Source organism: Papaver somniferum, chromosome 11 (assembly GCF_003573695.1).
Source record: "Papaver somniferum cultivar HN1 chromosome 11, ASM357369v1, whole genome shotgun sequence".
In the NCBI taxonomy this organism is placed as follows: Eukaryota; Viridiplantae; Streptophyta; class Magnoliopsida; order Ranunculales; family Papaveraceae; genus Papaver; species Papaver somniferum.
In genome coordinates, this window is record NC_039368.1 from 118,402,029 (window position 1) to 118,474,117 (window position 72,089).

Sequence of the window (72,089 nt, forward strand, 5' to 3'; positions counted from 1 at the left end):
CACCACTTCACCAACTTTGATTTTTCTCTTAATGTTTAAATCTCTTATTTAGTCGAATACACGAACTGATTTCACGAGGTTTTTTACCAGATGTTCCTGGACACTTTTATGTATTCATGTACACGAATTGATTTTACCAGTTCTAGAACTGTGCAATTATGAGAGGTTCTTGGACACTTTTTTTTTGTCGTGTGCACGAATTATTTTGGCTCGTTCACGAACTGTGTTACTTGTTAATGTTCATGTATACTGAAGATTTATTTTATTCAAGAACTGATTTAGTTTTGGGTGTAACTAATACATCTATATTTATTGATGGTTCACGAACAACTTAACCATTGTTCTTGAGTTAACTATTTGTGCAAAGGGTTTAGACCGAAAAATATGCTGGTGGAAATTCTTATTTGTAAACTCAAGGCAACCTTCTCACATGCTTATATGAATCAATCTATATTTGTATTTCGTAAACGTTCAAGAACTTATCTTTGTTTACAAAATACCTACACATGTTCAACATTAGGAATAGAGGACTCTTTGCAACATAAAATCTGAATCCTAGCACATTATGTTCTAGTTGAAAACGCGGCGGTACAACAACCACACCCAACTATTTCGTTCGTCCATCTGTATGGACTAAACTCCAATATAATTCTGAGAGAACCAAGTTACTGAGTCTCAATCGGGATATATATTAAATATATTTATTTATTTCTCGACACAATCAGTAAATAAAACAGATAGAAATCTGTGAACCTGATTGTTATGAGAATAACTCGGATGGTACCAAAGACCAATGGCAGAGTGTCAATCAAGTCTTATCCGACGAACAAGGTTGGATTTATCAACTGTGATTGAACTACGCACAACCTGTGATATTTCAATTACATAAAAAATATAATGCAGAAAAGAAATAACACAGACACGATAAATTTTGTTGACGAGGAAACCGCAAATGCAGAAAAACCCCGGGACCTAGTCCATACTTGTACACTACACTGTATTAATCCGCTACAGATTCTAGCCTACTACAAGTTAACTTCAGACTGGAATGTAATTGAGCCCTAACCAAGTCTCATACCAATTAAGGTGCAGTCGCGTTTCTTACGCCTCTTGAGTCTCGCAAGACCTTGCGCACTTGATTCCCCTAGCTGATGTCCTTTACATCCTAGAAGTTGCTACGACCCAAATTCAAATGCTTATAAACAAACCTTTCTCCCACAGATAAGTCTATTCTATTTTTTATTTCTGTCTTAAGAAAAAAATCAAGGTGAACAGGAAACACAACTAATAATCTCGTCTTATATACCCCCGAAGAGAAGCCTGGAAATATTAATCACATCACAATAACCTAACTAATTAACAGAAGAAGTTATTGCGGAATCACAAGAGTCTGAGACGAAGAAACTATTGTGGTTATTTTTTATATCTTACCTATCGGAGATATATATCGAGAAAATATTAGAGAAGATTAAACTGAATACGATAGAAAAAGTAAGATCAGGATACACAACTACAGAGAAAATAGTTGGACCTGGCTTCACGAATCCCAAATGAAGTCTTCAAGTTGTTAATCCTAATAATGGTTTTCAGAAGAACTGGAAACCTAGGTGTTGATGGTGGTTTTTAACTTAGGATTAAAATCGTAAAACCTTACATCTGACATGACATCACTAGGAACACTAGCGCATTTATTGAATTATTCAACACGCCTACGTAAGAATTACCAGGGTACCTTTTTTTTTTACATATATATGTGTCATGTTCCACGGTAGAACCCTTAGTATTGACCGACATCACCTTCGTACACCAAGCCCTAAATTCTTACACCACCGTGCCAATGGCAAACCGTGCCAGCCACATCTCTGCGCCAATTCATATCAACCATGCCAGCCGCACCACCGTGCCAATGAAAAACCATGCCAGCCACGTCTCCGCGCCAAGGCATGCCAACCATGCCAGCTGCACCACCGTGCCAATGGCAAACCATGCCAGCCACGTCTGCGGACCAAAACATGCTAAGCATGCCAGTAGCGCCACCGTGCCAATGGTAAGCCATGCCATGTCGGCCTTCCCTTCACGGCTTCCAAAACGAAGGCGTGCGACAATCAACGGACACCCTTCCATCTTAAATGCAAATCTCAGCCGTCCAAGGTCACCAACCGAGGCATGGTAACCTTTGGCCCAACACCAAAACCCTAGTTTCGCCGCGCCTAAAACATGCCAAGGCATGACGACCATGCCACATGTGCCAATGGCATGCCGCGCCAGCCACCTTTCCGCGCCTAAGCGATGCCATGTCGGCCTTCCCTTCACGGCTGTCAAAACGAAGGCGTGCGACAATCAACGGCCATCCTTCCATCTTAGATGGAAATCTCAGCCGTCCAAGGTCACCAACCGACGCATGGTAACCTTTGTCCAAACGTCAAAACCCTAGTTTGGCCGTTCCTAAAACATGCCAAGGCATGCCGACCATGCCACATGTGTCAATGGCATACCGCGCCAGCCACCTTGCTGCGCCTAAGCCATGCCATGCCGACCTTCCCTTCACGGCTGCCAAAACAAAGGCGTGCGACAATCAACGACCACCCTTCCATTTTAGATGCAAATCTCAGCCGTCCAAGGTCACCAACCAACGCATGGTAACCTTTGTCCCAACGCCAAAACCCTAGTTTGGCCGCGCCTAAAACATGCCAATGGCATGCCGCGCCAGCCACCTTGCTGCGCCTAAGCCATGCCATGCCGACCTTCCCTTCACGGCTTCCAAAAAGAAGGCGTGCGACAATCAACGGCCACCCTTCCATCTTATATGCAAATCTCAGCCGTCCAAGGTCACCAACCAGCGCATGGTAAACTTTGGCCCAACGCCAAAACCCTAGTTTGGCTGTGCCTAAAACATGCCAAGGCATGCCGACCATGCCACATGTTCCAATGGCATGTCGCGCCAGCCACTTTGCCGCGCCTAAGCCATGCCATGCCATGCCGTCCTTCCCTTCACGGATTCCCAAACGAAGGCGTGTGATAATCAACGACCACCCTTCCATCTTAGATGCAAAATATCGACCGTCGAAGGTTACCACCGAGCCGACAAGTCTCCCAACCTCAACTTTCCAGACAACAGCAACATGCTACATGTTTTCCATGAATACACTCGAGACATCAACACATGTCACAAATTGGGGGATGCTCATTGGGTATTGGTTTGGCGGTTTACAGCGTGCGGTGTACACTACGACCGTTACAAGACAGTGTCATAAGGATGAGGAGGTTAGTAAATACATGAAGTAATGGTAAAACGCTTTCTTTTATGGAACATCAATTCCAGGCGTTACCAGTTACCACCTCCTCCCATTTACTCATTCGTTTTCCATTTCTTACGAGACCAGAGTACGTTTCACTTCGACTTGTATAAATAGGTCTTACATATTTCCACCGAACAACAAGTTCTGGTCAGGAGCATACAACACTCAGAAAAACATTTGCTAGCTTTCCCATCTGTTAGCTTTCCACTTTCTGATACAAGTACTAAAAAAACTACTCTTCCATAATCAACTATTCTGTTCTCAACACTCTCTTCGCTTCCCTCCCCAAAACCAACCCTTCTCCTTCACTTTGTGACTGAAGCAAGTCTGGAACGGCCATTTCTTGGTTTAGGCCGGATTTGTACAGATTGATCTCTCGAATCTAAAGTACTCCCTTGCAGTACACTGTTTAGGGTTTAAATTTGTTTCTCACCCACACACCCGAAATTACCAAAATCAACAGAAACCATTTTCACCCTTAAACACTAGGTTAATGGAGAATCGACTCTATTTTGCAACTAGGACACACGAGAGTGTCGGGATTAGGTTTCCCAGATGCTAGATTTCTCCCTTATATAGTCTTTCAAATCATGGTTGCTTACAATCAAAGCTAAGATAGCTTAGTAACAAAGCAATTAATATTAATCGTTAGACGAACTCCTGATTTAAGATTCAAGCTGTCTGCTTAGAAAATAAGCAATCAATCTCCATTGTTAGATAGTATTATCTTGATACACACAAATGAGATACACCTATATCTAGATACAGGTGAACCGTACCTAAACGTGTATAACAAGTTGTCTCAATAACAGTTAACTGAAGTTAGCCATATACACTTTTAGCTTAGCCATATTCATCTAACACTTCTAGGTCAAATATGATAATCAATCAATCATGATAGATAATTAAATGAATCTAAATGTGCTTTAAGAGAGTTGTTCAAATATTCACTATCTCATAGAAATATCCATGAACAATTTTAAGCATATTCGGTTTGGTTCGTAGTTGTACAAAGTACTTATATACAAGAACCAATTCATGAACATAATGCCACGATATTGCAAAGCAAGTTCGCATACCTTAAATCATTAAAGTTCCAGGGGCTTTAGTTCGCAAACTGAGTTCGCAAACGAACCTGAGTTCATGAGTATGAGTTTCCATAGTTACCAATTTTAAAACCTAACCGTTGTGTTCGCAAACTGAGTATGTGAACCACAATTCCGGACTTGCATAGTCTTGTCGTTCGCAAATAATAGTTCTGGACCTATCACAGGTAAACCCGTTCGCAAACACAGTTCGCAAACAAGAGTTCCAGACCTGAACTAGTACTTCACAGTTCACATACTAGGTACGCATACTGTGATATATCCACATATAGGTAGTAGTTCTAAAACTCTCATTCAATCATTATAATATCCTTGGAAGACAACAATGGTTATCCTACACATACTACTAGCTTCAAGTAATTTTCAAGTGATTAATTAATCAATACAAAACTTCCCAAGATAACATCAAATGATTGTCTCACACAAATCATGTAAGATATTCAAGGTAATTTACACATGATCATCTTGACTTTCCAACAAATAAATTGTTTGCAACTAAACTTGTCAAGTAGATGATGAAGCTTTCTAAGCTTTAAACTTGTATTTCGAGAATTATATAAACGAGATAAACTCTGCTCGAAATTTTGAATGTGATATAACACAAAGTTTATATAGCTATACGACTTAGTATCGTTAGAAGATAGAATTCAATAGAGTTCTGAGTGATAGATAAGTTTTAGTCTCCACATACCTTTTGTCGACGAAGTTCCTCCAAGCTCTTCATTAGATCTTCTTCTTCAATTGGTGAATGTCGTGAAGTCTAAAGCTCAACTACACACTTCTATCCTAATCTGAGACATAGCTATAAGTAGACTAGAAATTAAGTATATAGTTTTGATCAACTAAACTTGACAAACAAGCTTGAGATAGAAACGCTTGCGAGTTCGACCAAGCAGTGATCTAACACTAGTTTCCTAGAGTCTTCCTCTAGAGACCTAGGTTCCCTCGAGAAACATAATTAGGTTATGACTTTTGAAGTCTTCACTAAGGGATTCATGAACCAATGACATACTATCTTTAACCTGATAATTCTTGGTATCCGGAATCTTATCTTGATCATCGTAGTTCTTGTCTATTCTAAAACCTATGTCTCTTCAATACAGCCATTTACAAAGTTTTTCGTTTCAAACATTATAATTCCACAAGAGAACCCGTAGTTAGTTTAATCGAAAAGATAACAACCAAATTAATCACAAGAAAACCCATGATTAATTCAATTGGAACACACAACCAAATTAACGACAAAAAGCGATCAATTTAATTGGTCATGCTCGACATAAGCGAACTTACGGAGCAACAACTAAATAACCAAAAGAGAATGATTAATTTAGTTGATCATGTTCGACATAGGGAACCTTACGGAGAAACAACTAAGTTAATCATAAGAATGAACAACTCAGTCGATTGTTCTCAACATAAGAAACCTTATGGTACAACACAGTATATGCACAAATATTGTGGATCGTAGATCGACCAAATACTGCGGAATAGACAAGGATTCATTCTATTTTTTCACCACTATTTGCACAATGACATATAATAGACTTAATCCTTTGTAAACAAAAGTTTTATCCTTTCTTTTTATCAAAACATGACATAAAAGGCTTTCACTTTTGTAATGTCAAAAGATCATTATATCTTCCATCAATACATTCATATCGACATAATAGAGATAACTTTGAACAAGTATGGGACTGTCACAGGTTCAAGGATGTAAACAACATATCCCATAACAATTTGCAATACATAAAATCATAAATATTAAAATTGCAAAAATCATTTTCCGAAAAATACTTTAGAATTTAAATAAATAAATCTAAAAACAATGAAGATGAAAAACGTTGGACATAGCTATGTGCACTCACAATAATGGCTATTCCAAACCCTAGTTATTCTTCTAAAAACATAAAAAGAAGATTTAATAGACATTGAGACCTCTGAAGAATTCTTTATCGTCCCTTAACTCCTTGTCGTGAACAACCATAGGTACATAGGGTTCATGGAGAAAGGAGTCGATTCCAACGAACCTTCTAGGCTGATGATATCGAACCAGGGCCTTCTGAATTTTGAGATTTCTCACAACAAAAGCCTTAATTTATTTGTTGAATCTCCTTCCTTGCTTCCTTCAACTCTTCAAGAACATCAGAAAACTTCTGAGAATTTGAAGGAACATCTCTTGGCTTCCTCACATTCCTTCTTTTTCTTTTCAAAGTTGGAGGCAACGGATATTTTTATTTTTCCTTCATGATTGATGTCTTAACAGTCATATTAACATCTTTTCCATCAGAACACATGATGCTTGGAGTCTCCATACGTGTATGGGTTTGTGAGAGCAAATCACAATATAAACTCAACAGGCTGTCTTAAGAAAAAAGAGTTTCATAGAAGGAAAAAGGAATGTAGGGCTATGGAACCTTAACCACACAGGTTCACGCACGCTCGATTTACGACCCTAAAAAGAGTGGAATAGTCGAGAATAACCCTCTTTTGATAAACATGGAGGTTTCTTCCAATATCAATTAGATATGAAAGAATTCCAAATCATACAACAAATCTTAAGAAAAGCAAAACAAAAAGGTTTATTTTTTTTCTTTTTAAGCCTGAGGTGTGCAAGTTCTTGTCTTTTTTAATCAGACACATGAGATAAGATGCACAAAAACAACACAATTAAGTTGTGATGTGGTGAACAACAATTTGTCCACCATGACCTTTTTGAGAGGAATTCATAGATCCATGTCTATCAAAGTGTTTATACCATACTCTTTTCTATAGTGGTCTTGACCTATCTTTGGAAACCAACTTCTTTGAAGAGTATAAAATCTTACATACCTCATCGGTTTTTTGAACAAGTTTGAGCTTGTTTGCTAGGTGATTTGCTCTTCGTTGAAGTCTCTTGACATGTCTCATCTTGTGTTCATACTTGAAACACTTTGAAAGTTCATGACCCTTGAGTGAAAAATAATAACATTTCAATGGATATGCTTGATAAGTGCATAATTCATATGATTTTAGTGTCCATTCCATACTTGCTTTAGCTATTATTCTTGCATATTTTCGTATTATTAATTTGGTTTTCTCTTATTTGTCTCAATTAGGTGAATCATCCAAAAAGGAGCTAAAAAGTTCTGAAAAGAGCTAAGAAGAGAAGTATTCCAAGTATCCAAGCGCCCAAGTCCAAGAGAAGTTGAAGAAGTGCGACGAAAAGGAGCAAACCGCTCAAAATCAAGAGAAGGTCCAAAGACCGATCTTAACTCATTCAAATTAAGGATTTATCATCATCATCTTTAATATAATTTAAATATAAAAAGAATTCAAAAAGAATGAGGTCATTTCGAGTTCGGATGAAGAAGTTGTGGCCAAAACAAGCTTTTATTAAAAACCGAAGACAGTAAAGTTCGTGGACGGGTATTCACATTTTAATTCCGAAAATTTCTGCTGGAGTTTGAAGTTCGCGGACTGGGTTCGCAAACTTAGGTAGTAGGGGACGTGTATTGACACCTTGGAAGGCCTAAGGTCACGTTTGGGGTCGTTATTTCGGGTCGGGTTTCTTAAACCGAACTGAATACTTGGAGATCAAGTAATGTAAACCTATAAAAAGGTATTAGATTATGTAAAATAGGAATCATCGATCTCATATCACAAGTTCAACATCAAAACCTAGGGTTTACCCCTTAAGGGGGAAACCACCATTATTCATCTTCTTTGTAATATGTGTAGTTAAATCCTTTGTTGATTAAGGATGAATTCAATGTTCCAAGAGTGAAGCTTTATTAATAATACAAGTCTATTTGAGGTTTTAATCATCATCGTTTGTTTTCATTATATCTAGGGTTTATGATTGATTCTTAGAGTGGTTTGGGTGCGCAACCAGATTAGTCTATTTATCATTCGATTGCTAGTAGAGAGTTGAGCGATCCGTAATTGTCGTGCATCTTCTACACAAGTAGAAAACATGAGACCTTGCAGAGGGATTCTGTAAAGAAATCGTGTGTGGAAACAACACCAGTAAGTGAACCGAGCATACTGAGTTTAACTTCTGGGATCAAACCTAAATTCACAAACCCTAAAGCGTTCGATTGAGTTACACCTTGTAAGCGTACCTCAAGGCGGCTCAGTTGGATAGAATCCGGCAACTAAGCGTACCTGTTATCCGGTGATACAAGGAGTTTTGGGGATATCTAAGCGTAGATGCTATTCTACGGTTGGTGATGAATGATTCTAACGGAAGATAGATAAGTATTCTAATCCAGTTGTCGCTTGGTAACGACGAAGGATTCCTTAATCATCTATTTTCTTCTTTATTATTTTTTTATTCATATCATAACCAAAACCCCCTTTGTTATTTACTTTATTTTGCTAATACAAATAACCTATCAATTACACATCTCTCTGTGGGAACGATCTCTTACTACCGCTATATTACCAGTTAATTAGTGGGAAATATATTTATTAATTTGTTGAGCCTACGACAGCCCATACAAATTTTTGCGTCGCTGCCGGGGAAACCACCATTATTCATCTTCTTTGTAATATGAGTAGCTAAATCCTTTGTTGATTAAGGATGAATTCAATGTTCTAAGCATGAAGCTTTATTAATAATACAAATATATTGAGAGTTTGTATCATCATCGTTTGTCTTTACCATATCTAGGGTTTATGAGTGATTCTTAGATTGATTTGGGATGCATACTAGATTAGTCTATTGATTGTTCTATCGCTAGTAGAAGTTATGAGATAAGTAATCATCAATTAACTCTCTACACAAGTAGAAATCGCAAGACCTTACAGAGGGATTCTGTGGAGCAATCATGTGTGAAGACAACACCAGCAAGTAAACCTTGATCTAAGAGTTTAACTACTGGGATCAACCTAAATTATCTTTGTCGTAGTCTATATTTCCCACTAATTTTGGCGCCGTTTCCGGGGAGCAGTTGCTAATTGGTTTGTTATTTGTTTAGCTTGTTTTTATTTTTGTTTTGATTTTATCTTTCTTGTGAGTCGTCATGTTTCCTTACGGAAATAACATGTACGAAGCACAAGATTACTCATGTCACAGTGGTAATCAATATGGTTTTCAATCTCAATATTATGACATCTACCAACCATCCTACGGGTATAATCAAAACCAATCTTTTGGCGATGATCAATATTCCACGGAACCTTACGGATATTCTCATACATGTCAACAACCTTATGACGGGCATGTAAGTGAACAATCACAAGGATGGGAGGATGGTTATGCTCTTGATAAGAAAATTTCTAGTTTTGCATAATCGTGTTTTAAAATGGTACAATAGGGGCTCCAGACCATGGAACAGAAAACACATGAGCAACTCCAAGAAATTCAAAGAATTTGGACAACTTAAAGTTACAGCTTGCTCAACTCAGGGAGACAAGGAACGAAGAAGGAGTTTGGCCTCAAAACCAAATTAATTCTGAAATTCCTAACGAAGAAAACAAATATTTTGAAGATGAGCAACCTTTGGAAAGTCCACATAACAATGATGAAGTTATTCCAACTCCGGATCGTAATAAAGATCATTAACCTATTCAAAAGGAGGAGCCTTGGTATGCCGAACCATTGTTATGAACGGTGTGACATACTCAAATGCATATCAACGTTACAATGAACATCCATATTACAATGTTTTTAGGTCGGTTGATTTGCAAGAAGTAGACCCGATTATTTCCTCAACGGAGACTCATACAGAATACCCCAAAATCTATACTGAAAAAGAGTTCCTGAGAATGGAATTTGATTCGGATGACGAGAGTGTTGAAGAGATGGATATTGAGAATGAAACAAAATTGAATGAAGTCGTGGAAGACCCAATTGAGCTAGATAATAATAGTTCGATAGAGGACCACGATATACTTGAGGTAAATAATTCACTGTTAACTAAGAAAGATGAGGATCTGAAACAAGGTTTGTCTAATCCTTTGCATAATTCAATATCTATTGATCCTTTTCCTCCAATTGAAGTAGCTTCTCAAATAGTTGTTAACCCAACTTTTAAGAAAATACCTCATTTTGCTTTGTGTCCCACTGGGTGTGCCTTTTTTCTTTTTTTTCTTTTTTCACTTTTTTTTTTGTATTTTTTCGGCTCACTCTTTATGAGTGTAAGACAATTGTCTTATGGGGATTTTAAATACTCAACCAATAATTACCTTGCTACAACATCCACGGCAGTATCAGGATCCCACCAAATCACTTTAGAGAAACATAAAACTGCAAAAATAAAAAGAAAGTGATTCAGTAATGATTAATTGCGAGGATGAATCTTTCAAACGACTACCATAGCTTAGTTTCACATTCAATTATGAACGTACATATTTCAGGATTGCAATAAATGGAACTTAATCTATAGCTCTAAGAACTGTTTCAACCTTAAAAGGTTTAAAGTGTCATCCTAAATAGCTCATAATTAACTCCAAAAGATGAAGTCTCAATAGCGCAAGAAATCAAAGAGTAAAATTTTTATTATTATTTTTCTTTATGCAAACCAAACATGCTTAACTAATGCTGATTCGGACTCCCGAGATGTGCAAGATGCTAGGCACGGATTAGAACCTGAAAAATCAGACAGAGAGTTTCCAACAGAAGGGTTAATTTCTTCTTCCAGATTCGTTGAGTTTCTTTCCGGAAGAATATCAAGATTGATGTATGTATTGCTACAGTTATCAAACTCGATATCTTCACAAGGAAGTGCACTTGATTTTTCTTCTTCATTGGAATCATAGTGATCAGACATTTCATCAAGAGTTGCAGCAAGACCTTTGTTTCTATTGTATTTTTTTACGATTTGGACACTCATTCGCAAAATGACCAAAACCTTTACACTTAAAGAATTATGGCATATCCTCGTCATCAGCCTCACCAGCATCTCTGTTTTTATAAGGAACGCGATTGTGAGGTTTAACTGACGACCTAGGTTTGTCTCTTGAAAACTGTTTACTTTTCTTCAATAGAATATACCTAAACTGTCTTGTGATCATAGAGACTGAATTGTCAATATCTTCATCTGATGAATCAGTCTCAGAAATATCATCCTCAGAGACATAAACACTTTTACTTTTATCAAGTAATTTAGTGTTCTTTTGTGCTTTGAAGGAAACATCCTTTCCGATTTTGGATGTGTGCTCATGATCAAAGATCTTTAGCTTTCCAACCAACGTGTTTCTGGAAAGAGCATCAAGGTTATTTCCTTCAACGATGGCATGCTTCTTAGAATCGTATCTAGATGGCAGCGATCTGAGAATTTTCATCGCAATGTCCTTTTCAGGAATAGTCTTACCCAATGCAAAAGATGCATTAACAATTTCAGACACTTTGTAATTAAACTCATCAAATGGATCTTCATCTGCCATACAAAGGTTTTCTCAATCGCAATTAAGGTTTTGAAGCCTATCTTCCTTTTCACTGGTATTACCTTCGAATACGGTTTCTAAGATATCCCAAGAATCTTTATGCCTAGTGCACGTAGTCACATGATGCTGAAGATCTGGGTTAATGGCATTCAAACCGTCGGAGTTTTGCTTTGCAGCAAGTATTTCGGCAGCATTGTATTTACCAATGTTCTTTGGAACGTTCACATTCCCTACTGCCATAACGGGAGCATCATAGCCATTAACTACATAAACCCATGATTGAAAATCACGCGCTTGAAGAAAGGCACGCATAGAAATTTTCCACCATAAGTAATTAGAGCCATCGAAGATTGGTGGTACGTTTATAGAGATAACACCTTTGTCCATATCAGATCGCTATTAACAGAGACTTACGAGGTCTTTAATGTGTTTACCTTCTCTGATACCAATTGAAAATGCGGGGGGTCTAACAACCACACCCAACAATTCGTTTGGCAATATGAGAGGACTTACTCCAATACAATTTATAGAGAATCAACTAGACAATCAGACTCAATCTAGATTAAAGTATATCAAAGAGTATAATATCTCTAACTCTTAATTCAATCCGCAATCAGAAAATAGAATTCTGCGAGCCTGATTGAATATAATAGGAGTTACTTGAACGGTACCAAAGACCAATGTTCAAGTGTCAATCAATTCAAATCAACAACCAAAGGTTGGATATTCTAATTGATTGATCTTAACGCACAACTTGTGATATTTCAATTATATAACAAAATATAATGCGGAAAAGAAATAACACAGACACCAAAATTTTGTTAACGAGGAAACCAAATGCAGAAAAACACCGGGACCTAGTCCAGATTGAACACCACATTGTATTAAGCCGTTACAGATACTAGCCTATTACCAATTAACTTTGGACTGGACTGTAGTTGAACCCTAATCAATCTCACACTGATTCAAGATACAGTTGCGCTTCTTACGTCTCTGATCCCAGCAGGATACTACGCACTTGATTCCCTTAGATGATCTCACCCACAACTAACAGTTGCTACGACCCAAAGTCGAAGACTCGATAGACATATCTGTCTCACACAGAAAAGTCTATAGGATTAAATAAATCTGTCTCCCACAGAAATACCCCAAGATTTTTTGTTTCGTATTTTGATAAATCAAGGTGAACATGAACCAATTGATAAACCAGACTTATATTCCCGAAGAACATCCTAGTATTATCAATCACCTCACAATAAAATTAATCGACTAGTGAAACAAGTTATTGTGGTGTAGATGGTGGTTTTTAGCTTAGGATTAAAATCGTAAAACCTTGCATCATATGTGATGTCACTCTGCAAGGAAATGGTGATGCGAGTACTAACCTCTCCAGCGACGCATTTATTGAACCGCTCAATATACTTTAAATTCTGGCGCCTTTCCAATACTAGACTTGCTAGGTACTTTCCTATGCTATGTTCCTCAGCAGAACCCTTAAATCGCTATGGCGTGACGGATTTATGTTCACTCGCAGCTCAGTAGAATGAAACCTCAAAGTACCAAAATTAAGGTCATTACACGAAAGGCTCAGAAAGAAAGCATACTGCATTATGTAGGTAAAGATTTTGTGACAACATACGAAAATCCATACAATCATTCTGATAACTTGCAAAGAACTCATAAACCCAACTAAACTGCAAATCAGGGTTTTGTGCCTCGCGCCATATACTAGACCCCGTTGGTCGAAACCATGCCTAGCCAAGCTAGGCAACCAAATTCTCCGCAGCGCGCTAAAAGTGCGGTCGCGCCCTAACATGCCGGTATTCTTCCCATTGACCAATGAGGTCACTTCAAAACCGCCACCACGCGTTGGAAGCGTAGCCACGCCCTAGCTTGCTGGCCCCACTTTCTGACGACCAATCAGGTTGCTCCAAACCTGCCACGGTCTCAAAATAAGTCGCTATACTAAACTAGCTTCCCAAAACATGCTAGCTTCCCAAACGTGCTAGTTTCTAAAACGTGCTAGATTCCCAAACGTGCTAGCTTCCAAAAAGCGCCACATGCGTACTACACGCGTTAATTAGGGTTTCACCACACCAAACCCTAATTTGAGCAAGTTGCAACCAAACTCGTCCACGATACTTTGGCCACGCCGCAACTATCATACTGCTATGCCTGGCCACTGGCATACCACCAACACGTTGCCAATATCGCTATGCAAACAATATGCGACCACGATTAATGGCCATCTTTTCTCCTGAGATGAAAATCTCAGCCGTCCGAACTCGCTACCAAACCGCAAGAGTTGTGGCAACTTTTGGCCACAACGCCAAATCCCTTGGCTTGTGCCGCCAAACCCTAAATTGGCTGCAACACCAAATTCCATGGTTTATGCCAAAACCCCTAACTAAGCCGCATGTTGGCCATGCCGCCATGCCACAGCTGCTAGCACGTCGCTATGCTGCAGCTACTGGCATGCCACCATGCCACATCTACCAGCACGTCGCTATGCCACGTCTACTGGCATGCCACCATGCCACAGCTACTAGCACGTCGCTATGCCACGGCTACTGGCATGCTACCATGCCACAGCTACTAGCACGTCGCTATGCCACAGCCACTGGCATGCCATCATGCCACACGTAGCAACCTGCTACACGCTTTCCACTAAAACATTCGAGACATCAAAACATGTCACAAACTTGGGGATACTCATCAGGGTATTGGTCTGGCAGTTTACAACGTGTGGCGTGCAATACGCCCGTTACAAGAAAGTGTCATAAGAGTGAGGCGGTTAGTAAATATAAGAAGTAATGGTGAAACATTTTTTTCATTATGGAAACATCAATTCCAGACGTTACCTCTTACCACTTTCTTCCATTACTCAACCATTTCCACTTCTTACGAGGCCAGGGTACGTTTCATTACGACTTATATAAATAGATTTCACCTATTTCCACCAAAAAATAAGTTTTTTGGTCAGAAGAACAATACACATCCAGAAATCACCTGGTATCTTTCCATTCAGCTCGCCAGTTCAACTTTCGGATACAAGTCGCAAAACACCTACACTTCCAGAATCAACTATTCTGGCCTCAACAATTTCTTCGCTTCCCTCCCTAAGACCAACCCTTCTCCTTTACTTTGTGACCGAAGCAAACCTGGAATGGACATTTCTTGGTTTAGGCCAGGGTTGTATAGATTGATATCTCGAATCAAAAGTACTCCCTGCAGTACATTGTTTTGGGTTCAGACTCGTTTCTCACTCGCACTCACACGAAATTACCGAAATCAGCAGAAACGGTTTTCACCCACAAACAATTGGCGACCACAGTGGGAGATTAATCTTTCGGTTACAATATCAATTTTCAAATTTATATTTCATCTTTCAACTCAGGTCTCGGAAGAGGGGAGCAAACAATATACTAAGGATCTACGGCTGAGTTATCAACAATTATCAACAATCACACGACGGGGAACAATTGGGGACTTTTCACGGGCAACACGACGTCGCCCATAAAACTCGGACTTACGCCCTTGGATCCGTTTTGTTGGAAGGGACCATAAAAGCAAGTAAGTCTGGTCAGGCAAAATACATAACCCATTACTTTGGGTTTCCGCGCTGAAACCAAACACCATGTTATTCCCAAATTTCATCCCATGCTTTCCACCGTCATGCAATATTCACGGTTTCACAATTTTCCCAGATGATTTGCTACTTACACTTGCAATTCAGACTTTAACATATCAAAAGACCATTGTTCCAAAATAATCCAAAACTCTCATAAAGAGCAATCATCTATCAATCCAAAAACCAGGAAAAACCAAACCATAAACTAGGCGTTTCTTTGCCTTTCAAAAAAAAAACCTAAGCAATAGGAGTTTAGAAAACAAAAACGTTCAAGGAAAATTACCTAACAACGGCTCGTTCTTCTTGGAGAAAGCATCCTTCATGCTTTGAAGAGTCGCCTGCTTCAGCTTCAACTCCTGAGATAACTTCTCCAACTCCTGGGACAACTTATCAACTTCTGACTCCTGATGATTAATCAAATCCGCGGAAAGACCATCAACTATTTCAGCCTGCAGTCTTTGGATCTCAGAAAAGCCCTTGCAGAACCAGGAGGCATTAAACTCAAAATCTACACACATATCCCGGTGAAACTTCCAGCTTGAGACCACATCTTAGGAAATGGTGTGGCCATTCACGTTGCGCATATAATGAATTGAAGATAGAGCTTCTTCCACACGCTTGACTAATGCAAATCGGCTAGTGAGTTTTTTGGTCGTGGCAATATGACCATATTTTTCCCATATCCTGGTATACAACTATGCATGCTTAGATGGTACACTAAAGCCTCCAATCAACACATGGTATTCGTGGGGAGTCAAATATGGAGGCACAAAAAACGCACCCGCAGCCGAATCTGTGACCGGAAAAGGATTCGTGACTACGATTGCGCCAATGGTCACTGGAGTACTTTCCACCATCTGGGTCTCAGCGTTATCAACATTCATTTCCAAATCACTAATAGGCGCGGCTTCCACGGTTGGACCTTCATCGTGGAGAGTCTCCACCTCAAGGACATCTTCAGAAACGATTCCTCCCTGCAACATTACGATTTAGTTTTGTTTCAAAATAAAAAATAAGAAAGGGGAGGAAAATGCGGAAACTTACCAACTCATTTGCGGACTCGCTGGAGAAAGACTTAGCATTACTTTCAGAAGCGCTTTCATCATCACTGGATCCCGAGCTTTCCTCTTATTCGGATTCTTCTTCATCTTCAGGAAACTTATTCGCCGACTTTTGTGCAAGCCTGGAAAAGGCGTTTGTGTTTTCAAGATCCTGACTTGTGAAAGAAGAAATGATGTTCAGCAACAAAACATAATACTTGGGTAAGTCGGTCAAAATTAGTAAGGAGTCGTACATACCCGTATGTTGGAAGAATTGAAGGTCACGGGTACTTCCGTGTCCGACCGAAAACCACCCGCACGGTTTTTAGACCTTCGTTCCCTTTTATGAGAACGTCCCACATCCAGGCTGGGAGACTTTCGCTTAACAGAAGAAGGCTCCCTTAACAGCGGATGCAGCGGAAGCCCCGCCGAAGCCGCAAGAGTAGGTTTACCACGGGTATTCTCCACTACGGCCTTCACGAATTTTTGGATGGCAAGGAACTCACCCTGCCAGAAAGCTTTATACTTGGAGGTCGTCGATGAATCTCTTTCGGAAATAAAGAAAGGGAGACTTTTACCCGGCACGAGAACACTAGCATCAAGAACGGCTGGTTACGAATCCTCTGGAGCAACCGGCTGACGAACAAGAGGGACTCCTTGGTCGAAACCCATATGTCGAGCTGCACGATCGATATTGTAAGAGACTGTCTGACACGATCCTCGAAAGAAAGACGATATGTAACAAGGCGTACAACTTCGCATGAATACAACCTCTCCAACGCCCATGTTCTTTTCATCATAGAGCAAAGACATGCTCGGAGCGGAATCAAAGGTGTTAACCTGAACTACAGATGCACACACCTGGGCCCATGGACGAAAGTTGACCGCGTACGAGCTATCGAGGAAATAAATCAGGTTTGAACCTGCTCTTGGGCGCCTACTCGACCAGCGAAGTATCCTCGAACCACCACAATACTTGGAAAGCAAAGTCAAAGGTTTAGGAGCATATTTCCCGAAATGTTCCCATAACCATGCCTAGAGGAAAGCGGCATGAACATACGAGTCCACTTTCATGTGACCATTTGAAACGCGCATTTCCGCAACCAGGTGATCCAAGTGTGTGTACAAAGAACCGAGAAACAAGCCGCCGATGAGGAGAACGACGCCTTTCGCCAGTTTGATGGAAAATTTAATAAGACCTCGCCTTATCTCCTTTTTACCGGAGCCGTCATCAAAAATGTATCTGGAAAACCACAGTGCTAAAAATGCAGCAACATGGAGAGTGTCGTCTAAAACTAGGTCCGACTCTGGCTCATCAGGGAACCACTCAGACACCCACCAGTTGTAGAAGCAATTCTTCTCGTAATCCTTCCGAAAGAATCCTTTTGACTTCTCAAAAATAGTGGCACATATTTCTTCTTCATCGTCGGATAATGTGATGTCAAGATTCCCTGTTATGGGAAGACTCAACAAAATAGCTACACTCTCTAAAGAGATGGTCATTTCGCCCCACCTGCATATGGCCGTGTGAGTATATGGACACCATATGGAGATGAAAGCAACCAGACCCGGTATATCTTTCCTAATTTGAAGTGTTGCAGAAGCCATGATAGCATCAATGATTTGCGCCTTGGTCAAGCTAGCTCTTACACAGTCTTGACTTATCATTAATCGCACCCATTTTTCAAAAGAACGCGATGGACTAGCGAAGATTTTAAAATCAACAGGAGAAGCGAAGTACTCCTTTCTTTGAAGGCAAAACCGTATTACATCCTCTGGCGGAACCGACCGAGTCCCTCCTTCACTTTCCGGACCGGTCAGAAGGATCGACACATACTTGGGATGATTTCTCCTAGCAGAAAATATCGTGAAGAATTCATCATCCGTGTTTTGCTTGGAGTTGCCAACGTTTTTCGATGAAGTGGCAAGACTTTTCTCAGGTGACATCTTAACAAAATTCCTTATGCTTTTGAAGAAACTGCAACGAAGCAAAACGAAGAATTACTACTTTAGAGAAAATCTTGCATAAAGTATTATAAAAATCGGTTGAGAACAACAACACATTTACTACGGAAATTTTTCTTCGGCCACATGTCATGGCATTCACAGCTAAAAGGATGGGGACTGATGTCGCTCAATAGGGTGTATGAGATGCCGTGCGAATTGCACTCTTGGCCGAAACTAGACAATGTCGCGGGAAGCATGCAAGGTCGCGGACGATACAACCTGGGTCAAGTTACGAGAACATGCTTGCGACCAAGAGAGGGATGTTTTTGCATGGCCACAAAAGGGAAACGAAACCCTGAAGCTAGGTTTTCACGAGAAGAAAACTAATGACGACAACCTATTCAAGCACGCACATTTTGCATAATACTTGGTTTTTCTTACCATCAACGTGACGGATAATATTACTATGATACTGCTAGCAAGGAAGAATCATTCATACAAAAGTATTTCTACGGGTTCATGGAGAATATATGTATGGCTAGGGTTTGCGCCGACAAATAAAAAAGAAAACGTTGGAGCACATACCTGGAATACGCTCGCCTACTTCTCTGCTTTGTTGCTAGCCCGGAGATGTGGAAACAAAACCAATACTACAAAAAATACAAGAGGCGTGACACCCTTTATATGTATATTGCTTTGGAGTTTGGGTGAAAGAAGGTTTCCTTTTATAAGCACAACACTTTTGGAATTAGGACGGAAGAAGGTTTCTTGTTTAAACTACGCACGAAAAGGGCAATCGGGCCCGAAATACTCCATGACACAACCATTCCACGGCCAAGGAAACGCCACCATGTTCACGCCTTTCGTCCAAGCCAAGCCAAGTCGCGCCCAAGCCAAGCCGCATCCAAGCCATGCCCAAGTCGCACCCAAGCCAAGTCGCATCCAAGCCGCGTCTGAGCCGCAGCCAAGCCATGCCCAAGTCGCGCTGAGCCAAGTCGCGTCCAAGCCACGCCGAGCCAAGTCGCGCCCAAGTCGCGCCAAACCAATTTGCGTCCAAATTGCGCCCAAGTCTCCCACCCGCTACTTCAAGCTAACGGTGCCAACGTCCCATGATCAAAGTGAATCTATCCAAAATCCGCCAGCACAAGGATCACAGGTTTATAACACCTTCCACTAAAGGTTAGTTGAATATTCTCGACAATCCCGTCACGTCTTGCTCTCTCGATTTTACTCTCGCCTGTCACTATCTCATGCTTACCTCGCAACAATGCTACTGTTGCATGCTAAGCAGGGGACTTAGTGTTGATGGTGGTTTTTAGATTAGGGTTAAAATTGTAAAACCTTGCATCAGATGTGACGTCACTTTGCAAGGAAACGGTGATGCGAGTACTAACCTCTCCACCGACGCATCTATTGAACCGCGCAATATACTTTAAATTCTGGCGCCCTTCCAATACTTGACTCGCTAAGTACTTTCCTGTGCTATGTTCCTCAGCAGAACCCTTAAATCGGTATGGCATGACGGATTTATGTTCACTCGCAGCTGAGTAGCATGAAACCTCCAAGTACCAAAATTAAGGCCATTGCACGAAAGGCTCAGACAGAAAGCATATTGCATTCTATAGGTAAAGATTTTGTGACAACATACGAAAATCCATATAATCATTGTGATAACTTGCAAAGAACTCATAAACCCAACTAAATTGCAAATTAGGGTTTTGTGCCTCGCGCCATATACTAGACCCCGTTGGTCGAAACCATGCCTAGCCAAGATAGGCAACCAAATTCGCCGCAGCGCGCTAAAAGTGCGGTCGCGCCCTAACATGCCGGCCCTCTTATCATTGACTAATCAGGTCACTTCAAAACCACCACCGCGCGTTGGAAGCGTAGCCACGCCCCTAGCATGATGGCCCCACTTTCTGACGACCAATCAGGTTGCTCCAAACCTGCCACAGTCTCAAAAGAAGTCACTATACTAAACTAGCTTCCCAAAACGTGCTAGTTTCTCAAACGTGCTAGCTTCCCAAACGTGCTAGCTTCCAAAACGCCCACATGCATACTACACGCGGTAATTAGGGTTTCAACAGGCCAAACCCTAATTTGAGCAAGTTGCAACCAAACTCGTCAACGATACTTTGGCCACGCTGCAACTAGCATACTGCTATGCCGTGGCCACTAGCATACCACCAACATGTTGCCAATATCGCTATGCAAACAAGATGCGGCCACGATCAATGGCCATCTTTTCTCCTGAGATGCAAATCTCAGCCGTCCGAACTCGCTACCAAACCGCAAGAGTTGTGGCGACTTTTGGCCACAACACCAAATCCCTTGGCTTGTGCCGCCAAACCCTAAACTGGCTACAAAACCAAATTTCATGGTTTATGCTAAAACCCCTAACTAGGCCGCGCCTAAAAAATGCGCAAGCATGTTGGCCATGACGCCATGCCACAGATGCTAGCATGTCGCTATGCCGCGGCTACTGGCATGCCACCATGCCACAACTACGAGCACGTCGCTATGCCACGGCTACTGGCACGTCGTTATTCCACGGCTACTGGCATGCCACCATGCCACAGCTACTAGCACGTCGTTATGCCACAGCCACACGTAGCAACCTGCTACACGCTTTCCATGAAAACATTCGAGACATCAAAACATGTCACAAACTGGGGGATACTCATCAGGGTATTGGTCTGGCAGTTTACAGCATGCGGCGTGCAATACGTCCGTTACAAGAAAGTGTCATAAGAGTGAGGCGGTTAGTAAATATAAGAAGTACTGGTGAAACGTTTTCTTCATTATGGAAACATCAATTCCAGACGTTACCCGTTACCACTTTCTTCCATTACTCAACCGTTTCCACTTCTTACGAGGCCAGGGTACGTTTCATTACGACTTATATAAATAGGTTTCACCTATTTCCACCAAAAAACAAGTTTTTTTGGTCAGGAGAACAATACACATCCAGAAATCAGAAGTACTCCCGTGCAGTACATTGTTGTGGGTTAAGATTCTTTTCTCACCCGCACTCACACGAAATTACCGAAATCAGGAGAAACGGTTTACACCCACAAACATGTGGAATCACAAACGATGAGACGAAGTTTGTTTGTGATTACTTTTCTATCTTGACTATCGGAGATATAAAATCTCGAGCCGATTATTTCAATTGCAGTCAACACGATAGAAACAACAATATCAGATCACGCAACTACAAAGATAGTAGTTGGGTCTGGCTTCACAATCCCAATGAAGTCTTCAAGTCGTTAACCTACAGGGTCTCGAGAAGAAACCTAAGGTTAAAGGAGAATCGACTCTAGTTATGCAACTAGTAACACACAGGAGGTGTGGGGATTATGTTTCCCAGTTGCCAAAGTTCTCCTTTATATAGTTTTAAAATCAGGGTTTGCAATCCAAGTTACCTTGGTAACAAAGCATTCAATAATCACTGTTAGATGAAAAACCTGATTCAACCAAGCTAATATCTTTCAACCGTTAGATCGAACTTAGCTTGTTACACACAAATGAAATGTACCCTCATTTAGGTTTATGTAACCGTACCTAAACATGTACACCATGTTGGTTCACAAATAGTTAACCGAGGTTAGCCATATGATTACTCTCATAACAATCTTATTCATCTTAACCAAAACTAGTTCAAATGACTCAAATAAAACTAGTTAAAGAGTTGTTCAATTGTTTAAAAAACACAATTGAAATCAAATCGGTTTGATTCACTTGAATCAATCATGAACATTATAGCCACGGTTTGCAAAGATTGCATTCCTTATGATTTAAATGTTTAATTTCATGGACTTGAACGATTGACAAAGTAACCAGCTTAAGTATGTGTACGGGTATGCGTACTTAAGCAACCGGTTTTGAGTTTGTAAGGTTCCAAACTCAGCAGAAATTTTCGGTTCAAAAACTTTCGCCAGTATGCGTACGACTATGCATACTGAAGGTGACTAGTTAAGAGTTTTGCCAAAACCAAACTCAGCAGAAATTCCCGGTTCGAGAACTTCTGCCAGTATGCGTACGGGTATGCATACTTAACCTGTCTCCTTCACCAATTTCGTATACACACATATGCATACTCTTGGCTTCCGGTTTATGAACTTATATACTAATGTGCAAACACACTGTATATGCTTATATCCAAAGATGGTTACATCATAAACTATTTATTTCAATCATTGAAACATTCCTCTATAATGACAATAGCCGTTTTCACACACTATTAGCATCAAAGCGATTTTCAAGATATTGAAATAATGATTATTGAAACCTTCCAAGTCTTATACCAAATGATTGTATCACACAAACCATGTAAGATGTTACTCGGAAGTTTTCTCATGATATAAGATGAACTTGGTCGAAGCGAAAGCTTATCAATACATATTTAGATAAATATGTAAGCCAGATATACTCAGCTCGAAATTTCAAATGTGTATATAGAAAACTATATCGTAACACGGCTTATGTCTCAATATAGGAGATAGTAGAAATAGACTTTCCAAGTGATAGATAAGTTCAAGTCTCCACATACCTTTTGTCGAAGAAGTTCCACAAGATCCCCTTAGTAGTTCTCCGTCTTCAAGAGATGAACGTCGAGATATTTAAGCTCAACTACACTATCTATGTCCTAGTCCGAGACATCTACAAATAGGCTGGAAAATCAAGACTTATAGTTTTGATCACTAACATTGACAAACATGCTTGAGATAGAAACGCATGCGATTTTGACCGAGCAATTATCTAAAAAACGTATCAAGTTGGTATCAGAGCCAAGTTCGTTTCTAGGTTAGATCCCTGTGGTTTATGGTTTTTACTAGATCTCTATACATAAAGCTTGGTGAGGTACTCGAGAAGCTAGAAGACATTAGTAGAACAAGGAGATCAAGGATGAAAAAGTCAGATGATGATCCTAAGCAAAAAAACATGAAATCAATTCAAGTTACCCTTAAGGAATTGGGTGAATGTATTTTTTTCTAATACACCCAAGCCTAAGACGAAGAAAAAGACTACGTCTACACCTGAAGCTCCGGAAGAAGGTGACGATGATGAAGAAGAAGAAGATGATGAAGAGGATGAAGACGAAGAAGAAAATAAAAGCAGGCTTCTTAAGAGTTCTACATAAACTAAACTTCATGTTAAGAATCTGAAAAATTGATTTCCTTGTTGATATTCCACTTTACTATGGGAGTGTTGATGTAGAACAGTTGGATGATTGGATTGAACGTCTAGAGACGCATTTTTCTTTCTTTGAATATGGTTCAAAGAAAAAGATTGATTTCGCGGCATTGAAGCTTCAGAAGCATGCTCTAACCTGGTGGAAAGTCTATCAAAGACAAAATCTAGGTAAGGGAGTATTGTCGTGGAAAAGATTCAAGGCAGTTTTAAGGAAACAGTTTTATGTGGTTGGCTACCTTAAGGAGAGATGGTTCAAGTGGTACAACTTTGTTAGAGCATAGCTCGGTTGAACCCACCAAGCGTTGGTATGTCAAGTTTGGTTGTCATATTTTAGTGAATCAAAACTCATTTAAGAGTCGCTTGGTTATGTACTAGAGTCAACATCGTATAGGTTAGCTTGAAAGTATTAGGATATGAGACATTACAAGTATTGCGAGGACTTGAAGAAGTGAAGAAGTAAGAAGCTACGACGACAACATCATCCTTCCACTTGAGGTTAGTGATATTTGACTTCAACTGTTTCATTCCCTAACGTATCTTTCAAATTGTGCATATTGAAAACAAACCTTCGAAGCATGAACACTCTAGATAGACATAGTATTAATGAATATAATACGAGGTTTATTGCTTAACCATAACTTTGTAGATAAGACACCGACATAATCGTTTAAATGCTATTGTGCTTATGTATGGGTATGAGGTGAGGATTTCATCATAGGATACAATGTTTTACATGTGTTTTAATGAAGTAAGTTCATAAACTTTTTTATGAATCGAAAAGGAAATCGCCAGGCGTTATTGGTATTGCCATTCATTGGAATGACTTGTTTGTGTTCTTGGTAAAACTATTCACAAAGGCATGACTTATGTATTGGTATGACTTTTATTAGTGAAACCAATCTTAAGTAATCACCTGAGATGGTATGATCGAGTTTGTGATTTATGTATGACCGAATATGGGTAAAGGGGAACCGATCCTAGTAAGAGGTGCAACACATCACAAATGGGAATCAATCTTTGTATGAGGTGCAAAAAGTTTGTAGCAGAAAGAAGAACCGATCCTGTGGACATGTGCAACACATATAAGTTAGATACCATATATATGTGGGGAACCTATCCTAGTACCTAGTCAACCGAATTTTGGAAAGCTAGTGTGACTATGCACAGTACTCACATGGGGGTAGAACCGAAACTTGTTTTGGTAGAACCGTTAAACCTATGATTTGTGATTGAGTGTTCTTGATCTATCACATAGTTCTTGAAAGCCGGATGAACCAATTCTAAACTTGTTTGGAAGTGTGGAAAATCAGTTTAAAGGTTGTAAGTATGAAAGAGGACTTACAAAGTAAGGATGTCGACACACTTTAAACACAGGCAATAATGTTTATCTTTAATTGTTCAAAGTTATTTCTTAATAACTAAAAGAAGAAAATCTTAGGAATGAAACATAAATAAGTTAAGAATCTTTTAATTAAGGTCTTAATTTTATTTTAGGAAAATAAGAATTAGTAATGTGCATTTACTAGTTAAATATTTTCCAAAGAGATTTTCGATCGTTATTTTGGACAGAGAATTTCCAGGAATTATGGAAACGAATTTGTACTTTAATGAATATCTTGAGAGTATTTTCGTTTTTGGAAATTCCTTGGTGTCCAAACTTCCTTGTCTATAAATACTTTAAGTTTGCATTTATAGCAAACTAATCCTTCGTGACAGCAAACTTCCTCGGTTTTGTTGTTACTGGTGAAGCCGCCTATTCGACGAGGAGAGTAACCTAATTAGGCGAAACCTCTTACGATCACTCAGTTTAAAGTCTTCTTTTGGATTGAGAAGCTCTATTAGTAACGTTGGCGGGAAACTAGATAATTGCGGTTTATCTTGTGTTTTTGATTGATTTGATTGACTAACGGTGGTTGAACTTTGATTGCACCTAATTTATTTATGCTTGAGAATCTTCTCTTCTGATATAAGATTCACTCAAACTAGATCGAATGTTGTTAGTGCTAAAGACGATTTTGTGATAATCCATCGTTAACAGACTCCATTCTACGCGTGATTGATCACAAGAGAATTCAAGTTGTTATGTGCAGGTGTTTATTGAAGATATAAGAATATTTGATGACAAAGAAGATATTGAAGATTTCTGATTTGGGGTTCATAATCTTTGGTGCCCACAATACTTGTTTCGGTATAAGAGGATCCAACTATAATCGGTTTATCCTTGTGGTAGATTGGATTGATTAGTTGTGTAGATCGTCATCAATGCAATTATTTGTGATTAAAAGTATTGATTGAAAAATCTTAACAATTACTTCAGTAGTTGAGAATAAGATAGATCTAAGAATCTGACGAAGGAGTTTATTGAGATAAACAGAAGAGCCTTTGTCGAACTCACATCACTTGGTTGAAGAGAGTTGATACCAAACAGATTTGTTGTTCCTTTACTGTTTGGAATACGAAACAAAGGAATTGTTCCAAGTACGTGACTTATTCATAGGTCGGAGGCGTGGGAATACAGATGGAACTAGGTGAACTATAGGTTTAGTTGCTTGGTCTCAACTATATGAAGTTAGTTTAATTTTGTGTAGCGCCTTAATCCTGAGAGTATTCAATTCTGGACAAGGTCCCGGGGTTTTTTTGCATTTGCAATTTCCTTGTTAACAAAATCTTGCTGTGTCATTTACTTTTATTTTCCGCATTATAATTATTTTATTATAATTAAAGTAAATCACACAAACGTTAATTCCTATTTACTTGATAAGCAATCCTATTGTGTTTGGTTAAGTCCGAACCTTTTTATCAAGTAGACATATTTCGTTAATGTATTGTCTCGATCTCGTATCCATAGACGATCACACAAAGTGTGAACCGAGTAGTTGCATTGTCTCGACTCAGTCCATAGACAACCACTTTCGAAGAAAGGACTTATAGGTAGGAAAAGTTTTAGCTTGAGGTATATTTGGGTACCCTCGCCTTTTCAAACTTAAATCAGACTTACAACCAAACCGTGCAAGAATATACTTAGGAATTTCAGAATCAAGCTATGGTTTTGGATTTAAACTTGGAAGATTATGTAATTTATATGAAGTATATCTCCAGGTTCCATGAGTATATACGGAAGGAGTTGAAGATGTTTTCAGTTGATACTATTGCTGAAGTAAGTATAAAATCTAATGTCATTGAAGGCAGGCTTAAGAAATCTGATTCAAAGAGAAATCCTAAGGGAAAATCTCGAGGTACCACTGCGAAAGGAGGTAAAAGAAGCAAAGAAGATGGGAGGATCTAGTTACAAGGAAGGTTTGACTTATACCCATTGCAAGCAAACAGGTCATGTTATCGACAAGTGTTGGGTAAAGAACCCTCATTGAAAACCCAAAGGGTTTCACAGAAAAAAAGCCAAGAATGCGGCACTAGTCGCTCAAACTCCAAAGGAAGTCCACGGACTAACTGAACCAAATTCAAAGCTCTCTCTTATGATAGGGGAAAAATAAAGACCTTCAAAATATTATCTTAGGGAACGACTATTCACAGTGAAGATGCAAGTCAAAACATCACTAGTTGATGTTGTTATTAACCCGAGAAGTCAGAAGAATTTACTTTCGAATTCTTTGGTGTAGAAGTTAGGATTGAAGACTTTCAAACATCCAAAACCACATCCTTTAGGATGACTTCAAAAATAAGGGGGCTTACAAGTTATACAACAGTGCACGTTCAAATTTTCTCTAGATGAGTCATACATTGACGAAGTTACATGCGACGTAGTGCCTTTGGATGTTTTCAGGTGGTACTAGGTAGTTCTTATCTATGGGATAGAGATGAAACTCTAGACAGTAGGGAACAAAAGTATACCTTTACCAAATATGGGGAAAGTTTTGTGATTCGGGCTATAGATTCTCCTCTCGGGGGAGCAAGCTTGATCACAGCGATTCAGGCTAAACGGTTGGTGAATGCTAGCACGAAGTTCATTCTCCTTGTGATCCGTTCTCTTGAGGAGAAGCCGAGTAGAGTTTGTTTGGCAGCCTTGTCTGCACAACAAGAAGGAGACCTAGAAAGGCTGAAGTTGAAGTACAAAGATTTATTTTCATATGTCACAGGATTACCGCCAAAGAGGAGTGTGGATCATGAGATCATGTTGACCTGGGAAAGTTCTCTACCTAATGTAGGTCTTTACCGCAAATCCATAGAGGAATCTGATGAGATCAAGAAACAAGTCCAGGAACTTCTAGAATTAGGAATGATAGTGCAAAGTGCTTCACCTTGTGGATCAGCGTTATTGTTATTACCAAAGAAAGATGGAAGCTGGCATATGTGTATTGATTATAGAGTATTGAACAAGATCACTATTAAGAATCGTTAACCCCTACCAAGGATACACGGCATGATGGATCAGTTGGAAAAGCTCCAGTCTTTACAAAGTTAGATTTCAAATTCAGAATACCACCAAGTGAGAGTCCGAGAAGATGATACATGGAAGACTGCTTTCAAAACCAAACAAGGCTTGTTCAAATGGTTGGTGATGCATTTTGGTTTGTGTAATGCTCCAACAACGTTTATGTGTTTGATGAATGATTTGTTACGACCTTTTATATAAGATCTTTTGATAGTTTACTTGGATGATATCCTAATATACGACAGAACTTGGGAAGAGCATCTCATTCACGTTCATAAGGTGTTTAAAGTGTTACATGAAGGACAACTGAAGTGGAACAGAAAGAAGCGTGAGTTTGGAAAGGAGGAGTGGTATATCTCAGATTCATTGTTTGTGGTGGACAACGGAATATTGATCCAAGGAAGGTTGAAGTGATCACTAAGTGTCCTAAACCTAGTATTGTAACTAAAATCAGGAGTTTCTTAGGGGCTTGCACATAATTGCGTAAGTTTATCCGGCATTTTTCGACTACTGCAGGACTATTACATGGTTTGACGAGAGCTAAGGCAAAGTTTGAATGGAAGAAAACCCATGAAGACTAAAAAGGAAGATTTCAAAAGCACCGGTGTTGGCATTGCCTAACTTACAACGTACTTTTGAAGTTGGAACCGACGCTTCTAACTATGCATTGGGAGGAGTGTTTTTATAGGACGGTAAACCAGTGGAGTACCATTCAGAATTGTTCTCAGGTTCTATTAAGAACTACGCACCTTATGGAAAGGAATTTTATGCTTTATATCAATGTATCAAGCATTAGCGAGTGTATATCTTAGGTAAAGAAGTAGTGTTACATTCAGATCACAAACCATTGGAGTATCTACACGCTCAGACGAAACTACAACAAGCCTGGCACATGAAGTGGATGTCTTACTTGATGAGTTTCAACATTCTCATTAAGTACAAGAAGAGAGTAACAAACAAGTTGGAAGTTATGTTGTCTCGTCCACCAATTCGAGCATTAATGGTGGCCATGAGAATTCAGACGATTGTTTTTCAAGAGTATGCAAAGTCATACACATCTAGTAAATACTTCAAGAAGGTGTTAGAACGTGTAAAGAGTGGTTTGAGAGGCGAGTTTGAACTCCGAGATGGATTGTTGTACATGGGTCAATTAATTTGCATTCCATAAGATGGAGATCGTTTACAATGGTTAAGAGAAGCACGCACATCCCGAGTTGTTGGACACTTTGGGATGAATAAAATCTTCTTAACCTTCATCGTTATGTCTTTTGGCCAAACATACAAGATGATGTAGCTAAGTTGGTTAGAGGGTGTAAGTTGTGCAGCACATCTAAACCTTCCAACAGGAAACGTGGGTTATATCTACCATTACCAGTACCATCAAGACCTTGGGAGAGTATCTCTATGGATTTTCTTGATGGGTTACCAAATACCAAGTCTGGTTATGATTACTTGTTTGTTGTGGTCGACCGACTCAGCAAGATGATCGCATTAATTCCATGTACAAAGATGGTAACGGGAGCCGGTGCAGCAAATCTCTTCTTTGAGCATGTGCGGAAGCATTTTGGGTTACCTACTTCGATTATTTCTGATAAAGATAGTCGATTCCTTAGTCACTTTTGTGATTCTTTATGGAATTATGATGGACACTAGGTTGAAGAAGAGTAGAACTTTTTATCCACAAACAGACGGACAAACATAAGTGGTCAATAGGACTATGGTTCACATGTTAAGGTGATATAATTCCAAGCACCCTAAAACTTGGGATGAGAGTTTACCATATCTAAATTTTGCATTCAATAGATCAGTTCAAAGTTCTTCGGGAAAATCTCCTTTCGAGACGTGCTATGGTTATTTATCACCTAGTCCTTTCGATCTAGTATTTTCTAGTGACACCTAAACGGGGGGAAAGAAAGGAAGTGAACGGAAAAAGGCACAAAAGTTCTTGGAGAAGATATCTAAGATTCATGCAACTGTTGAAGCACAATTAAAGAAGTCACAAACCAAATACAAAGAAAATCATGACAAGTATCTTGTACTTTGTAATTTTGGTGTTGGTGACTTGGTATGGTTAAAATTAGGTAAGGAACGACTGAAGGGGGAGGGTAAGAAGTTGAAGCCTTTGAGATATGGATCGTTTCGTATCCTCGATGGAATTGGTGACAATTCCTTTCGTCTAGATCTGCCTCCTTATCTAGGAATTTACTCGGTTATAAATGTCGAATACTTGAAGTTGTTTGAGCCTCCATTACTACATGATGACGGTGATGACACTATGATCTTACCACGATTAGAAGACTTATGGTCTGATAGAGAGGAACCACTCAAGGAAGACTACGTATTGGATCGAAGAGTGACTAAAACACGATAAATAGATAAAGAAACTTTTCTAATTGGATGTAAAGGTCAAGTTCCTAGCAAGGCCAAGTGGTTTAACAAGGAAAAGGGGACTCTCGAGTTCCCTAACCTTCATTTTTAACTCTCAGGATTTCAAGTTCTTAAAAGGGGGACCCATGATACAGGTGTATCCGTAATCCTTTAGGGAACTTAGCTAACCTCAATCTAAGTTGAGGGAAGAATCCTATTCTAGGCAGGAATCCTTGTTTAGGCAGAATTCCTAGTTAGGGAAGAGTTTTGTTTTAGGAAATACTCTTAGTTTAGGAAATAGATTCCTAATAGAAGTCCTTGGTCGGCTGAGTACGATGAAGGCTATAAATAGAGGGCTTTGGCTAATAGCTAAGGATATATACTAGATACAGAAAACCTAGAGACTCTATAATAATAGCTACCAAGGTAAAGAGATCAAAAGTATCATTTGTATATGTGGTGCATATTATTATATATCTTAAATACCCCTAGTCCGTGCTTGAATGTGATCCTACAATAAATATAAATATGTACTTAGGGAAAAATTGTATCGTTGATGCAATACATATCAATATGTACCAGATAACACCCTTATAATATGTGTTTATAAGCTCAGAATCTCCTTCACCACCAACTTCAGGTGAAGATGATTGTCTCATAAGGTTGCATATGTATCGGGGACATATCAATATGTACTAGCATGTTTTTAAATAATATATTTATATGTAGTGTATAATGTGTGTATATGTGAGTTGTTTTAGGTTAATACACATTGATATGTATTTATTATTGCGTATGAATTAACATTGCATATGTAATCATTGTTGCGTCTAACGATGCATATTGATATGTACTTGTACCGAGAGTAGAAGATGCTCCTAATGAAATTCTTATCCTTTGTTACTTTGATCCAACAATATTTTGGGTTCTTGTCGATACATATTCTTATCATTTTCAGTACATATATAAATTTGCATCCATTGCCATAACAACTTCTGTCAAGAAGAGTTAAGGTTCGCATTTCTCGCAAGAGCAATGATGATGAAGATGAAAAGGGATAGCTCTACTCACTTTCACTGTAGCAGAGATTCACATAGAAGGTCTCAAGGTTTGGGAACTAAGGTCGTTAAAGATGCCGATGGTCAGATTTGTTGTTGAAGAAATGTATTTATTTTCTCAAGCTACTAATAGAACTGAAAGAAACCTTTGATAATATTAAGATCTTAGTTCTTTCGGTTTTTATTTTTTATTTTATTTTTAGATTGAGTTCCTAATTTTGTTTTTAGGATGATGATAACATCCTTAATAAGTGAATGATTCTTTTTTGTCCATTATGTCAACAATGAAGTTTGCAACTATTATGTCAAGCAGAGAAACTGTATTTGTCAACTATATCAAACATGTTTTATTGTATAACATGCACTTCATTACTGTCGAACAGGGATAAAAACAATAATGCAAACATGTATAGAACTCTCAGAAATGATGAAAAAATTAATACAATGAAAATCTTGTATGGTTTAGCTATTAATTAGGTTTGTTTACATATTTTGTACTCTCTCCTGGAAGAAAAAGCAAGATACAATTTTTGGTTCGTATTCTTCTTTATAACCGCATATTTTGTGTAATCCTACTGTACATGTTGATATGTACTAAGTGAAACCCTGGTACATGTCGATATGTACTGAGTATCAGATTTTTCGAGATAATCAGATAATTATTCTAGTGTCTCTCTCAGCTTTGATGTTCGCAAGCTTGCTAACCTCAATGACTTGTATGTTGCTTCTCCAACGGCCACAGCTGCAACTGTTGTTTTATCATCATATGTCAACTTCCTCAAGTTGGTTTGTTGTTGAGTCAAGGGAATTCAGTAGCTATTCTTCTTATCATCATATGTCAACCTCCTCAAGTTGCATGTCTTGTTGTCCTCGGGTTTTCTTTGCAGTAGTACATATTAATATGTGCGGAGTGAAAACTTCGTATATATTGATATGTACTATGTGGAACCTGATACATATTGATATGCACCGACTAAAAACTTAGTTGATATCACGCATTTGATATTATATCCTTCTTTAATAAGAAAGGTGATGGTATTGTAGACCATATTAGCAATATTAGGTAGATATCATAGAGAAGCAAAATAATAATAGGAAAAATCAGTTTAAGTCATTCGATAACCAAAAATACTTCAGTTGCATCTCATTTATTTTTTACGGTTTGTATCTTCGATGTGTCAAATTCAAACATCTAGAAAAAATCATCAACGCCAAAAGAATTGAGAGACAAATTTAAATATGACAATTATATTATGAGATACTAGGAATGCAAATACTTACAGGGAAAAAAGTCTCATAGTTTTGACATCTTGAATCCAAAGCTCTATAAGTCCAGCGAACTGAAAACGGTGATAAAGCTGGAGAAAAAATCCTTTGATTTCAGTATTTTCAATAACCCACTCATTTTCTCTTTCAAAAAACATCCAGTTCTGAAAACTGACAAATCGACGAATTCCCAAGTTTTCACATCTTCAAGAATCTTAAATGGAAGAACCTTTTATCGATTTCAGTATCAAATTCATTCAAAACAAGTAGTGTCAAGTAGATCCAATTCAATTAAAACAGGGTATGAATCTATGAATCACAAAAAGAAAAAAGAATACAGATCCAATTCGACTAAAACTCATAAAAAAAACTAGAAATTATATGAACAAAAATTCAGACTTGATGAATTAGGAAACACAACCTAATTTATCATAATAACTATTTGAAAACCCTGACAAAAATTACCATCAACAGAGAAGAGATCGAGAAGTCTTCATCATCAGAGAAGAAATCGAGAACTATATTCGTGTGGAACTGAAGTATATCATCTCTATCAGTATTATACCGAAAAGTGATTTTCGGCATTTAAGAAAAGACAATATAAAAACGCGCACGTGTGTTGGATGGGCGAGTAAAAAATCTGGTCTGAAAAATGTTTTTGGACCAGCGATTAAAATTGTTGTAGTGCTGGACTACACACTAAACGGTTGTTCTAAACAGGATTAACTAGTACAAATTTAAATGCCGAAATTCTCCTCATATGACACAAATTCTACCTCATAACTCGAAAACCGGTACGATAATTAAAGGCTTCCACTTGATCCAATATTTGCTTAATATGATACTCCAAAAACAATCTTAAACACCGCAAACTTAATATGATACTCCAAAAACAAAGATTAGCTTTGGATAGTGAGGCCTGGAGAACTTACTCCCAGAATCTTCGGGACCTTGTTCATATGTTCATTTGGGATTTTCCCAACAGTGAGAGAGGCTGGCGCCTGGGGTTCATTCTATCCGTCACCTGGAACAGAAAAATGACACCCCACACATTTAGTCATGCACATACTCAAATAGGAAAAAATGAGTATGAAAACAATTATAGGCGACAAAGAGAAGAAAAGTACATGGTCTGCAGTGTGAGCCTTGAGCCCATCGATCCAACTATATCCAACACCATCACTGAATTGCTCCTTCTGTCTGTAGAGAATATGCTGCAAGAGATTGAAAACAATAATTTAGTTTTAAACCATGTTCATAAGAAATAAAAAGGATATTTTCAACAATTTCTGGAGGTTGGTGGTTCTATTGACCTTTGGGAGGTATGGGTGTTCTTCATCATCGAAAGCCCTCCTCAGGATCCACTTTTCAATACGCCCCTCATCGCGCTTTATCTGTAGCAAATTGGAGAATGTTTAGAGAATTTACATTGTGCTAAAATTTAGTGCATTAATGCAGATACCATACTCGGATGAATTTTTTCAATCCCTCAACTTACCATCTTCCATTCTGGATCGATATCCATAGCAACCTTGATAAATTCTTTGTCTAGGAACGGCACCCGAGCTTCCAAACCCCAGGCAGACGTTGATTTATTAGCTCTCAAACAGTCATACTGATGGAGGGCCTTTATCTGCATTTTTGGAGAACAATATCATTTTGAAGTTCTCTACTTCAACTTTTGGTCTAAAAAAGGCAACAGATTAAACAAACATGCTACCTTCTGACACGTCTCCTGATGGAATTCTTCTTTGTTAGGTGCCTTGTGAAAGTACAAATACCCTCCAAATATCTCGTCCGCACCTTCGCCAGAGATCACCATCTTCACTCCTAATGCCTTAATCTTGCGAGACATGAGAAACATGGGGGTACTTGCTCTGATTGTGGTAACATCATAAGTTTCAATATGGTAGATAACATCTTCAATGGCATCGATACCATCCTGCAAGACACACCGAAACATAAATTTTTGAAGTCATGATTGTACTGGAAAAGAAAGCAACTACTAACTCTCATTAAACTTGTTAACAGTGGTTTTATTTACCTGAACAGTAAAAGTGAACTCATGGTGAACAGTACCCAAATAGTCTGCAACTTCTCTTGCGGCCTTTAAATCGGGTGATCCCTGGAATGAAAAGAGCAGTGCACAGCGAGCGTACACACGATGTGAAAAATATGATTTGGAAAGACAATTTAGAAAAACCAACTAATACTTGTACTTGTAGAAACTGCAACTTCTAAACAGTTCAGGGCCAACCTCAAGGCCAACACAGAATGAATGAAGTTGAGCTCCCCATTGCTTGGCGGCCTTAGTGCCAGCCATATAGCGAGCCGTGACAGAAGCAACTAGGGATGAATCAAGGCCTCCGGATAGAAGAACTCCAAAAGGCACATCAGTCATTAGTCTCTTGATTACAGCCTGCATGAAGATTGGAGAGAATGTAATGAGTGATAGTAGTGGACAGGTGACTCCATGTAATAAAAAAAAAAGATTGGCTAACTTGAAAATCCTGCATTATCAGTAATCTCACATCTTCAAAAGCACGTCTAAGAACCAGGGGATCATATGGAGTAGATGGAACAGCCTCTGAGAACCAAGAAGGGTTGTACCATCTGCGCAGACCTCCATAGTATTTTTTCTATGGAGTTTATAATGTATTTTTGCTTCACTCCAAATCTCTCAAAAAAGTAGAGATTTTGGGAGAGTCTCTCAAACTCTGTACAATCAAAACATCAAACTTTCTCAAACTCCCTATACTCTCTTACACTCCCTCAAAATCCCCAAGATTCAAAATATATTAAACTCCCTCCAACTCACTCGTGGACTAACCCCTGGAAGATTCATGCACAAAATTGATGATGAAGAACGAAAAACAAACACATGATGAGAAGGAAATTTAATCAAGGAGAAGGGGAAATGAAATTGCCCGGGAGAAAGCTCGAGGACAAGAACACGTTTAGCCTGAGAATCATCCGAGGAACCAAGAACTGATGGTACTCCACAAATTGTGATGATCTCCTGAGAAGAAAAATGAACGTTCACTCAGATTAGTAATGAAATGACAATAGAGGGAGGAGATACTACTAAACCGCATTAGTACGTCCCGTATTTATAGTGACAAGGACTTCAACCTTTTTCAGAGGGAAATGAACAAGGTGGTGGCCCACCCAGCGGGCCCTACCTGAGACGATAACAACAATCACAAATAACAATGTCATGAAGCGGCGACGGATATCGCGTCATATGGGAACCCTCTCCCCGCTGCTGCGTCACTCAGGAGTCATGATACGGGTATCGCGTCATATTGGCCACCGGATTCCGATTAAAAACCGTGATATCAAGTGATTTTATATATTTAAATTACTAGCAAAGAAAAAACATTTTAGTAAAGTTGTATATTTTTCTTTTCTTGTTTTAATTTATTATTCGTTAATGAAGATTAGTTTTGGAATCCACATTCTTCATCCCACGAGAAGATTAGCTTGGAATTTATTAAGAAATTTTTGAAGTATTATTGTGGGATCAAATCCTAGGAGCAAAGTATTATAGTCTGTTTAGACAACAGTAGGGGAATTTCTTTTTGATTTCTAGAAATCGAAAAGTCAGAAGCTGGTTTCACGATTAAATTTCAAAATAACTTATAGAAGTAAAAAGATCAACTTTTGTGATGAAAAATGTTTTTGCTTCTGAATTTTAGAACTAATTTCTACTTTTCGTATCTAAACGAGCTATTAGTAAATAAAAGTGTGAGGGTAAAATACCAATCGCCACGTGGAAGCATCACAGGAGGTTATCTCATGATTAGAAGATGAAAGGAACACACTGAATCATGCCCTGAAAGGTGATCTGCAACTGTATCCTATCCGCTACTTAACCACATGTGTGACACGCGTATGAAGTAGTCAGATCACTCAGACGATCAAGTCTAAAAAGATAGATAAGCATTTAATGAAGGAACAGAAAGAGTGTGACACAACTGTGACAAGGGTATGATAGACGCATTTATGTGTCTAATATGTCTCTATTGTATGTATTGTTAGTGCTCAATTTTGTATTTATTGTGTTCTTTTATGTCTTTGTAGGAATTCTTAGAGAAATAAGCTCTTGCGGCGATATTGGCTCAAAAAGTGGTGTTTTACACCCGAAGATAGAGTACTAAAGGCACCCTCGAAATGCACCGGAAGCGTCCCAGAAATGTGCCGGAGGAATCCAAAAACATTACTATTTCCACCCCAAAATTACTATTCGCACCCCCAGTTTGGATAGGGGGACACCATCTTCTTCATTTCAAAAACTGAATTTTGGCGGGAAAACGTGCATGAGAACTGGCAGAAGTTTGATCGAATTTTTTAACGTGTTATAGGGAGATTAAATGGCTGAGACTTGGCAGGAAGATGTGATTAATCCTAAGGAAGATATTTTGGGTGTCGGGTCCGATCGAATTTGGCTAGAATCGTCTAGGAAATTCACGAGTTGGGAACAGGGCAGTTCATGTCTGTCACGGGTTTGAGAGAATTTTTGGAGGAATTCGAACGTGTTCTGATGATGCATGGAGGACTCTAACACACTTTTGGACCGTGTAGAAGACAATTAAGGTGAGTTTCCATGAAATTAACAGCTGCAGATACGTAATCGAAATAAAAAAGGAAAAAAAATATATTATGAACTGTCCGAGTAATGGAAGATTTTTGGGAGTTATTGCAAAGGATTTCGTCTACCTGTTGAGTATAAGAAGACTTCTGGGGTAGAGTAGAAGGTGGTCGAGAGTTGGGAGGAGAGAAGGAACGCTGCAGAATCGAGAACCATGATTTCTCTCTGCTGCTGCTGCCGCCATTGATGAAGATGAAGAACACGAAGAACGGACTCGCAGCAGCAGTCGTTTATCAACAGTGTCTAAGACGCACACTCGTGGGTCATAGTTCGTCGTACAACAGCAGTTATCATTTATCGTTCTTCTTGTAACAGCTGAACAGCGCCTTTGCAACAGTTATTTCTGTTGCGATTTTTCTGTTCAATTGTTTTACACCTTTTCATCATTTGTAAACCACTTTTTGAGCAATAAATAATTATTTTGAGAGCATTTTTACTATGATGAGCTAAAATCCAACACTGGGACGACGGAGGAGGCCTAACTTCATACTTGAGGTAATTTCATTAATTATTTTTAAGACTTTTGCATTAATTTAAAATTGAAATATGATTTGAATTAATTGGTTGTTATTTAATTTGATGATGTATGATTGGCTTAGGTGTTTTGATACATCATGCTTAGGACTTACAATCAATGTTTTGAAAATCTACTTTGGCAAAATAAGAGTCCATATAATTTATGTTTTGAGCGATTATTGTTGAGAGTAAATCATTGAGCCCTATGTTATGAGAATTGGCCGAATCATTAGTCCCAGTACCTCTCGCCCATTGTGACAAATATTGTGTATATATTTTTATTTTTAAATCTTTACAAGTCCGAGCAACGAACTTTTACTACCACTTTCAAAATTACAACAAAATGGCGCCGCCGACGCGGACTTGTATATAGATTGATTTATTTTTTTTAGAATTGTTTGTTCCTTTTTACGTTTCTTTTTGTCTTTATTTTGCAGGTTCAAAGTGAAAACTAAGGACTTGGAGAGGAAAAATCTTAAAGCGAAAAGAGAAGAAAAAAAGGACAATTTTAGGATTTAATTTTTAATTTTTAATTTTTTTAGAGTGTGTGAGGAAAACTGTAATTTTTTTTTATTTATTTTGGACTTTGGACTTTAAACAATTGGACTTTATTTTTTTAACCCTACGGAAGGGTATTATTATTAAAAAAAAAAAAATTATTATATAAACTGTGTGCAGGGAAGGACAACGATTACTATATCGTCTCGGCCCCTCGGGTTCGCACACGGCATAGGAGTCGTGGCCCGAGTCGACGACAACGGTTCATCGCCCGTCTGGTACGGGAGGTAAGTCCAATCGAAACACCCGCGAATCTCCTGCAAGCGGGTTACTGTCTGCCTTAAGGTGATAATTGTTTGAGGACGAACCGGACTGTCTTTATTTTCCTAGTAAAGGGCAAGGCCTGGCCTAAACAAGATAAGGGTTCGGATTTCATCACCGTTCCCTTCTTGCCCGCCTTAGGAAAACGAAACCTAACGCGAACCCAAGATTTAAAATTTGGAATAGAACGAGACCGATAGGGTAACGAGCTTAATAGGAAACTCGTTCGAAAAATATTGGTTGCTCTTTAAGCACACTTCAAATTTCATGATGGTTTCTGTGAGTTGAATGCGTGACTGCGCCGCCTTGTGATAGCGGTGAGGCCTTGGGTATCAAAGCTCCACTGAGCTTCCCTCGCCTCAATTCAACTTACTTTGACTCAGATTGATTCCAGAGGGGTTTGCTCAAATCGCAGCGAATTCCCTTTCTAAAGATAGAAGCTGGTCTAGAAACAATCTAAGTGGAGCCATCATGCTTTTTGTTTGCTAGAAATCTTTAGGTTTGTTTTGGTGGAGTCGAGTCGGCCTTGTTTGTGGTTGTGTAGAATTCCCTTGCAATTAAGAATGTCGAACTGGTATGATATAAGCTAATACAATGAATATCGACCTGAATTTGAATATGGACATCATCATTTTTATGACCATGGTGGGAATAGTAGTTGGGAACGCCAACCTTTTCAAGGTTATGGTTCATACCATAGTGAGCCCAATTACTATCCACACACGAATTGGTCTTACGAGCAAGAAAATCAGGAATATTATAGTACTAGTCATGCGTTTTCGGAAAATTACTTAAAAACTAGCCCTGATTATGACATTTCTAAACATGTTCAATCTCTAGAAGAAACCTACCAACAAATTCGAAGGGAGTATGAACGTGCAGTTAGTTCAAGAGAAGAGAGTACACAACGGTCTAAGATATTCAATGAGACTTGTGAAAGTATAAGTGTTACGCTCAGTGAAATTCAAGCACGTTTAGAGGAAGAAAATGAACAGTTAGCTAATGCTGCTCGAAATAATCTAAATTTCCAAAATAGTGTTTCCAATTCTACCCTTGATATCAATAGTGAATATTTTCCTAATTTAGAGGACGAGGTTAGAATAAAAGACACTACTTATTTAGATAAGGTTCAATCATTTTCGTACTATGATGATGAGGATAGCAGTAATGAAGAATCCGAAATATGTAGGCTTAGTGATCAGGAGTCTAGTAATCCAATTGAGTTGTATAGTGATTATATTATTTCTAGTTCAAATCCAAATAATTTTTATGATTATTCACCTATTCAAAAGGACGAGGATTTGATTAGGGATACCACCGTTTTAGACGATGTAGTTTTTCCTTTTGATTACGAAGCCGATAGTGGTTTAGAGGAACGAGTTTATTCCGAAAATGTTGTTTTAGAGTCTAGCGACTTAAAAACAATAGTATTAGATGAAGAAGATATACCCGTAGAGATGAGTAAAGATGCACTACCTGATAATAACTTAGAAGAATCTCTTGAATATTTTAAGGACTCTGAAGATACGGAAATTCAAGAAATAATTAGAGGTCTATCTAGAGACACTGAAAACTCTAAGTTTGGGGGTGATTATCACTTCCCTAGTGCCTTACCTTTAACTCTCAGAAAGTCCCCACACTTAGGACTTGATATCTGTGCCTCGACCATTTTACAAGATTACCTTCATACTCGTTTTCCCGAGCCTAATGATGTCCCTGAAGGAGTTCAGTCGTTAGAAACCCATCCTATGGTTGATGTGGTTTGCCCAGGCTATGATCCCCAGATTGACTTTGTTTTCCCACCAAATAGTTTTCTTCCAAATGTGGGAACGTTTATGTTCCAAATGTGTCGAATATTAAGTTGTGAGACTAAACCTAAATGCTTTAGGAAATTAGAATCGACACATTTGCTTAAGAATGACCACTACTCTCATTGTGGTCAATTATGTAAGTCAAACCTTATTGACTTAGAGGATCCTCAGTTATTTAGGTTATTATTGTGCGCTTCTAAGATCATATTTGAGTTTTTCCAGACTCTAGGACCTAATGATTCGGATCCCACCTATGAAGAAACGCAGCCAATGAAAATTTTCTATTTAGACCCTTTCATAGAACCTGAACCTGAACCACAATTAGATATAAATTTCTTAATTAGGAAACTAGATAAGGGTATGCAGTACATGTTCATTTTCTTGGCTTGTTGCAGATTCCTTTTACTTGTGATAGCTCTATTTGGTATCGATAACCCACAATTATTTCGGCTATTGCTATATGATTCGAGGTGATTAAACCTTTCTTAGTCTGGCTGAAGACTTTAAACTTAGCACTTCTTGGGAGGTAACCCAATCTCACGCAACACGGTAATATCCTTCCTTAACTCTTTTACTTCAAATAGTAACCGTTTCTCCTTGTTCATGTTTTTAATTTTATCTTTAGAACATTGAGGACAATGTTAGATTTAAGTTTGGGGGTATGGGAGAAACTTTTTAGTTGCAATAAATAAACTCCATAGCCTAGAAATTTACGCCTATTAAGGATAGCACTAACCAATCTAAGTGGATGGAAACATTTTTGTTTTAGGAGCTGAGGAACCAATCTGACTAGATGGAAACATCTATAGAGTATATTCATAAAAGCACAGAGCTCAGGTGTTAGAAATAACATGATAGTTTCGCCATATCTCGTCGAGTCCTTTTCACTTTCTATTTTTAGTTTTCTTTTATTTCAAGTGATTTGGTGGGGCACACGATTCAAGTTGTTACCTTCGCTAGGGTGAAATAGAGTGACTGAGTTACCTTTTCCAAAAAAAAAAAAAAAAAAGACCAGACCAGTTAGACCAATCGGAATAAGTATTAACACTTGGATAGAAATATGCGTGTGTTCTCCATGTTTCCGTCGCCTAAGCAAGCGTGGAATGCAGGACCCGTGGGAACTATCGTGTAATCTGCTGACAAGAAGCATGCGCTTGGATCAAAATGATCTATTCATGCCGTTAAAAAAAAATGGTTATTGTTATGTGTAGTCAACTGCTGGTTCCCTTGTATTTGGCAGTTTGTTGATCTAGATTTAAGTTATTGACCACTGGTTCCCTTGTATATACCAGTGTGTTAATATTAGTCAGACCGTATCTCAGTCATTTAGGTTAGGTTCATCTTGGCAGAGGCCTTCAGACAGATATGGGAAACACCGTTCGCTTTTCAACAATCTACATTTTTCTTTCCATCTTCTTAATCTTTTCATGTGATTAGTCTGACTCCGAGTATGATGTCCATCGTGAAACTATCTTAGTAGAGCTCTGTCACTTATATGAATTTTAGTATGCTTGAGTGCAAACTCGTGTATAGCAATTGGAATTTCGCATCAGGGTTCTTCCTCTTAGAGTCAATAATTGTATGCCAACCAATGAGGTTCTTTAGTGCTTTCCAAGGTTCTGCGTAGATAGCTAGGGTCTGGAGTATTGGTTTTTGTGGGTACACCTCTGATAAACCCACCCGAGATTAACTCGGTCTTTTTTCAAGAATAAATTTTGCTCGAGGACTAGCAAATAATAAGTTTGGGGGTGTTGATAGACGCATTTATGTGTCTAATATGTCTCTATTGTATGTATTGTTAGTGCTCAATTTTGTATTTATTGTGTTCTTTTATGTCTTTGTAGGAATTCTTAGAGAAATAAGCTCTTGCGGCGATATTGGCTCAAAAAGTGGTGTTTTACACCCGAGGATAGAGTACTAAAGGCACCCTCGAAATGCACCGGAAGCGTCCCAGAAATGTGCCGGAGGAATCCAAAAACATTACTATTTCCACCCCAAAATTACTATTCGCACCCCCAGTTTGGATAGGGGGACACCATCTTCTTCATTTCAAAAACTGAATTTTGGCGGGAAAACGTGCATGAGAACTGGCAGAAGTTTGATCGAATTTTTTAACGTGTTATAGGGAGATTAGATGGCTGAGACTTGGCAGGAAGATGTGATTAATCCTAAGGAAGATATTTTGGGTGTCGGGTCCGATCGAATTTGGCTAGAATCGTCTAGGAAATTCACGAGTTAGGAACAGGGCAGTTCATGTCTGTCACGGGTTTGAGAGAATTTTTGGAGGAATTCGAACGTGTTCTGATGATGCATGGAGGACTCTAACACACTTTTGGACCGTGTAGAAGACAATCAAGGTGAGTTTCCATGAAATTAACAGCTGCAGATACGTAATCGAAATAAAAAAGGAAAAAAAAATATATTATGAACTGTCCGAGTAATGGAAGATTTTTGGGAGTTATTGCAAAGGATTTCGTCTACCTGTTGAGTATAAAAAGACTTCTGGGTAGAGTAGAAGGTGGTCGAGAGTTGGGAGGAGAGAAAGAACGCTGCAGAATCGAGAACCATGATTTCTCTCTGCTGCTGCTGCCGCCATTGATGAAGATGAAGAACACGAAGAACGGACTCGCAGCAGCAGTCGTTTATCAACAGTGTCTAAGACGCACACTCGTGGGTCGTAGTTCGTCGTACAACAGCAGTTATCATTTATCGTTCTTCTTGTAACAGCTGAACAGCGCCTTTGCAACAGTTATTTCTGTTGCGATTTTTCTGTTCAATTGTTTTACACCTTTTCATCATTTGTAAACCACTTTTTGAGCAATAAATAATTATTTTGAGAGCATTTTTACTATGATGAGCTAAAACCCAACACTGGGACGATGGAGGAGGCCTAACTTCATACTTGGGGTAATTTCATTAATTCTTTTTAAGACTTTTGCATTAATTTAAAATTGAAATATGATTTGAATTAATTGGTTGTTATTTAATTTGATGATGTATGCTTGGCTTAGGTGTTTTGATACATCATGCTTAGGACTTACAATCAATGTTTTGAAAATCTACTTTGGCAAAATAAGAGTCCATATAATTTATGTTTTGAGCAATTATTGTTGAGAGTAAATCATTGAGCCCTATGTTATGAAAATTTGTCGAATCATTAGTCCCAGTACCTCTCGCCCATTGTGACAAAATTGTGTATATATTTTTATTTTTAAATCTTTACAAGTCCGAGTAACGAACTTTTACTACCACTTTCAAAATTACAACAGGGTACATCCCGTCAGATACTCGAACGATGGACGAATAAGTACTATCCGAAGAAGGTGTAGTCCCAAAAGGAGGAGCAACGCAACATATGAAAAAATCGAGATAATTCGGAGGAAGGACTCGAACGAGACACCTCTAAGAAGAACTACAAAGGACCAATCCGAGTAAAGACGAGATGTATGATAGCACCATCCGAGATACATCAGGTTGCACCTCCATGAGTCCAGTGTGTCTATAAATACCAGTTTATGTAGAAGGAAATGGACATGTAATCTTAAATGATCTTTTTTCAGATAATTCTAGAGAGAGATTTAGAGAAGAGTAAAGAGAGAAATCTGAGTGATATTTTTAATTCATAGGGTAAGACCTTCATAAAAAATAAATAGTTTGTTTCATTGTGGATGTAGTCCAACAGTGTTGAACCACGTTATATTCTTGTGTTCTTCTTACTTTTAAGTTATGTTCATCTCGTTTTAGTTTGAATCTTGAATGTTTATAGCTTCTTAGACGTTCGATCTACTTGGGGTGTAGTCATCAGAAAAAATGCAACTACAAAAGGGAAAAAAAAAAAAAAGATCAGCCACGTACAATTTGGGAAGCTTCATGGATAGTTAGATACCATATATATATTGAAAATTTTTTGGCACCCCGAGAGATATAAGTGTTTATGGTTTTTTTTTTTTAATTAAATTGTTTATGGTTTTTGGCTACCAGGTTCCCCACAAAACCATGTAGTCCTGAGCCACAATCTAAAATAGATTTTTGTTAGCGGGAGATCAAAAGCAGTTTAAAATAGATCCCTATTCAATTTAGTTTTCCAACTCGAACTAAATTAACCTTACTAAATGCACCAACTAATATTCATCGAAACAGAAAAAAATACACCATCAACCATTGTGAAACTCATACCCAATAAAATTAAATTAAGATTGTTTTCAAAGATATGTATCAATTGCTACAACAACAATAGCTGAATCTAGTATTTTACCATGCACATTTGATAGTTCTTTTTTAACCGGCTATATAATTTATCAAACTTTCAACTACTTTCTTTTATACAACATAGTACAACAATGCACAATAAAAAAACGCTTCTATAAATGCACAACAACACCAAACCAAGCCTAAAGGTATACGTGGATTCATCTTAAAAATTGTGGTTATTTCTTTTAATTTATTTTCCCACCTGATTTTGTATTTAGCTAAGACAAGTGAACATGAACAGAAAAGTTAATGATGACCTAACATATTACACAACTCTTGACTTTATTTTTTTTGTCGTTGGTGGTGGTGCGGGGGAGAAGGTGGTGGTGGAGTTACATGAAATTTTGATCGTAGATAGTTCAATTAATATGTTTGGGCTTTATTTGTGTAAAAAATGTGCGTAAATAAAGGTATTTTGGTCCGAGTTAAAAAGGTACATTGACTAGATAGCTAGGATCTGGAGTAAAGGTTTCGTGGGTACACCTCTTGTAAACCCTCCCGAGAATATAACTCGGTCACTAGGGCGACCTACGGGTTCAAAGGCTTGTTGCACACGCTAAATGCAATCGCGATACCTGCGACAGTGAGTTAGGATTTTATTTTTTAGATTAGATTTGCTCGAGGACTAGCAAATAATAAGTTTGGGGGTATTTGATAGATACATTTTTGTGGCTAATTTGATCTCAATACTATATATTGTTGGCACTCGATTTCGTACTTATTATGGTATTTTATGTCTTTGTAGGTGTTTTTGGGCAATAAACATTTTTTGAAAAAATCAGCTCGAAAAGTTGTTAAAGGCAACCGGAGGACACATGTTAGTCGGACTCTCACTGTTGGTTAAGGGGCACCTCAATTACTTAGGGGCACCCATTTCCAGGGCAACTACTATTGGCAGACCCGTATAGGATAAGGGGAGGTCATCTTCTTAATTTGAATTTCAGAATTTGGCGGGAATAGTTGCAGCGAAGAACAGATTTTAGAGTTCGATTTCTGGGTAATTTCTGAGGAGATTCAATCGTATAAATTCGTTGGTCTGGACTTGAATGGGCTAAAAAGGGTCGGTATGTCTTCTTGGATCGAGTAAAATGGGCTGGATAATCGTTTCTCGACGAAACAGAGATAGAGGATAAACTCAAATTTCCTGTATTGATCCAGATTGATTTAGTGAGACTTAATCGGCGGAATTGGTTGGATATGTCCTGTGTTGGTCAAACAGGAGTTTTAAGTCAATTGGAATCGTAAAAAAGGAAGGAAATCATGAATCTCGATGCAACAGGGGACGTGAAAAACTCTCGGGATTTTATGTTGCTGTCACACATTGTTGGGTTATTATGGGAAGCTTCGGAAGTTTTAATCAATCTATAATGTGTAATCAACGTGTTAGAAACTTTCTGAGCTTCAGCATGCGCGTGAAAATCAGATAACAGGAAATTATTCCCGTATCCTGCATGGGAGTAAAAGAAAATATTTTCATTGATTGCTGCAATATTTTAATCCTTTCGAGTATAAAATGGGGTGTTAGAATCCAGAGAGAGGTTCAAGAGAGTTTGGTAGTAGTTCAGAGCATTACGAAGCCATTAAAATGAGTTGCAGAGTATAACCATTGTTGCTGCTGAAGAAGAAAACGAAGAACATAAGACCCCCAAAGACAATCGTTGTGCTACAGTAACTGTGACAGTTCTTTTCTATCGTTCACTTTAACAGTTATTTATAACAATTATAAGTGTTACAAAACCTGGTTTTATTATTTTTCTCCCATTTCGTCATTGGTAAACCATCTTTGAGCAATGAAATCAAATTTTGAGCGTGTTTCCATGATGAGAAGCTAATTCCATCCTCTGGGGCGACAGAGGAAGCCAAGTTTCACAAATGTGGTAATTCTATCAATTATCGTTATGACTATTTTCACTGTCATTCAATTGATTTATGAGTTTCATTGAATGGTTGTGATTACAATTATGGATCATGCTTAGCTTAGCTTAGATTTTTTGATGTCCCATGCTTTAGTTTTACACCCATTACTTTTGAAATCTACTTTAGGCAATGAATTAGAGTCGATAAAACTTTATCATTTGAGCTTTTATTGTTTAGAATTGATATCTGAACCATATGAGTGCGAAAATTGGTGGAATCCTAGCCCCAGTCTCTCCATAATTTTCACAACACTTTTTAATTGAGTTTGTTATTTTTATTTATAAAAATTAAGTCCAAAAAATCTGCTTTCACAAGTCTCAACGAACCTATTACTACAACATCATTGAAAATACCATCACTCTTGATTGGCTGAAAAACAAGTATGCCCCCTGCATTTCGTGGTCGTTAATTTTTAATAGGTTTGGTACGATCTAATGCTCCATATTGGTCGCTAGGGTTAGGATTTTCTTACACCACGTTTACATGATTTTTATAAAATTTGTACCGTAGGATTTGTTAAAATTAAAATACTAAAAAAAACCGTAAACAGGAAGAAAAAAAAGGAAATCAAGCATGCGCAGGACTACCTTTTTAAAACAGAAATATTTTTAGTATTTAAGAAATTTCCCCCCAATCCATGCATACCTTGGTAGTTTCTTACTTTGATGCTGTGAAGAAGCAAATCCTAAACCGATTTACCATGTTTGAGAGGGAATTGGTTTTCTGGCAGTCCAACAAAATTAAGAAAGACGACGAGAAGATTGTGAATACATTCCATTGTAAAGATCTGCTTCATCTCCCTTGGCAGTATCTTGCATGCCTTGAACTTGTTCACCACACTCTGTGCAGTAATAGAAACCATTTAATTCCTCAAACTCTTCATTCCCACAACCACAAGTTATATTCAAATCCATTTCATGAAATACCCCAAATGTTATAGATCTCAACTGATTCATACCTAGTGTGAAGTGTTCTACTCTCAATCTTCTTCGAATTCGAATGATTACAACTCGTTTAAGCACGAGATTAACTGTTGCTGCAGTCAGTGGTTTTCCCAAATAAAACCCTTAAAACTTTCTTGAATGAATCTAAACCCTAATAAACAAAAGTGAAACATGTAGTCGGGTCCATTTACTTCCCTGACCCGACGCCATAAGCAACAGGAGATTTTTTATTTGGTCCAAGGCTCATATAGTTATTTTCACTTTATTCTCTTACTTACTAATCATCAAAATTACTCTGTTCTCTTACTAATTAATCATCATAAAGATCCACGGAAAACCCAAGATTTTAATTAAATCTCCATTAAAATGGTAAAAAGAAGAACAATCATCAAAATACTATGGGAAGAAGAAGTAATAGTTGACTCTACTCCAAATCAACAGAAGACGATTTCGAAGAATCACCAGCAACAGAAAAGAATAAAAATACATCACACAAGAAAGTAGTAAGCAAAAAAGTTATTATAATTTTGTTTTTTGTTCATATTATATTGACCATTTTTGTTTTTCCCATTATGGTCCAAACTGTACATATCTCTTGTATCGAGAAAAACCTAGCTTTTGCTTGAATACCCAATACAAATAACACACAATTTATCTTTCACATTATAATCCAACAGTGCAGGTTCACTATAGTGAAAGAGTCACGGGCTAATTAGACATACACATCATAATCCGATAACGGAAAGCCATTTTGTCCGGGAAATCTCGTAAATATTTATCTTATAAAAGTATGGCTATAAGTTTTTACGCCGGTTCGCTTGCCTTGGAACAACTTATACAAAGACACGTTCCTTTCAGTATAAAACCTATATACTGGTAAAAAGAAATATGTTCAGGCTTGTATTTCTTTTCTTTTTTGTAACATGCGATGTTGGTTTTTGTTATGATCCGGTAGTTCATATTCACTATATGAAATAACTTAGGATATTTAGACCATCGGTGCAGAACATATGTACTAGAAAACCCTAGCTATTTACGTTATACTGTGTGCATTATATTCTATTTTGACAAATGCAGATTTCATATATTATGATTGCCAGATTTCTTATGAATTTTATTTTTAATATTAGTATCCTTTATTATTATGATTTTTCATAGATACAATGTTAATTCATTTTATGATCTTAAAGCGCGGATACCGTCTACTTACGTATAGTTGTTTATTCTTAGATCAAGAATTTAACATGTTTAAGATTGTATTTTAGTAGTGCAAATTCCATATTCTATGTTAATGTTATAGACAATGATGTGACACCGTGGATATCATAATAGTAAAAATTTTAAAGAGAAGATTAAGACCTTATACCATGGATACAACGTCGTTTTTTTTTTATATTTTCTAAATAATATGCAATGTTAGTTTTTGTTATGAATCTAAAGTGCAAATACACTATATTGATGGTTCTTATGTTAATTTAATTATGTGTTATTTTTTTCAAGACACTTAGATTTTTATGATACTATTTTAAAAATGCAGAATCACTATACTTTGTTTATGTTTACGCTAAGGAATGCGTATAAGTTATATGTTATGGAAGTGCAGATTCACTATACAACGTTGATTACCTATATTGTGTTGATTATGTACACATTAGGATGCTATATTAAACACCTACATTTATTTATTTTTTGGTATATTTATGTTATTTTAATGGTGAAGACAGATTCTTATGGGTACAAGAATGAGGATTCATCACTTACGGCTTGAGGGAAGCTCGACGCTCCCAAAATGGATATGGACATATGCTTGTTCTTCTTATTTAATTGTAATTCCTACGTAAACATGGGAAATTTGTTGGCTGGTCCAAAAAAAAACCTAGTCTTACTTATCATATAGTTTACCGGGAAAAACAAGTTATCCTATAGTCCAAAAAAGTTCAAATTACTTCTCTACCCATGACCATTCACTTGTGAACATATGCGCATCTCTCCTAAGATCATATTCTTCTCATCTTCAAAACTACTCTAAAAATCAAAACAAACAACAATAAAATAAGATTTTGAATGAGTGAAGTCTCTTCTACATGATTGATTCAACTGTGGCTAATAGATTTTTTTTTAGGGTTTTTGAATTTCATCGCTGAAAAATAAAAAAGATAAATAAGAAAAGTGAGAAAATGATGACCATCTGTCGTTTATCCAGCATCTATACAGATCCTTAGAGAATTTAAGAAAAAAATGAAGAGAGAAGAAATAATTGAAGAAAAAAGTATACCTAAACTAACAAGAAAAAAGGAAGAAAACTACTGTTATTCGTTTAATTAGTACCCAAAAAAAGATATTACAAAAAATATTTATTTCACTTTTAGTTCTATTATTTTCTTGATACCGATTTGTTGTTTTCTGTAATCCTACAATACATATCGATATGCACTTAGATAAAAATGATTCACTGATGTAGTACATATCATTATATATTGTATAAACTCCTAGTTTATGCTTCAATATAATTTTCCAATATATATCTGCAATACATATCGAAACGTACTTAGGGAAAATTTGATTTTTGGGTCAGTTGTCTCCAAAACTCAGACTGCTTTGTTTCAATGATGGCATCAGGTCGAAGTGAAGATTGTGAATACATTTTAGTGTAAAGTTCGGTTGCATCTCTAATGGCAGTATCACGCATGTCTCGAACTTGTTCACTACAATCTGTGCAGTAATAAAACCACCATCTTCCTCGACTCTTTATTCTCACAAACACATGTGTTATTTAAATCCATTTAATTAAATGATACAAATCAATCTCTTAACCTCAAATGTTACAGACCTCAACCATTTGATACCTAGTGTGAATTGAAGTGAACAACTCCCAATCATCTTCGAATTGATTGATTAATTACACACATATATGCCCTAGCCTTATAATGGTTGCAATCGCTGGTTTTTCCCGAATAAGAAAAAACCAGTGAACTACTACTAGTGTGAAGTGAACCACTCTTTATGTTTCTTGAAATCTTATAAACAAAACCCTAAGTCGGGTATATCTATCTCTCCCCGACCCTACCCACATATGTAATTAAAATAAACTCAAAAATATGTTATCGGCACCCTCTAGCTCTTCCGTATCATGGTGGCGTGTCTTGGGGATTGTCAGATGTCAGACCTTGTAGAAACTTCAATCATGCATGCTCTCTTTCGTATATAATCAGTACCAACAAAGACTCAGTTTTCTCCAACTATTCTCTGCAACTTTGACATGTTTTTCTCCCGCTTTTGTTGACGTTTAAAAGGGAAGAATGATGGCTCGTACCCCAAGTTACTGGAAATGAAACATGTTATAACATATTCTTGTAATACTATCATTATCGTCAACTCTTGCTTAATTCATTTTCTGAATTTACCATTGAAGTTTAGGCCTTGTTTGGTAAAATTTATAATTATAGATAATCATAAATTGATAAATGATTTTGATATAATCATTCTTATATTATTTTTACAAAAACTTTCTCAATAATTGATTATTTTAGAATAATGCTCTCAAAAAGGAGAGAAAATAATAATGATATAAGATATATTTTTTAGTTGGCTATTATATTTTCCTCTCTATCTCGATAGTCTAGAGAAAGTAAGATGAAAAAAAAATCCAATTTAACTATATTAGAAAAAATAATTTGATTATGATAATTTTTTAAACACTGCTGCATTTAGTGCTACTAGCTTTCTCGGGTTGTTTAAACCTCTGGCTTTACATAAAAACTCCATTTGTTTTGGGCTGCAATCGCCTCACTATTGTATGATATAGCTCCAAAGACAACCTCCTCACAATGTTTGAGGTAAATAATAAGGTTACTGAAGTTTTATGCTCTTCAAGAATTTTCTCATACCTCACTTGAAAACTTTCAAGAAGTGCTGCAGCATCAAATGTACAGTCCAGAGAACTCGGAAATGTTTTCTTTTATTTTATCCTTACCCGGTAGATTTCTCTTTCCAGACGATTTAGGAGGAGTCTTATTTTCCCATTCTTCAAAAGTGTGCAAAATCTTTATACCTACCACAAGAAGGAGTGGTATCATTACTAGATGATAACCTTAAATCAGAAGGCATTGACCAAAGATGAATCTTAGACGCCACCTCAAAAATCTTACTCGTAGGAAGTTGGAGCTGCTCAAGATACCGACGGGCTAAAACATCGAAATTCACAGGAGGAAGTTTTAAATCGATGTACTCAACAATATATTCTGCTTGTGACTCTAAATCCAATTTAGCTAGATTAGAAAAAAAAAATTGATTATGATAATTTATAAAAACAACTTTTTTCTATTTATGATTATAATGAATTTTTCCAATTATGTTTAAAATAATCAATTATTATAATGGTTACCAAGCACATATATAATCCATTATAACTTGCATAATGGATTATAAGATGATAACTCATGAACGATATCTATTTCATTGCACAGATGATGAAAGTTTTATCATCTCATCAAGGTTCGTGAGGAATCGTATTATATCATTTTAATATTTATTTTTTGAACGACAAAGGAACTCTAGGCTTTGGAACACATTTCCAAATACAAAGTTAATATCGAGGACACGAATTCCCATATGTCTTCGATTGGAATAATGTTTTCCAATATGTTATATTCTCATGTGTGCCATTATCTCTTTGGATTTTAAACTTAACCAAACTTCTGCAATATCATAGTATAAACCAATAATATGTAGTCAGAAGATTTTTTATGAAATTTCGCCCTTTTTTTTATGAAGTCTTTTATAATCTCCAACAGTGAAACACATCATTAAAAGATGAAACATTACGATACACCAACCAAAACAAAAAAGATTCAAAGATATTATAAAGCAAAAAAAATAGTTTTGACATTTTCTTTAATACATGGTGAAAAACTATATGAAAATTATAAAAGAGACATAACCCTGGATAAAATAAGAACCATACATAGGTATGGACTTTACATACAGAATCAGACAGAGATACCCACAAAATACTTACCTCGTCATCCTATAAAACTAACTATTTGCTAGAACTATAATTATCTATACAACATCTTCAATCGTAACAGATCGAACTTCTTCATTAATAAGGGCCCCAACTATCATGTATTATTTCCTCGCTTGAACCTGTTGTAGACGTTCCTCCACAATATTTTGTGATTTGTTGTAGAAAGAGATAAAAAGATTCGTTACTCAGACTCGTGAAGGTTGATTTTAGACTTTAATTTTAACACTAAAAATAGAAAACTTATACAAAGATGATATCAAGATTTAAAGAATATCGAGGCTAGGATTCCAATATTTATCAATTTTCAAAGTAACTCAATTCAATAATTATAATTATGCAATTCATACATTCAATTCGTTCTAAATTATGGCGGCAAGTAGATTTTCGGAATAATAACTGTAAAACGAAAGCGCTTAACAATAACAAAAAAGTTGTTCGTTTACATACTGAGGAACAAGAACAAACATAAATAACAATAGTTTTACGATGATAAATATATCTTGCCTTCTGCTTTGGTTATGTTCCAAAACTTACTTATTGACTTTTTTGCTTAAAGGTCATGCAATTGCCAAATTAACTTATCCACTTTTCAGCTTCTGAGAAGTCCAGAAACACTTCTTGCTTCTACTTCTGTATCTAAACATATTATTATACACAACAAGTCAATGTACCCCCAAATTATCTTCACAATATCTTCTTTTTCCTTTTTTTCCAAGCTATTTCCATATTTCCACTCAATTTTTTTTAATTCTTTATGCGGCTTCTGATTCATCCAAAAGTTTTTCCAACTCGATAGAAGCAAATCTACAAGGAAGATATTCTGCTCTTTTCATATAACATCCAAGAATAATCACCAAAAATTCGAAAAATATTATCTCTTTCATGTTTTAGCGAGAATCACAGAAATTTTCCTTTTTTCCTGGTTTTGAATTGAGTCCAATCATGTTTTGTCGCAACAAACTAATACAAATTCAAACATGTCGAAAACTCCAACAAAATTTCATTAAATATTTCTCCAGAAAATTCTACTTTGAGCTGGTGAAGAAGAAGGATGCCCCATCTCCAAAACGGGTATGCCTTTTACCCTCTTAAAACCAAATTTGCTACAAAAGTTTAAATTGCCACATCCAAAGTGGAGAGTTATGAATTGACCCGTTCTTATCTCAACAATTTCTACTTTATTATAATGGTGTGTTTGGTTGCAGAAATTACAATTCAGAGGGATATATAATTCCAAGGAATTACAAATACCAAGAATCGTACAAATCCCTCGTGTGTTTGGTAGCCAAGTAAAATTTTTTGAATACTTGACATTTCCTTGTTTAGATCCCATATACTATTTGGAGACTGTTAAGAGTGAGAAAATGTGGCTTTTAATGTTTTTTAAAAAATGCGTCCAAAAAATCTCTCCTAATTTTTCCAGCAAATTTTAGGGAGAAGTGGTATTCAAAATGGGAATTTGGTGGAATTACAAATCCGGAGGGAAACGTGAATCATAATTCGGATTCGGGCTTCCAAACATCAAGAGAATCATAATTCCACAAAATCCCATAGGCCCATGAATTCCATCTTTAGAATTCGGCATCCAAACCCACATTAAGTTAAGCATGCTGAAACTTTTGCCATTTCAAAAACTGATTTTCTTATCCTCCACATATTGGTGCTAGTGCAACTCTGGAGGATAGCAAGTGGGGTGGAGTATTAGAAATGAAATTTCCAGTTGAAAAGAGTATAAAAAATACAAGAATAAATAGGGTTGGATACCTTACTTTAGCCATGTTTCTCTTGGTTAGGGTTGTCAAGTTAGCAGTTCGGCGACTTTAGGGAAAGTTCGGAGCGGTAAAAGTCTGCGCGAAGTGTCACTGCGTCCTTCTCAACCTGCATTGTGTTAGTATTCTCTCTGCCATAAAAAAAAGGTTAGGCAATTTTTTGTTGTTTCTTTCGCTTTCTGGTGATACCTCATTTGTCTTGTTTGTTTAGTAAACTGCGAACCTCATTGCTCGAGACTGTGGGATGATTAGTCAACTATCAATAGGGAGGATGATACTGTAACTTTAATCTCTAGAAGTGGAACAATCACGGATAGTGAACACCATGGGATCTCTATTTGGACATGAAAACGGTGAGCTTGCTAGTGAATAGGGTTTTTTTTCTATGAATTGAACAACTACCACCAGACAATTGCTTGTGTTTTTCTTATCATGACGAATATTTAAGTCACTGCAAATGTGAGCTAGCGTAGGATGTTGTTTCCGTAATTTAGAACGAGGTTCAATTCCCCCTTCGTGTTAGAGTTTGCACATGTCACTGAATGGAGGACATGGTATGTGTATGTATAGGAGGTTCTTGTTATACGAGTTAATGACAACATACTGATACCATATTGTTAGCACATAGTAGCGCCGTACCTGTTTCTCGATGATAGGGTCCATTTAAATTGGCAGGATAAGCCTCAATTGCAGTATTACAAACAATTTAGAAAGCACACAGGATACCTCTTGGGTTAATTAATCTCGCAACCTAAACTAACACTGACCAGGGTGTTAACTGTTTGTTGTCAGAGTAGTTGCGGCACCCTACAGATTTAGCCTGTAAGATATATCTGGACAGGCAGCTGCTTAGGCTATTTGCCGTGTGCCTTATTGTCTAACCTGTTCAGAAATGTTAACAACTGAAAACATCAGCAATCGTTTCACTGGACCCGTAGCTACTTTGATTCTGTTAATATTCAGACCTGGTCAGTACGATTCCGGGAGTATAGGTAGGATTCATGGAAAATCCTATTAATGAAAAATTCTTGTCCCGTATCTCTTAAACTTTCTTTTGCTAATTGTTATTGCATATTGTGCTCTCTCTTCCTCTAATGTTCTCTTATACCAGTCACATGACATTCAGGACCTGTGATTACAATGTCGTCTTTGATTTTGAAAGGAAAGATACAAAAAATAGGTTCTTAGTCGTTGCTTGCAGGTGGTGAAGCTTAGATTGCAGCAGCAGAAAGGACGAAGCCCTGAGCTCCTCAAGTACAAAGGACCCATACACCATCGTTCGTCAGGACGGCATCCTTGGGCTCTGGGCAGGGGCTGCACCAACTGTTATGCGGAATGGAACAAACCAGGCAGCCACGTTTACAGCCAAGACATTATAGATGTGGTTTTATGGAAAAAGCATGAAGGGTCCAGCCATGGCAGTTCATGGTATCAGGGTTTTTAGCTGAAACTGTGGGTCCAGTTTTGATGTCATGAAAACGAGGCTGATGGCTCGGAGTTGTTCTGGAAATGATGTGAAGTATACGGGCATGGTCCATGCCATCAGAACCATATTCCAAGAAGAAGGTTTGCGTGCTTTGTGGAAAGGATTGCTGCCTCGGCTCATGAGGATTCCACCTTGTCAGGCCATCATGTGGACCGTGGCTAACCAAGTGACCGGATTTTATGAGAAGAGATACAACTTGCTTGCTCCCTTGTAAGTCCTCATCAAGAACACATCTGCTTTTATTTTCTTTCTTTTTTTGGCTCCCAACTTACTGTCAATCTCCGAAATAGGATGTTTTTTCTTCTAAAATGTTCTAGTATTAGCTTTCTGTTCAGTTAAATTAATCCAGGACATGATTCCACCTCAAGGGAAGAAGCCATTTAGAAGAGACTAGGTTGCATATATTGTGAATCCCCCTATTATTCTTTGTTTGTATAACGAAATGCAGGGTTAAATGTTGATGCCAATTCTTGTTTGCATAGAACAAAAGGGTACACAGTTGTGGAACTTACAGATAGATTTTCATTGCTTCTGGTCGGCTTAAATTTGACATGCAGTGTATGTAATATATTGTTGATCTAGGAATTGTCCAATTAGTCTTGTTATATCTTCTCTGAACATTTGTTTGTGTTCATATATATATATATAGTGCACCATCGAAATTTTATTTGAAGTGTGTAATTTCTTTTATAGTTTTCATGGCAAATTGAGTCTTTTGAAAATGCTTCTCAATTTACAGGCAGTAACGCTGTGCTGGATGTCCACTATCTAAACCCTTGGCTGATCTGTTCAGATGCACATTTAGTATTTTATTTAGCTCGGTGACTGGCTCTTTCCCGATCCGGTGCAGTCGATTTTTATTTCTGTCAATTGTACTTCTGGGGGTAGTGCAGTTGTGTTTGCATCATACAATAACATATTTCATGCATATACTATCCAATTTCTCAGGAATCAAATCTTTTTGTTGTTTGTGTATCCTAATAGACCAATCGCACCGCTCCACCGTCCCAACAAACATATATATATATATATGGATCTGCAGCTCTTTGTTCGTAAATGAGATGATATCATTACAAAAGACTCGTTCTACCCATATCATCATATCAACTTCATGTCTCTGTGTATATATTATAGTAGTATTACATTTTGCTATCATGTTTACAACCGGGAGAAAATACTTATTTTATGTCAAGGTCGAAACATTTTCCTCCATCTCTTTCTTATGTCATTCCAATGCATGGGAATTGGCCGAACTTGAGCAATTGTGCTCTTACTGAAAATGCATGTCCTCTGTAGATCAAAATTACGTTCAGTTGATGATGTCTAAACAGTAATTGCCTGGAAGTTCTTTGTTAATTGCTTATGTTGTCGATGGTCTAAATCAAGTAGGCTGTTGGTTTTTTCTTTTTTTCCGACTCATCTGACGTGTCTGAATCTGGCTGATTGGTATCTTACTAAAAAATCGTTAAATAGTAAAATTACTGGAAAATATAGAAATTTAATCAACGAGTCAGGTACAAAATGGTACCCGAGTAGTTCCGAGTCAGCTCTCGAGTCAGAAATTTGTAAAAAATTTGAAGAATCATTGACTAGATTGTTAGCTTGTTAATGAGCATCTAGCTCTAATCATACCAAGATGGTCAACGTGAAGAAGACTACTTGTCTACAAAGCTTGCACTTTAGCTTAGTTTAGACACTTACAGCTACCCATACTCCGTGATACCGTCTAGATGCTTGGTTGGACATAGAGAAAAGGGATAATATCTTCAAAGATTGTTAGTTGTTGACTAGTTTAGTTAGTACCCCGAGCCCACTTGCATGACCAGTTACTTACATTTACGATAACACCTTAAATTTAGTTTGTTTCCTTGCGATATTTTATCATGCCACAAACAAATAATGCGGCTCCTTAAAGCCCCTATGACAAAAAAAAAGTATAGTACTGATTCCTGATTAAGATATTCACCACAAAAGAAAGGTACTAAAGGCATCAAAGAAGAAGACAGAGAAACAGGAAGCTTACTTCCTAAATTTGGAGACTAGTTAAGATTTGGGAATTAAGACCAAATCCATTAGATAAATATACATATATTCTCATATTCTTGCAAAATGAATGCTAGACCTACCCACCCACATCACGTTATTACAACATATTCATTAGCCGCTGCAACTTTCTATAGGGATAGCCAGGCGGATCCAATCCAAGTTGTAGGGACCCATCATGTTGCATGTTTTTTTTAGGTTTTTCAAATCTATACAACAACCTTTCAGAATATGAAACATTAGATCATTGCACTCTGATCTATCATGTTGCTACTCATGAAGCTGTAGTCGTGTATATTTTAGGGGAATCTTTGGTTAGTGTATATGCTGATATCCCATGAAATATCAGTACGAACTTATATTTTAGAGGAATCTTTTGGTAGATGGATAGTACATTTCATCAAGTTGGAGTTGTGGTGAGCATGCATGAACACCATTATTTGATTGACTCACGTCTTCGAGATCCGCTAGTTGATAAAACCCCGACACACATCAATCTACACTCCAATAAAACCACCCACCCATGATGGAGGGTTTTATAGCCTATCCACTTATAAGTTCAAAATTCGACAAAAACCAATTTACTTTGTGGATATTTTGTTTGTTTGTTTTTCCTAACTCTACCGACTCGCCTAAACTTATCTCATGTGAATCTGACTTATTATAACTGACTCAAAAATTATTTAATCTAGTCAATGTGTGATTCGAATACCTCCTAGTCACATTTCCAGTCAAATATCAGAGAATTGTATGATATGGTTTCAGATTTGGTCTGAATCAGATATCGAGTCAGATTCAGATTTTTAAACAGACAATATATAAGGAAACTCACAGATATGGGTTCACTTTACTAGAAGCCATCTTCAATTTGACCCATGGCTTTCCAAACACCGGCCTTTTGTCTATTTTGCATTTGGCACCGAATATGAAGATGAAGTAATTAAGAAAGTGGGGGAGACTGAGGCTTGCATGTCAGGACTAGTAAAACATGCGGTGCATAGGATGCTTAAACTCCTCAATCCCTGCTGCCCAAACTACTAGTAATGTCTAACAAAAATAAAATGTTGCTACTTGTTTCCTTGTTGAAGAATAAACCAAGATACTGTGAAGAAGACAGAAGGGATAAACAAGAGTTGTTGATAAAATAGTATGGATAAACGATAAGAATTGACGCAGTCAGGTTGGATCAATTGGTACAGTTAACATGAAGTGAATGGATAAACAAACGTTGTTGATCCATGGTACGATATTTAGAAGTTTGCGTGGGTTTCAAGTATTACTTGTTTTAGAGTTTGTTTACGTGAGAATATTCTAGAAGAGTCTTTGTTAGAGTTTGATTAAGTTAGGAAAGTGTTTATTGCTTGAGAGTTAAGTTTGTTAATCATATAAATAGGTTGTTAAGCCATGAGTCGAAATACATCAATCAAGAGAAGTTTGTTTGAGTTTTAGTTTGTGTGTGTTTTCATTAAGTCTTTGATATCATATTTTCTACATCTGATATCAGAGCACTGGTATCAGATTCTAGGGTTGTGGGTATGAGAAGTTGAATTGAAGTCAATCAAAGTGCCAGTGTTTGAAGGTAAAAACTTTGAACATTGGAGGTTGCAGATGGAGAGTATTTTTACATACCAAGAAGTATGGGATACTGTGAGAGATGGTTATGTAGAACCAGAACAAGGAGCTGTAGTTGAAGGAGCTGCGCAAACTCTATTAACTGAGAATAGAAAGAAGAATTCTAAAGCTACATATATTTCTCCATCAAGGTGTTCATGAATCTCTTATGGACAGAGTTATCTATATCAAGCAAGCTAAAGGAGCATGGGATGGTTTGGTCAGTTACTACACAGGGTGTGACAAGGTCAAGAAGGTTATATTACAAACCCTAAAGAGAAAATATGAGTTATTGCAGATGGAAACTACTGAAACAATTTCAGATTTTTTCTCAAAAACATTGAATCTTGTCAATGAGATGAAGGATAATGATGATACTGTAGAAGATTCAACAGTAGTCGAAAATATTTTAAGAAGTTTACCTGAGAAGTTTGAAGCAAAAGTAACAGCTACAGAAGAGTGTAACACTGCTGCAACTATGACTCTTAATGAGTTATAGGGTTCATTACAAGCCTATGAACAAAGATTACTAAAAAACACAACTGCTGCAAAACAAGTTGAAGAACCACTTAAAAGTCAAGTTAGCTGGAGAAGCAATCAAGGAAAACCTAATGCTAGTAGATTTCAAGGAAGCTACAACAATGGTGGAAGACCTAATACTGGAGGTTATCAAGGAAGAAAGCCAGTAGACAAAGAAAAAATCCAGTGTTACAACTGTGGAGACTTTGGACATTTTTATTTTGATTGTCCAAAGCCTAGAAGGACAACAGAGAATAACTACAAATCCAATTTCAAAGCCAATATTGCTGAAAGTCAAGAAGAAAAAGAAGAAACACAAGAGCAGAAAGCTGAAAACATGTTACTAGCATGTCACACAGCAGAAGAACAATCTCAACTTAATTGGTACTTGGATACAGGTTGCATCAATCATATGTATGGTAGGAAAGACTTATTTGATAGTCTAGATGAGACTGTAAGAAACACAGTTAAGTTTGGTAATAGTTCTACAATTCCAGTCATGGGAAAAGGAAGAATAGGAATTGTTCTCAAGAATGGTTTTAAAGCATACATCATGGATGTATTTTATGTTCCGGGTTTACATCAAAACTTGCTGAGCATGGGTCAATTGTCTGAAAAAAGATACTCTATGAATATTTACAATGGTTTATGCTTCATCAGAGATAGAAGAAGAAGGTTGATGGCTAAAGTTCAGATGGCCAAGAACATGTTATTTCCTTTGAATATCCAACATCAAAAGGAAAGTTGTTACAGTAGCATTGTTAATAATGATACTTGGCTATGGCACAAGAGAATGGGACATATGAATTTTAACAGTCTGCAAATTTTAGCAAAGAAGGAGATGGTGTCAGGTTTACCTTTTGTTGAGATACCAGAATCAAGATGTGAAAATTGCATCTTTGGGAAGCAGCACAGAGATCCATTTCCAGTCAATAAAGCCAGAAGAGTTGATCAACCATTGGAGATTGTCCATAGTGATCTATATGGTCCTATTGAAGTTACTTCACATGGAGGTAATAATTACTTTATCAGTTTTATTGATGATTATGGTAGAAAAGCATGTGTGTATTTGCTTAGAAATAAGAGTGATGTTTTTCAAGCTTTTAGGAGTTTTAAAGCTTATGCTGAAAAACAAATTGGTTAGAGCATTAAAATTTTAAGAACTGATAGAGGAACAGAATATATTGTTGTTGATAGATTTATGGAAGAACATGGTATTCTACATCAGTTAACAACTAGATATACACCACAACAAAATGGTGTTGCTGAAATCAAGAATAGAACAATAATGGAAATGGCAAGAACAATAAGAAGAACAAAAGATTTACCAAAGAATTTTTGGGGATATGCAGTAGACACAGCAGTATACTTATTGAATAGATGTCCCACAAGCAGTTTGAATAATGTGACACCTGAAGAATCTTGGAGAGGTGCAAGACCAAGTGTAAGAAATCAGAGAATTTTTGGGTGCATTGCATATGCACATGTACCAAAAGAATTAAGAAAGAAGCTGGATGATAAGAGTGAGAAATGTATTCTTGTTGGTTACAGCTCAGTAACAAAAGGATACAAGTTGCATAACCCAGAAACTGGAAATATAGTCATTAGAAGAGATGTGATATTTGACGAAGATTCACAATGAAATTGGAACAGTGGATCAACAATGAGTGTTCATCCTCATAATAATGGGTCAACAACGAATGTTGATCCACATAACACTGGGTCAACAAGGAGTGTTGATCCATCTATTGTTTTCAGAACAATTCCAATTGTAGTTTAAGAAGAAGTGCAGATTCAAGACAATATTGAAGAGCATCATGAAGAATCAAGAACAGAAGCAGTACCACAACAAGAAACTACAAGACCAAGAAGGAAATATATCATACCTGCTAGGTTGAATGACTATGTTCTATCAAGAGATGATGAAGATAATGATGATGATGTGATGAATTTTGCATTATTTGGAGATTGTGATCATGTACCTTATGAAGAAGCTGCTAAAGAACAAGGTTGGATTCAAGCCATGAATGAAGAATTTGAGTCAATTGAGAAGAATAACACTTGGGAACTGACAACACTTCCACCAGGAAAGAAACCTATTGGTGTCAAATGGGTTTACAAAACAAAATATAAGTCAAATGGTGAAAAAGAAAGACTGAAAGCAAGATTAGTTGCTAAAAGATATAGACAGAGACAAGGAGTTGATTATTCAGAAGTGTTTGCACTAGTTGCAAGACTTGATACAGTAATAATAATTATTGCTTTAGCCATACAAAATAATTGGAAGATTTTTCAGATAGATGTGAAGTCAGCATTCTTGAATGGAGTATTGGAAGAAGAAGTTTATGTTGAACAACCAGCTGGTTACATTGTGGAGGGGAAAGAGAATGAAGTATACAGGATAAACAAAGCCTTGTATGGTTTGAACAAGCACCAAGATCTTGGTATACAAGAACAGATTCTTATTTCATTAAGAAGGGGTTTAAAAGATTTCCACATGAGCATACTTTACATTTGAAAGCTGATGATCTTGGCAATCATATTATAGTGTGTTTATATGTTGATGATCTCATATTTACTGGAAATAGATCTGATATGATCAAGGAATTCAGGAAGGATATGGTTAAGGAGTTTGAGATAACAGACCTTGGTTTAATGTCATACTTTCTTGGTATTGAAGTACAACAAACTGAAAGAGGAATTTTTATTAATCAACAAAGGTATGCTGAAGGAATTTTGAAGCGTTTCAAGATGGATAATTGTAATCCAATTTTGACACCAGTAGAATAGAGATTGAAGTTGACAAAAGATGCAACAGGAGAGCTAGTAAATTCAACAAACTTTAAATGTCTTGTTGGATGTTTAAGATACTTAACTGCTACAAGACCTGATATCATGTATGCAGTGGGGTTGGTTAGTAGGTTTATGGAATCTCCTAGACAATCACATTTACAAGCTACAAAACGTATTCTGAGATATGTAAAAGGAACAACAAGCATGGGAATCTCCACTCATAACATATGAACATCATCGTCTCTCAGATTCAATCGGAACTGCGATTGGGTTCAATTGAGAAGGTGAATGAACCTGTGATGATATAGAGACATGGGTTATGTTTGATTTCGTGAACAAGGAACTGAAATGAGTTGTTAATGGTGGATCTCTACTGATTTTAGAACGAAAATTAGGGGTTTCAGATGTGAATCAGTCCTGAGTTTACCACAGAGATGTTTGATTGGGGATGATTCTGTGGAATTGGGTATGGTGATGAATCTGTCTAATTGGGTTTGCCGAGCAGACGAGGGATGATTAATGAAAAAATTATCCAGACTCAACCAAATCGATGCCATCATCACCAAATATGATCTTTGATAAACCCTTCTTTAATCTCTTTCATTTATCACCTCAATCGACAACAACAACAATTCTTCCATCACCTTAATCGAACCCTAATCTTCTTAAAAACTCTGAGTACTTCTGATCTTCAAATCTGTTACAGATACTCGTGATTACCCATCTGAGACCATGGTTTCCGACAGCAGCAGCTAGGGCAGAGGTGACTCCTGGTGTTGTTGAGAAGAGAAAGGATAAGTGAATACGACCTAGTTGTATAGTTTAGAAATACGATCGACTGTTGGTACCCGACTTAGCCTGGTGTGTGAGATCTATTATGTTTTAGTCGAGGGTATTCTGGGAAAGTCACAAAACACGTGTACCATTTATGCCACGCGTGCACAGATACTGACTCATATAACCGGACAATGGATAGAAAACTTAACGATGGGAGGAAACACTAATTTTTAATCTTTTTAGGGAGGAAACGCTAATTAGCGATCTTGGCAGGGGAGGAAACGCAAAATAGTCTTTTCTATAAAATGTTAAAGAAAACTTAATATCACTAAAGAATGAAGGTCACTTTACGTGATTTGATATCAATGGAAATTACTAAAATCAAAGCCATACCCTGCCAACCACATCAACTGAAAAGTGTTCGAAAACGTAAAACCGAGAAATGAAATAAAAAACAAAATACGAGATATGTGATTGGTTAGTCACTTTCCAAGGTTTTCATGGATATTTGTTTGTGCACGTCAATAAAAATATCATCCATTCCAGAGTCCAGACACAAGTATCGTGTACCAAGACCGATATCTAGGAATGAATTCAAGGAAATTTGTTTGTTTAATTCTTAGCCACTACTTTAACCAATATTATGGGAACACGTCGGCTAAGATCATACTTTTGGGTCCCACATAACTTTTTCATATAATCCGGCTCCAACAGAACCACTTCTGATGTCTCTCACGCCCCACGTGATAACTAAAGAGCCACGCCGTTTCAATCCCAACTTGACCTACACCCCCATCCCTTCTTTTCTTTCCCTCCCTTTTACCAGTTTATACTCAAAAATCATTATACGCATAAATAAAAGGAAAAAAATTATAAGATTGAAAAATTATTATGCGTGCATTGTCTTTTCACAAGACCAACGTTTTTTTTTTTATGGAAAAAGTAATATATTAATTAAGAAATAAAGTACATATAAGATTTACAATATCATTTTTTTCAAAATTATTGGACAGCACACTAGCTTGAGATATCCTTAGCTGAATTTGGGTTGAGAAGTGCCCGAATATACTTTATACAAGCTTCCTTTGCTATGTAGTCCGTTGCGGAGTTATATCTTCTATTAATATATTGCACCTGAGCTTGAGAGAGTTTTTGCAGAATTGTTTGAGTCGCCTTTATGGTGTTTTCTGCACTCCAATCTGGAACCTTGCACTCCTTTTTGATGGTCTCTGCTAACATTTTGCAATCCGTAACTAAGGTGACACTAGATAAGATATTCTCACTTAGCGAAGAGGAAGCTTTTGATTCTGCATGAAAAATCGAAGAAGCCCTTTCTGATCCAGCTGCAATGTGCATGAAAGTCTCGTTGTCTGCTGAATATAGTATAAAGGCATATCCCATTGTGGAATTTTCCTTTTTATAGGCCGCATCGATAAACACTATCCAGTCCAATGTTAAGTTTGACCATTTTTCCTTGAAATCCATACTTTTTTGAACCTTTTTACTCATTTGGATATTCTCTTGAGGATATTGTTGTATGAATTTTTTGATTTGCTCTATAAGAGAATTTGGATTTGGATTTATTTTGTCAAAAACTACCGAGCATCTGTACTTCGAGATGAACCAGGAGATTGTTGCAATCTTATCTGAGTAGTTAATGAAATCTGGTCTCGTAATGCACTCTTTAATCCAGTTTGCTATAAAATCTGTATTAATTCTTGTGTTCACTGCTTCCAAAGAGAGACCAAACCAAATAGCTCTAGCAAATAGGCAAGATCTAATTAGATGTTGCTCTGTTTCTTGGACTTGGGCGTTACATTGGGCAATCCGTATTAAATTCTTTGTTATGCGCTCCTAGTCTTGCATTGGTTGGGAGAGCTTTCTGAGCTAATTTCCAAATAAATAATTTGATCCTTGGAACCACATTAGCTTTCCAATTTTTTTGCCAAGGAAATTCACCTGAGTTGTTGTTTTCTTGGTCTTGGTTAACAAGGAAATTATAAACATTTTTCGCTGAGAAATTTCCAGAGGAGTGGTGTTGCCATTTAATCTTATCTTGTTCTTGACTGTTTGGAGAAATGGCTAGAATTTTTCCTTTTATATCAGGGGTGAAGAGATTATCGAGTTTATCTTGATCCCAACTTTCTTCTTGCGTAATCAGTTCACTTACCCTTTGTGGTGCAGGCTCTGGAATAATCATGGGTTTTTGAATTATGTCTTCAGTAGGTACCCATTTATCTCCCAAATTTTTACCTACTCTCCATTTTTGACTTGCCAAACAAAATTACCTTTAATAAGGTTTAGGACTTTTTGTTTGGTTATTAGGAAAATATTTAGCTTCCCTTAAATATCTTAGCCAGATTATTCCAAAATGGAGAGTATTCCAAATCTGGCTAAGATATCTAATACGTTTTTTGATTCCCTTAAATCAGCTTTTGTGAATAGAAAGCAATCATCTGCAAAGAACATGTGGGAAATGTTGGGGGCGTTTTTGTTTATTTTCAGACCAGATATTTTCCTTTCCGAAACCTCCTTTTTTATAAGCCTGGGTAGAATCTCCATGCAGATTAGGAAAAGACAAGGGGAGAGGGATCACCCTGTTTAATCCCTCTAGAAATTTTGAATGTTGGGCCATGAGAACCATTTAAAAAGATGGAGAAGGAAGTGGTAGATATACATTGCATTATGAAATTAACCCAGGAATTGCTAAAACTTAGCGTTGTAAGAGCAGATTTAATAAAAGTCCATTCCACTCTGTCAAACGCTTTAGAAAGATCTAATTTTAAAGCAAAGTGACCTTTTCTAGCTTTTGAGGTTTTCATTTTGTTAATAAGCTCATGGGAAATGATAATATTATCCGTGATTTGTCTACCAGGGAGAAAGGCTGATTGGTTAGGAGAAATTATCTTATTAGGAATTGGTTTAAGACGATTGGATAGAATTTTGGATATGATTTTGTATATAGTATTACTCATGCTAATGGGTCTAACATCAGTTGGGGTTTGTGGAGTGGATATTTTTGGGATTATAGTTATGAAAGAGTAGTTTAAATTAGGGTCTAAGGTTTCAGATATAAGTAAATCTTGAACAGATTGAATTATGTCAGGACCCATGGTGTGAAAATGGGGAGCACACAAAACACTTGCAAGTATACAAGGCCAAGATTTATAGTATAGGGATGAGTAGGGGTTTGTCCACAGGGAGTGGGAGCATACAAGAAGTCTTCCTAGCTAAAGTTTACAGTGAGCTAAGGGCAGTAACTATGGTGACAGTGACAATGATCTAGAGTGGTAGTGAAACAAAGGCAGCAGCCTAAGGCAAGGGTATTGAGCAATCAGTGACAGAAAAGGAGAAAGATGCAGAATTGTGTGAAGTTACTAAGGCAATTGAATCCACCTTGTGCCCTAATCAAGCAATGCAATCTAGGTTGAGTTGGAAATCCTATGCATACATCTAGAATGAGATGAAAATCAGCTTGCTCACTGATATGCCCCTAGCATTGACTGTCTTTTGACAGCACAATCAATCACAGGCATGCCAGAGCACTGAGTACTTCCCATTGCTCAAGCAAACAGGCATTAAGAAAACTACCCTAACCATGCATCATCTAACAGTGCACTAAGCTTCATCAGAGCCTTAGTTGCAGTGAATTAGCTCATGCTAGACATGAGTATAACAACAGCATTCATCCAACAAACTAAATTAAAATGCAACATGCATACAGGTTACACACAATCAACTGTTGCTAAAATAGAAATTGGAAAATGAAAATTGATTAAAAAAATTGTTCACTGGCTAGCCCAGAGATGATTTCTACAACACCCATAACATCAATTTATAGTTTGTTATAACACCCTAAATTTCTACAAACCCTAAATTGAAAATCCCCAAATTTGCAAACCCTAATTTTTAAATTCCAAATTAAACTCACTGATTTCTGAATTTGTCTCCCCTGTGCTCGACCCATGCCCTGTTGATGTTCCCTCTGCTCCTCCTCAGCTCGAACTGCTCCCAATTGCGTCTACTGATGCCCTAGCTTTTCTATTTCTTATCTGTAGCACCTAGGGTTGATGCTAAGAACAAGAAAGGGAAATACTAGGGAGATGGATGATGGTGAAGGCTCTGATTTGGTCGAGAGAATGGAGATGGTGAAGCTCGAGGTGGTGATGGAAGAGATGGTGGTGGCAGTGGAGTTGCAGGCGGTATGGTGGTGGAGAAGAAGTTTTGGGGAAAGAAAATGATTTGGGAAGAAGAGGGTGTTTGGCTTGAGGTCGATGGGTTCGATGGCTAAGGTGTTGAGCGGGTTCATCAAACTTTGATGTCTAGCGAGGAGACGCGTTGGATGTGAAGATGGTTGGTAGATCTAACGGTGGTATGAGAGATGAATCACTTCGACCGTTGGATTGTGAAATACAACAAAGTTAACGGCGAAGATCGAGGTTAGGTGCTGTAGTGTTAAACGGAAGTATCGAGATTTGATGAGCAGGAAAAGAAGCGACCGTAGGATCTAAATGTGATCTAATCTGAAGGCTTGGAATTTAGGTACTATGGTGTTTTGCAGGGACTTCAGATTTTGATGAACGATGAAGAAGCGACCATTGGATGATGAGATGGATCCGATCTAACGGCTGAGAATGGAGGCGGGTATGGATATAGAAAATGGGTTTGGGTAAGGGTTTTGGGCCTTGGGTATGCCAAGCTCATATCTTCTTTAAGAACAATTCTTCCTTCTTGAGCCCATTCCTAGCTTTTTGGACGTGCGCTCCATTTTTTGCGGCTTCCTTGCGTAATTTCTTCCGGCCTTTCACTACTCTTCAGCTCTTTTCCGCTCCTCAAGTCATCCAGACTTTATTTATTACCTAAAAATGCAAAATTAAGTAAGAAAAATATTTATTCTTGAAAACAATGAAAATACATAATATGGGATAAAATGTAGAATTAATGCACAAAAGATGAGTTAAATGCCAACAAAAAGGGATAAATATATACAATATTTGGCACTCATCAAATACCCCCAAACCTGAATTTTACTTGTCCTCAAGTAAAAACAAAACTAAGGAAATCCTACCTATACCACTGTCGCTGGTCTCTCGAATGCATTTAGCGTATGCACTAAGCCTTTTAAACCACTAAGTGTCCCTAGTGGACGAGTTGAAGTCTCGTGAAGGTTTGCTTAGAACGTACCTACAAAGTTCTAGGTCAAAATATAAGCTCAGATTCCATCAAATATGACATGTGCAAGTCAGTTAAGCTCACAGCAAAATGGAGATGTCAATCTAGCTATCGAAGGCACAATCCTAGCACTGATAACAAATAAAGACATGTGATAAGAGTGTAAAGTGTATCTACACATGTGTAAAGAAAGATCGGATGTTATGACTACTAATCACCAAGAGATAGTTTCTCAGGCTAAGAACCAAGGTCGAAATCTAGCTAGCTGTCCGGACTTTACGAGAATTGTGAATGAGTTGGGGGTATTTCACAATTACTCGCGTTGTACATCAATGGCATACACCCTTCCTTGCTTATTACAATAAAACAAAAGATGACTCTTTACATGACTCTTATTTACATTGACTACTCTCTTTTATTTTTGGAACAAGAGAGGATGGAATTGATAAACACTTGATTTTTTTATTTTTTATTTTTTTTTTTTTGAATAAGGAAACACTTTTGATACAAATACAAAAGGAAACAAAAGATTACATGACACTTTGCAAGAGGTAGCCCTTTTTGATGCACCCAGTTAAATTCGATGGTTGTCTTTCTTAATGTAACCTCCACCTTCTATCCCAACCAACCAAAGAACAAGCTAGTCAAGTTTCGTTCAGTATTCTAAAGTGATTGGCAATCGTAACTTCCTATCAAACACCTTGAAGATCGAGGCCATACATGTATTGGTAGATCGTGCGCGTGCAAATTTCTTATCACTATGTGAATTGTGCTAGAATCAGGGTGCCTAAATATCTAGACTAAGACTCCTAATAATTACATATTTGCACAAGAGTCAACATTTCAAGGTAAATGAGCTCCATTTTTATGATTTTTCATTTTTTAATTTTTTTTTGAATTTTTTCGATTTTCAATTTTTTCAAAAAGATGGAGTTTTGTTTTCAATTATGGCATATTATCGTGGTATCTACTCTATACCCCCAAACCTAAACTAAACATTGTCCTCAATGTTTCAAAATATGAAAGAATTATAAAACAATATATGAAGAGGAACATGCTGAGTAGAGTAAAAGGAGAGAGAATACCCGATTGTACGGCGAAAGCTCGATTAAAACTCCGTTATCCAAGGCAAAACTCCAACATATTCGGAGTCACAATGGATGAGCACAAAATATATACAAAAGGAAATTTAACTAACACATTATCTACAAGAAAATTTGGTTTTTAATGGGATTGGACTTTTTGGGAAAAATTTGGTTTTGTCGGGAGACATTTGGTTTTGATGGGAAAAAGAAAAATTTTGGTTTTTAGGGAAACATTTGGAAAACTTTGGTTTTTTATGGGAGAAAAACATTTGGTTTTGATGGGAAAAAGAAAAAATTTTGGTTTTTAGGGAAACATTTGGAAAACTTTTTGGTTATTTAGGGAAAGAGTGGACCAGTTTAGTCCACATAGACCGGGTCCTCCAGGTTGGTTGTTTCAATGTCGGGTGGGAATGGTTCAAGGAATGGTTTTAATCTCTGCCCGTTGACTTTGAAAACGTTCTTGTTGGAAACATCCTCCAGCTCTACAGCTCCATGAGGAAAAACTGTGCGTACTAGGTACGGACCCTTCCATCTGGAACGCAGTTTTCCCGGAAAAAGATGTAATCGGGAGTCATACAGCAAACTTTCTGACCAGGAGTGAAGGATTTGCGCAGAATACGCTTATCATGAAACATCTTCATCTTCTGCTTATATAACTTGGCACTGTCATAAGCCTCATTTCTCAATTCTTCCAACTCGTTGAGTTGAAGTTTCCTTTGAATTCCAGCTTCGTCCAGAGAGAAGTTCAGCTCTTTGATTGCCCAGTAGGCACGATGTTCTAATTCCACAGGTAGATGGCACGGCTTTCCATACACTAGACGATAGGGGGACATGCCAATTGGTGTCTTATAAGCTGTTCTATAGGCCCACAAAGCATCATTCAATCTCAATGACCAATCTTTCCTGGACGGGTTGACCGTCTTCTCCAGAATGTGCTTAATTTCCCTATTAGAAACTTCTACTTGTCCACTAGTCTGAGGGTGGTACGGAGTAGCAACCTTGTGAGTTATGCCATACTTGCGTACTAAAGACTCAAAGTACTTGTTACGAAAATGTGAACCGCCGTCACTGATGATAGCTCTAGGGGTACCAAAACGTGCAAATATGTTTTCCTTTAGAAAAAAGTACCACCTTGTGGTCATTTGTTCTGGTTGCTATGGCTTCTACCCACTTAGAAACGTAATCAACTGCGACTAGGATGTACAATCTACCGTCAGAAATAGGGAATGGACCCATGAAGTCGATCCCCCAAACATCAAAAATCTCCACAATCAAAATGGGGTTCAATGGCATCATGTTTCTCCTCGAAATGCTTCCTAGCTTTTGACAGCGTTCACAAGCAACACAATAATCATGGCAATCCTTGAACAATGATGGCCAATAGAATCCACACTGCAAGATCTTTGCAGCGGTTTTCTTGGCACTGAAATGGCCTCCACATGCTTGGTCATGACAGAAAGATATCACATCTTTCTGTTCAGTGTTGGGGACACATCTCCTAATGATTTGGTCCGGCAGTACTTAAACAAATATGGGTCATCCCAAAGGAAATGTTTAACTTCAGCCAAGAACTTATAGCGGTCTTGTCTCGACCAATGTGAGGGCATCCTACCTGCAGCAAGGTAGTTAACGATGTCGGCAAACCAAGGAAGGTTTGACACAGACATCAATTGCTCATCAGGAAATGATTCTCTGATTAGCATGGACTCATCAATAGACTCAATGGTTAATCTAGACAAATGATCAGCAACCACATTCTCACAACCTTTCTTATCACGGATTTCGAGATCGAATTCCTGTAATAAGAGTATCCATCGAATAAGGCGAGCTTTAGCATCCTTCTTGGAAAGAAGATACTTCAAAGCCGCATGGTCAGTGTATATGATGATCTTAGATCCTATGAGATAAGATCTAAACTTGTCTAATGCGAAAACGACAGCAAGCAATTCCTTCTCGGTAGTTGTGTAATTGAGTTGAGTATCATTAAGGGTTTTGCTAGCGTAGTATATCACGTATGGTAGTCTATCAACACGCTGTCCTAAAACAGCACCAACAGCATAATCAGAGGCATCACACATGAGTTCAAACGGTAGTTCCCAGTTGGGTGGTCGGACTATAGGAGCGGGGTGAGAAGAGTTTTTAATTCCTCCCAAGCTTTCACACAAGCATCATCGAAATTGAAGGTAACATCTTTGGCGAGTAGACTACACAGAGGTCTTGAGATTTTGCTA

At 37.5% G+C, this 72,089-nt stretch overlaps 1 protein-coding gene and 1 pseudogene across 1 annotated transcript; one reads left to right on the plus strand and one right to left on the minus strand.

Annotated features, from left to right (window-relative positions):
• Positions 1 to 33,623: 33,623 nt before the first annotated feature.
• LOC113324998 (asparagine synthetase [glutamine-hydrolyzing]-like) lies at positions 33,624 to 35,887 on the minus strand. The gene is made up of 10 exons (XM_026573249.1): positions 35,801 to 35,887; positions 35,487 to 35,687; positions 35,200 to 35,307; positions 34,926 to 35,087; positions 34,713 to 34,793; positions 34,389 to 34,610; positions 34,167 to 34,301; positions 33,982 to 34,062; positions 33,796 to 33,882; positions 33,624 to 33,692 (listed from the first exon to the last, which is right to left on the minus strand). The coding sequence occupies exons 1-10, from the start codon at positions 35,885 to 35,887 to the stop codon at positions 33,624 to 33,626; spliced, it is 1,233 nt and encodes a 410-aa protein (XP_026429034.1).
• Positions 35,888 to 54,340: 18,453 nt separating this feature from the next.
• On the plus strand, positions 54,341 to 56,656 carry LOC113320703 (annotated as a pseudogene).
• The last annotated feature ends 15,433 nt before the right edge of the window (positions 56,657 to 72,089 follow it).

Coding starts and splice junctions, on each gene's coding strand:
- LOC113324998 (XM_026573249.1), bottom strand. CDS start 35,887: ATGACATTGTTATTTGTGATTGTTGTTATCGTCTCAGGTAGGGCCCGC. Junction 34,794..34,925: donor CATTCTGTGTTGGCCTTGAG/GTTGGCCCTGAA, acceptor TTTTCATTCCAG/GGATCACCCGATTTAAAGGC. Junction 33,693..33,795: donor AGGCTCACACTGCAGACCAT/GTACTTTTCTTC, acceptor TTTCTGTTCCAG/GTGACGGATAGAATGAACCC.